At 46.8% G+C, this 54,627-nt stretch overlaps 1 protein-coding gene across 1 annotated transcript; it reads right to left on the bottom strand.

The window, feature by feature from the left end:
* Positions 1-23,638: 23,638 nt before the first annotated feature.
* On the bottom strand, positions 23,639-49,897 carry Qrfpr (pyroglutamylated RFamide peptide receptor). Its single transcript, XM_027952336.2, has 6 exons — positions 49,558-49,897; positions 32,222-32,380; positions 29,639-29,700; positions 25,913-26,148; positions 24,743-24,840; positions 23,639-24,039 (listed from the first exon to the last, which is right to left on the bottom strand). The coding sequence occupies exons 1-6, from the start codon at positions 49,895-49,897 to the stop codon at positions 23,639-23,641; spliced, it is 1,296 nt and encodes a 431-aa protein (XP_027808137.2).
* Between the last annotated feature and the right edge of the window lie 4,730 nt (positions 49,898-54,627).

Below are 54,627 nucleotides of genomic sequence, written 5' to 3'. Positions count from 1 at the left end.
CCAGGTGGAGAACCCAAAGATACAGAGAGCTGTCTGTCTCTTACAAAGTGAACAACAGATATCAAAACAGTATGGTGGGGCATGAAAACAGACCTGCCGGCCAAGAGAACCACGAGAGCCCAGAACTAAAGCCAAGTGACCTTTACAAAGATGCCAGGAATAAACCCTGGGAAAGGCCATCTCTTTATCAAATCATGCTGCACAATAATGTAGGAAGGTAGTGATGGCTGCACAATATTATGAATGTATTTTACAACACTCAGCTGTGCACTTAAAATGTTGGGATGGAACTTTTCACCATGAAAACATTGGAGGAAAAAAAACAAACCTTATTTTGAATTCCAAATTAAAAAAAAAAAAAAAAACTTGAAAAAAGTTTTGAGTCTTCCCTACCCAGCTGTGTAGTGACTCTCTAGGTGAGTAGGAGATGCCTGCAAAGAGTAATCAGCACTGCCTTAAAGGTCCCAATCATATTTCATTTTCCTAAGCAAGAGAGACTTTTTTCATGACTTGAATCACATTGATCTCAATCATTTGATTTCTCTTTTCAATAAAATCAGATTAAACTATCAAAAAATACAAAACCGAGCCAGTCACAGGGGTGCACACCTATACATAATTTCAGCTACTTGGGAAGCCGGGGTAGAAGAATCCCAAGTTGAAGGCCAGCCTGAGAACTTTAGTGAGACCTTTTCCGAAAACAAAATGTAAAAATTGACTGGGGATGTAGTTCAGTGGTAGCATGCACAAGGCCCTGGGTTCAGTTCCCAGTACTGCAATAATCAAATATTTTAAAATATATTTTTATACATTTATAAATATGTTTTCCATACTTTCACATATTTTATAAAGTGAGAAGACCTGGTCGTTGGTACTGCACAGCATGAAAGAGGGTTTCCTATGGAAGTTACTCTATGCTTCACGAACATACATCTCTGCTGGAATAAGGTTCCACACTAATCCAGTTCATCCTTCAACATCTGCAGGAGGAGGATTGGGAAATTTAAAGAGAACATACTCTCACCTGGAGACTAGTTCATAGCCCACCAACTTAACAGATCACAGGGAAAAGAAAATCATTGAGCATTAGAGTAACTGGTTAAACTAGGTTTTGACTGTTAATATAAGAAGCATTACTAGCTTTACCAAGGGCACACTGAAATCATACACAATTACTAAGCATCAAAGAATTTTTGCTTGCTTTTTTGATGCTGGGGATTGAACCCAGGGCCTCATGCATGCTAGCCAAGTGTCCTACCCCCAAAGAATATTGAATGTTTTAAAACTGTAAAACCATGGGGATATCAATCTCAATCCAAAAAAAATAAATTTAAAATGGAAAGTAACTTGAAATTTTAAAAAGTGTCTCTATTGGGATTTTTCAGATAAGCAGAACCAAAAGGATATGGAGACAAAAAAACCCAGACATTTATTATGAGGGAGTAACTCACATGATCCGGGAGACTAAGAAGGTCCATGATCTACCCTCTGTAAGCAGGAAACCCAGGAGAGCCAGTGGTCCTTCTACCTGGACCCTGAAGGCCTGTGAACGGAGGAGTCAGTGGTCTTAATTGCAGTCCATTTTCAAAAGCCCAAGAACTAGAAGCTCCAATGTTTGGGGAGAGGAGAAGATGAATGCCCCTTCCAAGCACAGAACAAGCCCACCCTTCTTACACCTCTTTTGTTCATTTCAGACACCCCATGTTGGAGGATGGCCACCCTTGTTGAGAGCCACAGCCGAAGGGGCCCCAGCAAACTTCCAGCTGCCGGCTGATGATTGGCTCACAGCGGCCCCAGCAACATCTAGCTGATTGGCTCCACTGTGGTGATGCTCATTGGGCTGTTTCCCTGCCCTTTCAGACCACGGAGCTGCTCATTGGGGGACTTTTTTGGCTCCGCCCACATGACCCAGCCAATCGGCCTCAAGAGCAGGAGGATTGTGGGAGGTGGGGAGAAGATTGTGGGGGAGAGAGAGGCTTGTGGAAAGCCGGTGGTGGCAGTTGGGCTCTGAGGGTTTTTCCTGAGAGGCTGTTTTGTTTGGCGTGTGTGGTTCTAAAAATAAAGTTAGTTTCTTTTGACAAGTGGCTCCTGATTGTGCCCAGCCAGACTGCGGCATTTGGTGGCTCGCACGGGGAGCGACTGAGGGTAAGTGAACTGCTCGCCCCTGAGGGCAGGGCAAGAGGATGGGTAGCCATTTTAAGATTCTACTTTTGTTATTTTGTTTCACTTTTGTTTTAAGTTGCCTGTCCCTGGAGATGTGTAAGATGGAAGAAAAACCGCTCACATCTGAGGAACAGATAGGGAGAAAGGACGGATGGACATTTCAGGAGGCTATTATAATGATTTTGTGTTGTTCCAATTTTGTTTCACTCAGTTTCAGTTTTGTTAGGCGTTATCTTTTTGGGTTGTATTATAGTAGAAATACGGGATCAGAAATTAGGAAAAAACAAACTGAAAGAGTGTTAAGTAAATTGTTAGAGGAAGGAGGCATCTCAGTAAAATCAAGACCAGTCAGGGCATACGTTGATACAATACAAAAATGTAGCCCATGGCTTTTTAAGAAGGAGTTGTTAAATATATCACAATGGAACCATCATGGTGAAGATTTAAAAAGAATAGAAAAGAAAAGCCCAGGGACTCTGCCAGTTGGCACATTGCCATTGTGGACGTTCATATCTTGTTTGCTTAGTCCAAAGCCTTCAGTTCAGACAATGGTAGAGGAAGGAGAAGACATAATGATTCAAGTAAAAGAGAAGGCCTCTCAAGCTAGTCAGACAAAGGAAAAGATTCAAGTAAAAGAGAAGGCCTCTCAAGCTAGTCAGACAGAGGAAAAGATTCAAGTAAAAGAGAAGGCCTCTCAAGCTAGTCAGACAGAGAAAGAAAGTGTAAAACAGAAAAAGCCATCAGGGGGAAAGTTACAACAGGAGACTGCTACTAACACATTTCTATCACCAGAGGGTGTAAGTGTCCAACCAACAGCACCACCTCTACAGGAGACTGCTACTAACACCTTTCTATCACCAGAGGACGTAAGTGTCCAACTAACAAGGCCACCTCCATATGCTGGGAGGTCCCCAACCCCCGCAGTTGATAGTTGGGATCCTGAGACAAGATCTCAAATATTAACATGCCCTGTATTTGAGGCAGGAGGCCAGCGATTTTACCAAGTTTTAAATTTCAAAACAGTGAAGCAGCTAAAAGAGGCTGTAACAACCTATGGTCCTCAAGCACCCTTCACTGTAAGCATGGTCGAATCCATTAACAACTTGAACATGACGCCAGCAGATTGGGCTAATATGTGTAAAGCTGTGCTAAATGGAGGACAATACCTGTTATGGAAGGTTGCCAATGAGGAATTTTGCAAGGAGACGGCTAGGCGAAATGCAGCAGCTGGTTATCCTCAGAGAAATCTAGATATGTTGTTAGGAAAGGGACCTTATGAGGATCAGCAGCAACAAAATGCATATGATCCTGGTGTATATGCACAAATTGCTGTAGATGCAATTAAGGCATGGAAGACTTTACAAGGACATGGAGGTTTACAAGGTCAATTATCTAAGGTAATACAAGGAGCTAATGAACCTTATGCTGAATTTGTAGATAGGCTTATTCAAACAGCTACCAGAGTTTTTGGGAATACAGAACAAGCAATGCCATTACTAAAACACCTGGCTTATGAGCAAGCGAATCGTTGGTGCAGAGATATCATTAGACCATGGAAACATGAAGATTTAAACACATATATTAAATTATGTAGAGACATTAATGAACAAGAGCAAGTCGTGGCAGCTGCAGTAAAACAGGCTTTAGATGCCAGAGACATTAATGAACAAGGGCAAATTGTGGCAGCTGCAGTAAAACAGGCTTTAGATGCCAGGCCAAGAACATGCTACAATTGTGAACTAACAGGACATTTTAAAAGGAATTGCCCCATTGGAGGAGGGTTTAACAAAACTAGGTATCAAAGGAGTAGAATACCAGGTATTTGCCCACGATGCCATAGAGGGAAACATTGGACTAATGAATGCCGTTCTCAAACCACCATAGAGGCTACTCCATTATCAAAAAACGAACAAGGACCAGGTGTTTATCCACGATATCATGGAGAAAGGCATCGGGCTCCATTGCCAAAAAATGGACAGGGGGGCCCAATGCTCCGGGGCCCAAAACCACAAATATACAGAGCACTGGAGGAACCCAGCAACCCCATCAGGGTAGTGCCCAGGACACATTGTCCATCAGATCCTTCATCAGACAAACCAGAGGGAGCGCAGGGTTGTGCCGCAGTCTGGCTGGGCACAATCAGGAGCCACTTGTCAAAAGAAACTAACTTTATTTTTAGAACCACACACGCCAAACAAAACAGCCTCTCAGGAAAAACCCTCAGAGCCCAACTGCCACCACCGGCTTTCCACAAGCCTCTCTCTTCCACACAAGCTTCTCTCCACCTCCCACAATCCTCCTGCTCTTGAGGCCGATTGGCTGGGTCACATGGGCGGAGCCAAAAAAGTCCCCCAATGAGCAGCTCCGTGGTCTGAAACGGCAGGGAAACAGTCCAATGAGCATCACTGCAGAGGAGCCAATCAGCTAGATGTTGCTGGGGCCGCTGTGAGCCAATCATCAGCCGGCAGCTGGAAGTTTGCTGGCAGCTGGAAGTTTGCTAGGGCCCCTTCGGCTGTGGCTCTCAACATCTCCCCCTCTCTGTATAAACAACAAGCATGTGGCTTAGGGACCATGTCTGTTAGGCAGTCCAATTCAACATATGGTCCTTACCCGTCATCGGATGAACTGACCTCTAGGCGTCAGCCTCCTGTCTTAGGTTGGTACACTGCAATTGGATCATACCCGTCACTGACTACCGGTCCAGCATACAGCTATACTTGTGGATAGGCCTTTGCACCAGTGGGGGGGTGAGGTTCTTTGCCTCACCTCTGTTGGCCCCCAAATTTTAGACTATCACTAGTAGAGGAGGATGCAAAATGCCATGACATTAAGCCAATTGAGGGCTCCTTTGAAAAATTGTACCATCGGTGACATCATCAGCAAAAATACCCCAACACTACCCCAAGTCGCTGCACCAACAGATAGTTCACAATGCATACAGGTGAGCTCACAATGTGTCCAGGCAAGTTCTGCAAGCAGTTCAGTGATGGCTATTGTAGAAGCTGTAGATTGGATTTATCTTTGACTTCACCAACACTGGGATGAAGATAGGAATTCTGGCAATAATGGCTAAAGAAAAAATTATGTAACATTCCAGAAGGCACTAAAATAAAACAATTTTCTTAACAATTTACATTGTCTTCACAGGCACTGGGATGAAGATAGGAATTCTGGCAATAATGGCTAAAGAAAAAATTATGTAACATTACAGAAGGCACTAAAAGAAAACAATTTTCTTAACAATTTACATTATCTTTAAGAGAATTATTAAATATAATGAAAAGGAAAGGTGAAAGTAAACAAACAGATCTGTTAACCTTCTTTTTTGTTTACATATTAAAACAATCCTCAACAGTTGTTTACCCAATTTAAATTAAACCATATAAATCACGTGAAAAAAAATATTTGGATCCATTTTATCATGAGCGCTCATCATATTTGATATGTGGACATACATACATTCAAACATATAACACAAAACACAAGTGTGCACACATAATATAATACATACAACACATAACATTATAGTAAAGGCCTTATAACTTTTTACAGGTGAAATCTCCATTGCAATGTTTAAAAACTCTATAGTCAAAAAATAGAACTGATCAGCAAAACATTAACCTAGGTCTGTGTGAGCTCAAAAAACAAAATAGAACTTCATGATATGGCAAAGGGCAATAATAAAATAGATATTGAAAAAAGCATCCTGGTTCTGTTGCAGATGTAAGAATAGACAAACTGGAGTTTTGGATATCAGTTGTTATGGATTTGAGCCAAATCATCTTCTTTTTGGTCTGTAGAAATCGCTTTAGTTAATCTTTCTGGAATCCAAATCGGCTGCTGTTCTCCCTGTGGAAACACATAAACAGACCCCCGACTCCAGACAATCACTGGGTCAGGACCTTGGTTAATCTCTCTGGAATCCAAATCGGCTGCTGTTCTCCCTGTGGAAACACACAAACAGACCCCCGACTCCAGACAATTACTGGGTCAGGACCTTTCCATTGTCCTGTTAGAATATCCTTCCAAAGTACCTTGGGCTTATGTACATTTTTTGGACACATATGCCTTTCTGCAGCACTAAGTCCTGATGAATCCAAATTTAAAAAGTTTAGAGTAAAAAGGGTTATTTTAAGTTTATCTTTGGGGAATATATACCCCTTCCCAATTCCTTCTTTTTGCTTTAATAAGTACATTTTAATAGTTTGATGAGCTCTTTCAACTATGCCTTGTCCCTGTGGATTGTATGGAATTCCTGTTATATGAGTAATGCCAAATGTTGAGCAAAATTGTTTAAAAGAGGTAGAAGTATAACCAGGGGCATTATCTGTTTTTAATTGTTTTGGAACACCCACAGTGGCAAAATTTTGTAAGCAATGAGCTATAACATCTTTAGTTTTTTTCTCCGGCATGAAGGGAGCCCATCAAAAATCCAGAAGAAGTATCAACTGTAACATGCAAATATTTTAATTTTCCAAATTCTGGCAAGTGTGTGACGTCCATCTGCCAAATATGGTTAAGTATCAATCCTCTAGGATTGACTCCAAGATTAACTTGTGGTAAAAAGGTCACACAATTTTGACATTGTTTTATTATTTGTCTAGCTTGTTCCTTAGTTATTTTAAAATGCTTTTGTAAAGTATTAGCATTGACATTTTGTAAAGTATTAGCATTGACATGGAACCTTTTATGAAAATTTATAGCTTTTTTTATTGTGGAGAAAATATGTATGTCATGTATAGTTTTATCTGCTAAATCATTGCCCAAACTAAGGGCTCCAGGCAATCCTGTATGTGCCCTGATATGTCCTATAAAGAATGGATCTTTTCTGTCCCAGATTAGACTTTGTATAGTGGAAAGCAAAGAGAAAACAGTAGAAGAAGGGGAAATCCTACCAGCATCTTTAAGAGATACTATAGCATTAACTACATACTGACTATCAGAAAATAAATTAAATACAGAAACTTTAAATATCACAAAAGCTTGTAAAACTGCATTAAGCTCTACCTTTTGAGCTGATTGTTTGGGTACTAAAAATGTAAAAGTTTGATCAGGGGTAACTACTGCTGCTGTACCATTATTTGACCCATCAGTGAATATATTTGGAGCATTCATGATAGGGGTTTTTTTGGTCATCTTTGGAAAAACTACAGGATGTTTAGACCAAAAAGACAACAAAGGATTAGACGGTAAGTGATTATCAAATGAAACATTAGATTTACACATGATTATTGTCCAAGTATTTAACTCATTAGCTAACTCATCAATTTGATCCATAGTATATGGAGTAATAATTTTATTGGGAGAAATCCCAAACACTCCCTTGGCTGTTTTTATTCCTTTGAGTATTAATTGTCCTATGCCGCAGTCTGACTGGGCACAATCAGGAGCCACTTGTCAAAAGAAACTAACTTTATTTTTAGAACCACACACGCCAAACAAAACAGCCTCTCAGGAAAAACCCTCAGAGCCTCAACTGCCACCACCGGCTTTCCACAAGCCTCTCTCTCCCACACAAGCTTCTCTCCACCTCCCACAATCCTCCTGCTCTTGAGGCCGATTGGCTGGGTCACGTGGGCGGAGCCAAAAAAGTCCCCCAATGAGCAGCTCCGTGGTCTGAAAGGGCAGGGAAACAGTCCAATGAGCATCACCGCAGAGGAGCCAATCAGCTAGATGTTGCTGGGGCCGCCGTGAGCCAATCATCAGCAGGCAGCTGGAAGTTTGCTGGCAGCTGGAAGTTTGCTGGGGCCCCTTCGGCTGTGGCTCTCAACAGGTTGGACATCTGCGCCTCCGCCAGAGCAGTACTAACTCCAGAGATGGGAGTTCAAATCATTCCCACAGGGGTGAAAGGACCTCTTCCCAAAGGAACAGTAGGCTTATTATTGGGACGCAGCTCTTCTACTCTAAAAGGACTTATGATAAGTCCTGGGGTAATTGATCCCAATTATGAAGGTGAAATAAAAATTATAGCCAGTTCTCCAAAGGGTATATCAGTAATTTCACCAGGAGATAGAATAGTACACTTACTAATAATACCCAGCCTACATGATAAATTTTCCAGTCGTACTGTAGAAAGAGGTTCCAAGGGATTAGGCTCCACAGGTGTAGATTGGGCTATGCTTTCTTTAAATTTAGATTCTCGCCCCATGCTAAAACTAAATATTCAAGGACATGAATTTAATGGGCTACTGGATACAGGTGCAGACCTTAGCATCATCTCTCGTCAAGAATGGCCAAAACATTGGCCATTACACAAGCCACTCAAACGCTTCGAGGCCTAGGAGTGGCAACTAATCCCCATAGAAGTGCAATGGTATTAGATTGGAAGGATCCTGAAGGATTTGAAGGAACTATACAGCCATATGTATTGGATCATCTTCCTGTAAATTTATGGGGACGAGATGTCCTAGATCAATTAGGTTTGACATTAACAAATAACATCAACCAAAATGCACCCACTATTATGACTAGACAAGGTTTTAGGAAAGGAAAAAGATTAGAAAAACAAGAACAAGGTATAGCAGCACCAATAAAATAGATCAAGGAACAGACAGACATGGGTTGGATTTTCAGAAAGGGCCACTGAGACAATAAAAATTACTTGGAAATCAGAAAGACCAGTATGGGTTCCTCAGTGGCCCCTGACTAAAAAAAAGATACAAGCAGTCCATGACCTGGTCAAACAACAATTAGCAGAAGGACATATACAACCTTCTGTATCTCCCCATAATACTCCCATTTTTGTCATCAAAAAGAAATCTGGTAAATGGAGATTATTGCAAGATTTAAGAGCCATTAATAATGAGATGGTTATTATGGGACCTGCTCAATCAGGGATTCCTCAGTTGTCTGCTTTGCCAAAAACCTGGTATGTTTTAGTTATAGATATTACAGATTGTTTTTTTTCAATTCCAATTCATCCTGAGGATAGTCCACGTTTTGCATTTACTATCCCTGCACTGAATCATGAAGGTCCTGATCAGAGATATGAATGGAAAGTACTCCCTCAAGGGATGGCTAACAGCCCAACTATGTGTCAAATTTATATTAACAAAGTAATCCAGCCACTTAGAAATCAAAATCCTGAACTACAAATATTTCACTATATGGATGATGTATTATTAGCACACAAAGATAAAAACACATTGCTAGAATGTTATGCCACACTTACAAACTTATTAAAAACTTATAATCTAGAGATAGCAATAGATAAAGTACAATTAAATTTTCCAATTAATTATTTAGGAGTTCTATTATCCTCAACCATGGTCCGTCCACCAAAAATTCAAATACGAGTAGATCAACTCAAATCACTTAATGACTTTCAAAAGTTATTAGGAGACATAAATTGGATAAGGCCTTATTTAGGTATACCAACAGGAGAGTTGGGACCTTTATTTGATATCCTAAAAGGTCCATCAGATCCAAATTCACCCCGAATGTTAACGCCTGAAGCAAGAAAGGCATTAAAAATCATTGAAACATATATGGAAAATATGCATTTGGATAGAATTGATATAAGTTTGCCTTTATTATTTATTGTACTACCAACAAAAATATTCCTACAGGAGTATTTTGGCAAGAAGGTCCATTATTATGGATACATTTATCTTATTCTCCTAACACTATTCTTACTAGGTATCCTGAGGCTGTAGGACAATTAATACTCAAAGGAATAAAAGCAGCAAAGGGAGTGTTTGGAATTTCTCCCAATAAAATTATTACTCCATATACTATGAATCAAATTGATGAGTTAGCTAATGAGTTAAATACTTGGGCAATAATCATGTGCAAATCTAATGTTTCATTTGATAACCACTTACCATCTAATCCTTTATTGTCTTTTTGGTCATTGCATCCTGTAATTTTTCCAAAAATGACAAGAAAAACACCTAACATGAATGCTCCAAATATATTCACTGATGGGTCAAATAATGGTACAGCAGCAGTAGTTACCCATGATCAAACTTTTACATTTTTAGTACCCAAACAATCAGCTCAAAAGGTAGAGCTTAATGCAGTTTTACAAGCTTTTGTGATGTTTAAAGATTCTGTATTTAATTATGTAGTTAATGCTATAGTATCTCTTGAAGATGCTGGTAGGATTTCCCCTTCTTCTACTGTTTTCTCTTTGCTTTCCACTATACAAAGTCTAATCTGGGACAGAAAAGATCCATTCTTTATAGGACATATCAGGGCACATACAGGATTGCCTGGAGCCCTTAGTTTGGGCAATGTTTTAGCAGATAAAACTACACATGACATACATATTTTCTCTACACTAGAAGAAGCTATAAATTTTCATAAAAAGTTCCATGTCAATGCTAACACTTTACAAAAGCGTTTTAAAATAACTAAGGAACAAGCTAGACAAATAATAAAACAATGTCAAAATTGTGTGACCTTTTTACCACAAGTTAATCTTGGAGTCAATCCTAGAGGATTGATACCTAACCATATTTGGCAGATGGACGTCACACACTTGCCAGAATTTGGAAAATTAAAATATTTGCATGTTACAGTTGATACTTCTTCTGGATTTTTGATGGGCTCCCTTCATGCCGGAGAAAAAAACTAAAGATGTTATAGCTCATTGCTTACAAAATTTTGCCACTGTGGGTGTTCCAAAACAGTTAAAAACAGATAATGCCCCTGGTTATACTTCTACCTCTTTTAAACAATTTTGCTCAACATTTGGCATTACTCATACAACAGGAATCCCATACAATCCACAGGGACAAGGCATAGTTGAAAGAGCTCATCAAACTATTAAAATGTACTTATTAGAGCAAAAAGAAGGAATTGGGAAGGGGTATATATTCCCCAAAGATAAACTTAAAATAACCCTTTTTACTCTAAACTTTTTAAATTTGGATTCATCAGGACTTAGTGCTGCAGAAAGGCATATGTGTCCAAAAAATGTACATAAGCCCAAGGTACTTTGGAAGGATATTCTAACAGGACAATGGAAAGGTCCTGACCCAGTAATTGTCTGGAGTCGGGGGTCTGTTTGTGTGTTTCCACAGGGAGAACAGCAGCCGATTTGGATTCCAGAGAGATTAACCAAGGTCCTGACCCAGTGATTGTCTGGAGTCGGGGGTCTGTTTATGTGTTTCCACAGGGAGAACAGCAGCCGATTTGGATTCCAGAAAGATTAACTAAAGCGATTTCTACAGACCAAAAAGAAGATGATTTGGCTCAAATCCATAACAACTGATATCCAAAACTCCAGTTTGTCTATTCTTACATCTGCAACAGAACCAGGATGCTTTTTTCAATATCTATTTTATTATTGCCATTTGCCATATCATGAAGTTCTATTTTGTTTTTTGAGCTCATACAGACCTAGGTTAATGTTTTGCTGATCAGTTCTATTTTTTGACTATAGAGTTTTTAAACATTGCAATGGAGATTTCACCTGTAAAAAGTTATAAGGCCTTTACTATAATGTTATGTGTTGTATGTATTATATTATGTGTGCACACTTGTGTTTTGTGTTATATGTTTGAATGTATGTATGTCCATATATCAAATATGATGAGCGCTCATGATAAAATGGATCCAAATATTTTTTTTTCACGTGATTTATATGGTTTAATTTAAATTGGGTATACAACTGTTGAGGATTGTTTTAATATGTAAACAAAAAAGAAGGTTAACAGATCTGTTTGTTTACTTTCACCTTTCCTTTTCATTATATTTAATAATTCTCTTAAAGATAATGTAAATTGTTAAGAAAATTGTTTTCTTTTAGTGCCTTCTGTAATGTTACATAATTTTTTCTTTAGCCATTATAGCCAGAATTCCTATCTTCATCCCAGTGCCTGTGAAGACAATGTAAATTGTTAAGAAAATTGTTTTCTTTTAGTGCCTTCTGGAATGTTACATAATTTTTTATTTAGCCATTATTGCCAGAATTCCTATTTTCATCCCAGTGCCAGTGAAGACAATGTAAATTGTTAAGAAAATTGTTTTCTTTTAGTGCCTTCTGGAATGTTACATAATTTTTTCTTTAGCCATTATTGCCAGAATTCCTATCTTCATCCCAGTGCTGGTGAAGTCAAAGATAAAACCAATCTACAGCTTCTGCAATAGCCATCACTGAACTGCTTGCAGAACTTGCCTGGACACATTGTGAACTCACCTGTATGCATTGTGAACTATCTGTTGGTGCAGCGACTTGTGGTAGTGTTGGGGTATTTTTGCTGATGATGTCAGCGGTGGTACAATTTTTCCAAAAGGAGCCGTCAATTGGCTTGGTGTATCTTCCTCCCTTCTGCTTGTCATGATTGTCCAGCTAAAATTTGGGGGCCAACAGAGGTGAGGCAAAGAACCTCACCCCCCCGGTGGTACAAAGACCTCTCCACAGGTGTGGCTGTATATTGGACCGGTAGTCAATGACGGGTAAGATCCAATTGCAATGGTACCAACCTAACGGGTAAGGGCCATATGTACTGTTGGACAACCTAAGGCAGGCACGGTCCCTAAGCCACATGCTTTTTGTTTAAACAGAGAGGGGGAGATGTTGAGAGCCACAGCCGAAGGGGCCCCAGCAAACTTCCAGCTGCCGGCTGATGATTGGCTCACAGCGGCCCCAGCAACATCTAGCTGATTGGCTCCTCTGCAGTGATGCTCATTGGGCTGTTTCCCTGCCCTTTCAGACCACGGAGCTGCTCATTGGGGGACTTTTTTGGCTCCGCCCACGTGAACCAGCCAATCGGCCTCAAGAGCAGGAGGATTGTGGGAGGTGGGGAGAAGTTTGTGGGGGAGAGAGAGGCTTGTGGAAAGCCGGTGGTGGCAGTTGAGGCTCTGAGGGTTTTTCCTGAGAGGCTGCTTTGTTTGGCGTGTGTGGTTCTAAAAATAAAGTTAGTTTCTTTTGACAAGTGGCTCCTGATTGTGCCCAGCCAGACTGCGGCACACCCTCACTGGTGAAGGCAACCCCCTGCACTGGTCTCATTCCCATGCTCATCCCAGACACACCCAGAAACCCTGTTTCACTGCATCTGAGCACCCTCAGCCCAGCCCAACTGACCTGCATCAGGCATCACAGCGGCAAACCCATCTTTCTGCTCAAGGACCCTTCTCTGCTGTGCCTCCTCTCTCTCCTCTGACCCCCGACCCCCACTGCCCCTCTGCCTCTCTCCCAGCTCATTCTCTCTCACGCTCCCTGTGCCACTGCAAGTCAGTCACCCCATCCCACCCTTCTCCACTTCACCTCCGTGTCTCCCCACCTCACCCTTAGGGAGCTTCCTAGTTCTTCTTGGTCTCTCTTCTCCTGATTGTCCACACCATCCCAGCATCCATAACCTCTGAGGAGGCAGGGTCCATCTACAGTGGGGCAGGGGAGATGTACTTGGTGGATGTGAAGGGGAACAGAGAACACTGGTGTTGAGGACGGGGTGTGTCACTACACACTCACACCACCTCCAGGACTGGGCCTCCATGAGGTGGTGCCTGACCGTGGGAGGCTTGGGGGTAGCAGGCTGGGTCCAGGCCAGTGATGGGGCATCTCAGGACAGGAGTGGGTCTTAGGATCCCAGAACCAGGGAGCATGGCAAGGTCCTGGTCTCCCAGGGAGTGAGAACAGAGGCTGAGCCTGGGTCCTGGCCGCCCAGGGGAGAGGGCAGAGGTCCAGCCCAAGCCTGGTCAGTGCTGAGGCAGGAGGAGCACAAGTTCAGCAACTTAGGGTGCCGCAGTCTGGCTGGGCACAATTCATGAGCCACTTATCAAGCAGAAATGAACTTTATTTTTAGAACACACACACTGCACCACACGAGCTCTTCAGGAATTCCCTCAGAGCCCAACTGCCACCACCGGCTTCCCACAAGCCTCTCAACACCCCCACTCCTCCTGCTCTTGAGGCCAATTGGCTGGGTTGCATGGGAGGAGCCAAAAGAGTCCCCCAATGAGCAGCTCTGTGGTCTGAAAGGGCGGGGAAACAGCCCAATGAGCATCACCACAGAAGAGCCAATCAGCTGGCAGCTGGAAGTTTGCTGGGGCCACTGTGAGCCAATCATCAGCTGGCAGCTGGAAGTCTGCTGGGGCCGCTGTGAGCCAATCATCATCTGGCAGCTGGAACTTTGCTGGGGCTGCTGTGAGCCAATCATTAGCTGGCAGCTAGAAGTTTGCTGGGGCCCCTTTGGCTGTGGCTCTCAACATCTCCCCCTCTCTGTTTAAACAACAAGCATTTGGCTTAGGGACCGTGTGCCTGCCTTAGGTTGTCCAATACTACATATGGTCCTTATCCATCATCGGATGAGCTGACCTCAAGGCGTCAGCCTCTTGTCTTAGATTGGTACCACTGCAATTGGATCTTACCCGTCATTGACTATCGGTCCAGCATACAGCCACACCTGTGGATAGGCCTTTGTACCAGCGGGGGGGGGGGGCTGAGGTTCTTTGCCTCACCTCTGTTGGCCCCCAAATTTTAGCTGAACGACCATCACAAGCAGAAGGGAAGAGGATACACCAAGCCAATTGACGGCTCCTTTTGGAAAAATTGTACCACCTATGACACCTTCAGCAAAAATACCCCAATACTACCACAAGTCACTGCACCAACAGATAGTTCACAATGCATACAAGTGAGTTCACAATGCATACAAGTGATACATAGTCCAGGCAAGTTCTGCAAGCAGTTCCGTGATAGCTATTGCAGAAACTGTAGGTTGGTTTTATCTTTGTCTTCACCGGCACTGGGATGAAGATAGGAACTCTGGCTATAATGGCTAAAGAAAAAATTATGTAACATTCCAGAAGGCACTAAAAGAAAACAATTTTCTGAACAATTTACATTGTCCTGAACAGAATTATTAAATATATTGAAAAGGAAAGGTGAAAGTAAACAAACAGATCTGTTAACCTCCTTTTTTGTTCACATATTAAAACAATCCTCAACAGCTGTTTACCGAATTTAAATTAAACCATTTAAATCACGTGAATAAAAAAAATTTTGATCCATTTTTTCATGAGCACTCATCATATATGATATATGGACATACACACATTCAAACATATAACACAAAACACAAGTGTGCACACATAATATAATATATACAACACATAACATAATAGTAAAGGCCTTATAACTATTTACAGGTGAAATCTCCATTGCAATGTTTAAAAACTCTATAGTCAAAAAATAGAACTGATCAGCAAAACATTAACCTAGGTCTGTGTGAGCTCAAAAAACAAAATAGAACTTCATGATGTGGGAAAGGGCAATAATAAAATAGATTTTGAAAAAAGCATCCTGGTTCTGTTGCAGATGTAAGGATAGCCAAACTGGAGTTCTGGATATCAGCTGTTATGGATTTGAGCCAAATCATCTTCTTTTTGGTCTGTAGAAATCACTTTAGTTAATCTCTCTGGAATCCAAATCAGCTGCAGTTCTCCCTGTGGAAACACACAAACAGACCCCTGACTCCAGACAATCACTGGGTCAGGACCTTTTCATTGTCCTGTTAGAATAGCCTTCCAAAGTACCTTAAGCTTATGTACATTTTTTGGACACATATGCCTTTCTGCAGCACTAAGCCCTGATGAATCCAAATTTTAAAAGTTTAGAGTAAAAAGGGTTATTTTAAGTTTATCTTTGGGGGATATATACCCCTTTCCAATTCCCTCTTTTTGCTTTAATAAGTACATTTAAATAGTTTGATTAGCTCTTTCAACTATGCCTTGTCCCTGTGGAGTGTATGGAATTTCTGTTATGTGAGTAATGCCAAATGATGAGCAAAATTGTTTAAAAGAGGTAGAGGTATAGGGGCATTATCTGTTTCTAACTGTTTTGAAACGCCCACAGTGGCAAAATTTTGTACGCAATGAGCTATAATATCTTTAGTTTTTTTCTCCGGCATGAAGGGAGCCCATCAAAAATCCGGAAGAAGTATCAACTGTAACATGCAAATATTTTAATTTTCCAAATTCTGGCAAGTGTGTGATGTCCATCTGCCAAATATGGTTAGGTATCAGTCTCTAGGATTGACTCCAAGATTAACTTGTAGTAAAAAGGTCACACAATTTTGACATTGTTTTATTATTTGTCTAGCTTGTTCCTTAGTTATTTTAAAATGCTTTTTTAAAGTATTTGCATTGACATGGAACTTTCTATGAAAATTTGTAGCTTCTTCTAGTGTAGAGAAAATATGTATGTCATGTGTAGTTGCCGCAGCCCGGCTGGCTGGGCAAAATAACCGGGGGGGGGGGGGGGTGACGAACAACTTGTGTACGTTGATACAGCAGGAGTAGGAGCCGTTTATTGCAGGACAGGAGCAGTATTTATACATTCCACACAGCTTATCTAATTAACATAAACTAGATACATCAGTCAACCAATCAGGAATCTCTACACTTAATGGCTCGGTTTTATTACTTCTCAAACCACTCCCTCTGGCATTTTGCCAGGCACCATCCAGACTTGTTTACGAACTCTAACATTCCCCTGGCAAAATGCCAGGTGTTATTTTGACTTGTTTACAGACTCCAACATGTAGTTTTATCTGCTAAATCATTGTCCAAACTAAGGGCTCCAGGCAATCCTGTATGTGCCCTGATATGTCCTATAAAGAATGGATCTTTTCTGTCCCCGATTAGATTTTGTATTGTGGAAAACAAAGAGAAAACAGTAGAGGAAGGGGAATTCCTACCAGCATCTTCAAGGTATAGCATAGTATATAGCATTAACTATATACTGACTATCAGAAAATAAATTAAATACAGAATCTTTAATCATCACAAAAGCTTGTAATACTGCATTAAGCTCTACCTTTTGAGCTTGATTGTTTGGGTACTAAAAATGTAAAAGTTTGATCAGGTGTAACTATTGCTGCTGTACCATTATTTGACCAATCAGTGAATATATTTGGAGTATTCATGATAGGTGTTTTTCTTGTCATTTTTGGAAAAATTACAGGATGCAATGACCAAAAAGACAATAAAGGATTAGATGGTAAATGGTTTATCAAATGAAACATTAGATTTGCACATGATTATTGCCCAAGTATATAACTCATGAGCTAACTCATCAATTTGATCCATAGTATATGGAGTAATACTTTTATTGGGAGAAATTCCAAACACTCCCTTCGCTGCTTTTATTCCTTTGAATATTAATTGTCCTACAGTCTCAAGATACCTAGTAAGAATAGTGTTAGGAGAATAAGATGAATGTATCCATAATAATGGACCGTCTTGCCAAAATACTCCTGTAGGAATATTTTTGTTGGTAGTACAATAAATAATAAAGGCAAACTTATATCAATTCTATCCAAATGCATATTTTCCATATATGTTTCAATGATTTTTAATGCCTTTTGCTTCAGGTGTTAACATGTGGGGTGAATTTGGATCTGATGGACCTTTCAGGATATCAAACAAAGGTCCCAACTCTCCTGTTGGTATGCCTAGATAAGGCCTTATTCAATTTATGTCTCCTAATAACTTTTGAAAGTCATTAAGTGATTTGAGTTGATCTACTCATATTTGAATTTTGGGTGGACGGACCATGGTTGAGGATAATAGAACTCCTAAATAATTATTGGAAAATTTAATTGTACTTTATCTATTGCTATCTCTAGATTATAAGTTTTTAATAACTTTGTAAGTGTGGCATAACATTTTAGCAATGTGTTATAATCTTTGTGTGCTAATAATACATCATCCATATAGTGAAATATTTGTAGTTCAGGATTTTGATTTCTAAGTGGCTGGATTACTTTGTTAACACAAATTTGACACATAGTTGGGCTGTTAGCCATCCCTTGAGGGAGTACTTTCCACTCATATCTCTGATCAGGACCTTCATGATTCAGTGCAGGGATAGTAAATGCAAAATGTGGACTATCCTCAGGATGAGTTGGAATTAAAAAAAAAAAACAGTCTTCAATATCTATAACTAAAATATACCAGGTTTTTGGCAAAGCAGACAATTGGGGAATCCCCAATTGAGCAGGTCCCATAATAACCATCTCATTATTAATGGCTCTCAAATCTTGCAATAATCTCCATTTACCAGATTTCTTTTTGATGACAAAAATGGGAGTATTATGGGGACATATAGAAGGTTGTATATGTCCTTTTGCTAATTGTTGTTTGACCAGGTCATGGGCTGCTTGTATCTTTTCTTTAGTCAGGGGCCACTGAGGAACCCACACTGGTCTTTCTGATTTCCAAGTAATTTTTATTGTCTCAGTGACCCTTCCTGAAAATCTAATCCATGTTTGTCTGTTCCTTGATCTATTTGTATTGGTGCTGCTATACCTTGTTCTTGTTCTCCTAAACTTTTTTCTTTCCTAAAACCTTGTCTAGCCATAATAGTGGACACATTTGAATTGACGTTATTTGTTAATGTCAAACCTAATTGATCTAGGACATCTCATCCCCATAAATTTACGGGAAGATGATCCAATACATATGGCTGTATAGTTCCTTCACATCCTTCAGGATCCTTCCAATCTAATACCATTGCACTTCTATGGGGATTAGTCGCCACTCCTAGGCCTCGAAGCGTTTGAGTGGCTTGTTGTAATGGCCAATGTTTTGGCCATTCTTGATGAGAGATGATGCCAAGGTCTGCACCTTTATCCAGTAGCCCATTAAATTCATGTCCTTGAATATTTAGTTTTAGCATGGGGAGAGAATCTAAATTTAAAGAAAGCATAGCCCAATCTACACCTGTGGAGCCTAATCCCCTGGAACCTCTTTGTACCGTACGACTGGAAAATTTATCATGCAGGCTGGGTATTATTAGTAACTGTGCTATTCTATCTCCTGGTGAAATTACTGATATACCCTTTGGAGAACTGGCTATAATTTTTATTTCACCTTTATAATCGGGATCAATTACCCCAGGACTTATCATAAGTCCTTTTAGAGTAGAAGAACTGCGTCCCAATAATAAGCCTACTGTTCCTTGGGGAAGAGGTCCTTTTACCCCTGTGAGAATGATTTGAACTCCCATCTCTGGAGTTAGTACTGCTCTGGCATAGGTGCAGATGTCCAATCCTGCGCTTCCTCTGGTTTGTCTAGTGAGGGATCTAATGGACAATGTGTCCTGGGCACTACCCTGATGGGGTTGCTGGGTTCCTCCAGTGCCCCGTATATTTTTGGTCTTGGGCCCCGGAGCATTGGGCCCCCTTTTCCATTTTTTGGCAATGGAGCCTGATGCCTTTCTCCATGATATCGTGGATAGACACCTGGTCCTTGTTCATTTTTTGATAACGGAGTACCCTCTATGGTGGTTTGAGAACAGCATTCATTAGCCCAATGTCTCCCTCTATGGCATCGTGGGCAAATACCCAGTATTCTACTCCTTTGATACCTAGTTTTGTTAAACCCTCCTCCTATGGGGCAATTCCTTTTAAAATGTCCTGTTTGTTCACAATTGTAGCATGTTTTTGGCCTGGCACCAAAAACCTGTTGTACTGCAGCTGCCACAACTTGCCCTTGTTCATTAATGTCTCTACATAATTTAATATATGTGTTTAAATCTCCATGTTTCCATGGTCTAATGACCTCTCTGCACCAATGATTTGCTTGCTCATAAGCCAGTTGTTTTATTAATGGCATTGCTTGTTCTGTATTCCCAAAAACTCTGGTAGCTGTTTGAATAAGCCTATCTACAAATTCAGCGTAAGGTTCATTAGCTCCTTGTATTACCTTAGATAATTGACCTAGTAAACCTCCATGTCCTTGTAAAGTCTTCCATGCCCTAACCGCCTCTGCAGCAATTTGTGCGTATACGCCAGGATCATATGCAATTTGTTGCTGCTGATCCTCATAAGGTCCCTTTCCTAACAACATATCTAGATTTCTCTGAGGATAACCAGCTGCTGCATTTCGCCTAGCCGTCTCCTTGCAAAATTCCTCATTGGCAACCTTCCATAACAGGTATTGTCCTCCATTTAGCACAGCTTTACACATATTAGCCCAACCTGCTGGCGTCATGTTCAAGTTGGTCATGGATTCGACCATGTTTACAGTGAAGGGTGCTTGAGGACCATAGGTTGTTATAGCCTCTTTTAGCTGCTTCACTGTTTTGAAATCTAAAGCATGGTGAATTTGCTGCCTTCCTACCTGCTCAAGTACAGGGCATGTTAATATTTGAGATCCTGTCTCAGGATCCCATCTATCTACTACAGGGGTTGGGGGCCTCCCAACATATGGAGGTGGAGCTGTTGGTTGGACACTTACGCCCTTTGGTGATAGAAAGGTGTTAGTAGCAGTCTCCTGTTGTAACTTTTCCCCTGATGGCTTTTTCTTCTCTAAACTTTCTTCCTCTGTCTGACTAGCTCAAGAGACCTTCTCTTTTACTTGAATCTTTTCCTCTGTCTGACTAACTTGAGAGACCTTCTCTTTTACTTGAATCAATATGTCTTCTCCTTCCTCTACCATAATCTGAACTGAAAGGTTTGGACTAGGCAAACAAAATTGTATCATCATCCACGATGGCAATGTGCCAACTGGCAGAGTCCCTGGGTTTTTCTTTTCCTTTTCCCTTAAATCTTCACCATGATGGTTCCATTGTGATATATTTAACAACTCCTCCTTAAAAAGCCTCCTTAAAAAGCCTCCTTAAAAAGTCATATCGATGTATGCCCTGACTGCTCTTGATTTTACTGGGATGCCTCCTTCCTCTAACAATTTACTTAACACTCTTTCGGTTTGTTTTTTACTAATTTCTGATCCCATATTTCTACTATAATACAACCCAACAAGATAACGCCTAACAAAACCGAGACAGAATGAAACAAAAATGGAACAACACAAAATCATTCTATCAGCCTTTCTATCCTCTTGAAATGTCCATCTGTCCTTTCTCCCTATCTGTTCCTCAGATGTGAGTGGTTTTTCTTCCATCTCACTCATCTCCAGGGACAGGCAACATGAAACAAAAGCGAAACAAAACCAAAGAAGAATCTTAAAATGGCTACCCATCCTCTCCCCCTGCCCTCAGGGGTGAGCAGTTTATCTTATCACTTACCCTCCGGTATTCCCTGTGCGGGCCACCAAATGCTGCAGTCTGGATGGGCACAATTCAGGAGCCACTTGTCAAAAGAAACGAACTTTATTTTTAGAACCACACACACCGCACCACACAGCTCCTCAGGAAAAACCCTCAGAGCCCAACTGCCACCACCGGCTTCCCACAAGCCTCTCCCCCTCCCCCACTCCTCCTGCTCTTGAGGCTGATTGGCTGGGTCGTGTGGGCGGAGCCAAAAAAGTCCCCCAATGAGCAGCTCCGTGGTCTGAAAGGGCAGGGAAACAGCCCAATGAGCATCTCCGCAGAGGAGCCAATCAGCTGGCAGCTGGAAGTTTGCTGGGGCCGCTGTGAGCCAATCATCAGCTGGCAGCTGGAAGTTTGCTGGGGCCCCTTTGGCTGTGGCTCTCAACATTCATACTATAGGTTTGAGCAGTGAAACAGACCTTTTTTCCTGCTTTCATTGATGTCTTACCCCATGTTGATTACATGGAAGATGATTTTCTGTACCTCAGTCCTACACCCTGGATCCCAGGAAACCTTTGCAGCCCTCACTCCAGGCCCCAGATAAAGGAAAACCAGGCAGGTGAAATGAGTGAGGTCTGCGAGGAGAACCAATGGGGAAGCACTGCAGGGGCAGAAGACAGGGCTGAGAGGCACTGGGAGGCTGGGAGATGGGAGAAGGGTGGTCACTGCCCAGTCTTCAGGGCCCGTCCAAACCCAAGCCACCCCACCATCCTCCCCACTCAGGGTCCAGACGGGGCCCAGACCTTTGGCCAAGAGAAGTAAATTCTCAGTCACAGGCCCAACGTTGCTCCTCCCTGAACTTTTCTAACAGAGCAAGGAGAGTGTGTGTGTCGAGGACGAGCAGGACAGCTTCCAGGACAACTTGTGCCTCTACCTCACACAAACGTGAGCAGAGGTGAACGTCTGTGGTCACTAACACCTGCATGTTTCTAGACCAAGCTCTGCAAGGCTTAAGAAGTTTAAATCTGATAATGAAAAGGTCAGCGCTGTTGATCCAGCCATGTTTCGCCATCCAATAGGGAGCACGTGTGCACCAGGCCTGGAGTTATGACTATGCCCGCATCCGTGACTCTGACCCACTTCTAATGGTTCAGTGTTTAATGACAGTGTCTTGTCACAGGACAACTAGGCAGGACAGGCAGGTAACCACACATGATCCACCTCCTCTGCTTTACTTCCCCGTGGTTCCTCGGCAGGGCTCCCACCACCACACGGTGTCCTCGTCTTTTTCACACATGCTTCGACACATGAAGTCGAAGGTAACTCGAGGGTTTGAAGGGCCTGGGTTCTCTGGTTCCCAAATCCTAAAGCTCAAATCCTAAAAGGTCCTGAGAGTTGCTGGACTTCCCTTCCTTCCCTTTACCCCGCTGGAAGAGTGGATGCTGCAAAACTGGGGCAGAAAGCCTCCTTGGCCATGAGGCGGACACTGGACTCTGGGAATCACAGACATTAAAGGGGAAATGTGGGGCCCTATGGTGGCCTGGGGTCCCCGACAGTCAGGAGTCGGAATTCTGGAGAGAAGGTGATTGGGTCCGAGGAGGCTGAGGGAAGGAACATGAATGGGGACTCCATTTCCCCACCTGACCCAGCTCTGGGTGTCAGCCTGGGTTCGGCACAGCAAAATCCCTCGGGCGTGGTGTGGACCTCCCTCATCTACTTCCTACGCAGAAAATCTCTTGTATGTAGGAAAAGTCCTGCATTCTGCTAGTGAAAATAAGGGGCAGAAACACTAGTGGAGACTGTTAGAGGGGTCTCGATACTTCACAGCCCATCAGCAAATGGGACCCCAACTCTTCTTTGAAGCAGAGACACAGTTATAAGACAGACACAGGGAAGTTGTGCAGTCAGGACCTCAGGGGACATGAGACACAAGAGCAGGGACAGGCCGCAGAGCCCAGGAGCTCAGGACAGGGGCCTTCCCACCCTCTCCACACTGAGCTCCCGGGGACTGCAGTAGGGAGGGAATACAGGGAGACAGAGAGTTTAGGTGACAGCCACCACCAGAGAGTGGTCCCTCCACAGCTACAAGAAGTGGCAACACAGGCATCGCCCCTGTGTTGGGTCTCGCTGATTCTCCATCTTCTTTGACTTGATGGCACAGACTTCATGTGCAAAAGACCACACCAACTCCACCAGGGCACTGAACAGTCCAGCGTGGCGTCCACTGGTTAACCTGGCGGTCAAGGAAGAAGGTGCAGCAATTCACAGAAAGTCACAGTCCACTGACTGCACAGGGACAAACTGCTAGCCACGAACAAAGGTCATTGTACACGATAGTTAAAAGACAACCTTAATGATCACCAGGATGCTCTAATACTTTTTCAAAATGGTGTCTTCATGTGCAAGGTAAGTTTAACTGGAAAAATTGATTTTCCTTCTTGCCATCATTTTAAAAATAAAGTCTCTGACCATGGCTCAAAATAACCTGAGATTGCAATCTGTAGGACACTGACCCCGGGAGCCACCCCATTAATGCCCACTGCCCAGAGCAGGACTCTCCAAGAGCTCGGGGCTGAGGAGGGCCAGCGGGCGCCTGAGGCTCCTGGGGCCCTGCAGCTGCTCGCACAGCTTGACCTCGATGTGGCCGCCGCTGAAGGCTTCCACCCTGGTCTCCTCTACAGGGTTCTGCCTCCCACATGGCTTTGCCTTCCTCCGCATCATCGTGACCCCTGAGTCCCCAGGCCTCTGCGCTGGGGAGCAGGGTTCCTTTACTAGGCAACAGCAAACTGCAGACAAGAAATTTTTTTTGAAGTTCTCGTTCATAAACGCATAAACGATGGGATTGCAGATGGAGTTGGAAAAGCCGATGATTTGCACGATGGCAAAGACCATCTTGACAGTGACTTCATCGTGCTCCTTTTCGAAATTACCTGAAATAAAGCAGCACTTCAGAATGCTTGTTTTACCATGAATAAAACAGACTGCTGCTCCTGGCCCGTCTTCACCACAAACTTACATTCACATAAGGGGCAGAGGCCCACAAGTCTCAAGAGCACTTGGGGAGGCACCTGTATCTCAATAAATGACCTTTGGGATGAGGCTGCATTCTTGGGAAACAGTCGTACACACGTAGCCTGGTGCCTATCACGGGGACTGTCATTCAACCCAATGCTCCAAGCATCCTGCCAACTAGAGCAAGAGTCACCTGTGAATGTTGCTGGTGTTCCAGGAACACAATCACACCAAGACCCACACTGGATCCTGGGTTGCCAGGGAGGACTCCTTGAGGGAGTCTGGCTGAAATCCTCGGCCTTACTACACTATGCCGGGAAGGCCAGTTCCAAATAAAGAAGGTCCATGAGGTGCCACCTCGCCCATGTTAAAGAGGGAGAAGAGACGGGGTCCCGGGGGAGAAGAGTCTCAAAGCGTCTCTTTGTCTTCTGTAATCAGGGACAGCTTGGTCACAGTTGTGCCTAATTGCCTGTCACTTACTGACTGGCGGTCCTTCCCAGGAAGGTCCTGCATTCCATGTCGGGCATTTGATTATCCGAGTGGAGAGAACACATCCCAGTGACTCATCGCCCATTAGCAGCCCACAAGCGAGAAAGCCCTTCGCCCAGCACAGACACTCACCGTACTCATTCATCATGTGAACCACGTGGAATGGCGCCCAGCACACGGCAAAGAGGGCCACCACCGTGACCATCATAACAACGGCTCGCTTCTTCCTCCTGGACCCACAGGGAAACACGGGTTGTCATTCGGCCGGCAAAGGTGTCCAGCTGGTGGCAACCCTTACAGCCTGTGCTCACTGTGGGCTGGTACTCGACTAGTGATTGGCAAGAATATGCACTCACATTCCCAACAAGCCCCCCGGGCAGATGCAGCCAGGGGCACAGAGAAGCTGAACTACTTTGCAGAGTCAGATGGCCAATGAGGGGGCACTCTGGATTTGAATTTAGGCAGTCTAGCTTTTATTCACGGCATGTTGAAAAGCATTCATACCCGTGATAGGAAACTGTAAATACTTATGAAATGTGTGAGCCCAAGGAGGGAACAAACATGCAACCCTTTATTACGTCTAGGGAGCAAGGTCTTTACACAGATGGGCACTAGAGGGCACTGCACACCTGGCCCCTTGGAACCCGTGGAATAGCCAGGCCTCTCCCGGTAGTGCTCCAGCAGTCATAAAGTAGAGATGGTAAGATAAAATATATGGACTGCACGTACCATACCAGTAAACTGTGTTTTAAAATTGCTATGCGTGAATAAAACCCAAAAGTACAGACTTCAGGTACAAATAAAATATCAATAATACTGATTTTTAACAATAACGTGCTCCAGTTTCAAAGCACCGGTACACGTTGTTGATGTATGTGAGTGACATCCTAAGGATGGGCTGTGCCGGCCCTCGGACGTCTGGGGAGAGCAGGTCCTGCTCTCCAGGTGCTGGTCTTCATGACAGCTGGCGAGTTTCAGGGCAGACCCCCGGGGACCACAGGTCCTGGCACCAGCCCTTAGCGATGGCCAAGCCATCATCGTCACACATAGATAAAAATGTAGCAGTGTGCCCGATCCCAGGGATGTTTCTATCTACAGCCACAGCGCCTGTTTTGACCTCAGAGCGGGTAATCTCGCTCTTCCTGCCTCAGCACAGTGTCATAAAACCTGAGGGTTTACAGGCCAGCCATGCTCTAAATCTGAGTTGGCTAAATCACGAGGGGTTCTGGGAGCCCTGGCGAATGTCCCACCCCAGCATAACTGAGTAAAAGCACTTAGAGAGGAACGGAGCCTGGGACCCACCTGGCGATCTTGGACATTTCCTTCCCATGAATTGTCCGAAGCACGGAGCCGTCCCCCACCCTTTTCTTGACCCAAAGCTCGTAGCCGATTTTGCCGTAGAGGACCAGCATGACCAGCAGGGGCAGGAGGAAGAGCGTGACGAGGAGGAAGGTGGCGTAGGCCTTCTGGTGCGCGGGGCTCGTCCACTCCTCCAAGCAGCACACGTGCTCCTTCTCGTACAGGAAGTCATACTTGATCTTGGCAGAAAAAGGACACGGTCAGGAGGACCAGCATCTGCACCCACAGGGCAGACGCGGCCCAGAGCCAGCAGCCACACCGCAGCCCTGCTCAGCCCCCCAGACGCCCCGCTGTGCGGGTCCCCCGGAATCATTTTTCCACGGCGGCTTGGTTAGGAAGTGTTTTCCACACAACTGCTCAAGTTCTTAAGAGTTTTGTGCTTTTATTTTCATTTTCTATCTTTCTCAACTTTTATTCCCCTGGCTACGAGTTCTCAGTTGGCTGGGAAAAGCACAATTAATAAAGTTCATGTTGAAAACATTTTGCATCAGATGCCAGCTAGCTCGATATTCACTGAACCAATCAATTAGACTTTTCTTTCTTAGTTGTTGAGGAAACAGACCTGGGAGTCCTCAGACTTCTTCCTAGCAAGAGGCTGAGAGCCACGTGTTTTACTAGTCTCATAGTAGAATGATCCGGTTGCTTGGAAACAGATCAAAAGGGCAACTGGTCAATTCTGAGATAAAAAGCAAATTGGATTCAAACTCCTGTCCGATTGTATTTATTTGCCGACATGTTCATACTGTTTCTGGCAGACTCATCTTGTACATTCAAAAACATTATTAGGAACCATGACAACATCAATGGTTACTAAAAGGGCTCGTTTCAGGACCAACTAAACGTTTATAGCACATTTGAAAGTCATGTCTGAGTGACAGGAATAAAAATGAGGGAATCTGTCCAACTGTCTAAACCACTTCGACCACCTTGGAGTGTTCCAGGTGAACACTTAGGTATCAGGCATATTCTGCCTGCACTCCCAGCAAACTCTGTCACTAATCATCAACATCCATTGAAAAGGTAAGAAAATTTAAGTTCTCATCCAGGTGTTGAGGGAATACAATGAGGAACAGTAACATTTAGTGGGGGAAAAATTCTCCCCAGGAATGGGATTAAAAAAGGAAATTCATTCCGACTTCAGGTAAGCAGACCTTAGAGGGTCAAAGGGGATACCTCCCATTACATCCCACAGCTGCACGGGAGACTGGTGGCCTCCACACAGGATTCTGCAACAGTGGGACAAGCCCAGGCTTTCCAACAGCACACCTGGATGGGATTGTGACACCCGTACCAGGTCCTCCACTGCTCTGGCTGGTCCTGGGGCTGGGACATGCTGGGCCCACATTCTCACCTCCTCTTTCATAATTACCCTCTCCCTACTCAAATCTACACCAAGCACCAACTGTGGCCGTCAGTGAAGCCCTGGACCAGGCAGTAGAGCCCATGCCAGGACCTCTCGCTTCCCTGTCAAAGCCTGTTTCTGTTCAGGGTAAGGCCTGGCATTTGGGGAGATGGTATTTTGACAAACGTTGGGACATTGTGAATTCACAGGTCACAGTGAGGGGGCAGAAGGGACGATAACTTTGATTTAATCACTTCCTTGCTTCCAGGTCCCAGAAACTGTCAGACATCACTCCTGGGAGGCCACCAGACAGCAAGGCCCAGAACTTCAGGAGTAGTGCTAAGACAGCTGCTGCCCGTCCCCGTGGAAACCAGGAGCAAGAAGGTGGCCCTACTAATGCACTTATAGTCCCTCAAAAATGAAATCGAACAGCAGGCAAATCTGATTTGGCTGATCTGGGTTCAACAGGGCAGCTTTGCCAATTAGATCATACAGTACACATTCTCTCAAACTAAACAAAGGACTTATACATTAAAATCCATGTAGAGTACACAATAAGATGATTTTATTGAAGAGATTGGTGGATCGAGTTTTCCTCCCATCGGCTAGAAATGCACTCCAGGTCATGGTCTGCACATGGAACATCCCCCAAAGGCTCAGGTGCTGAAGGGCTGGCCTGATCTGCAATGGCCAGAGGTGGGGCTTTGGGGAAGGGATTGGACCAAGAGGCCCTGACCTCCTCAGCGGATCGACCCACCGAGGTACTTGGAGCTGAAGGGAGTACCGGGAGACGTGGACACTGCAGCAAGAGGGACCTGGCTGGAAGGAGTGGGTCCTTAGTGCCCCTGGGGACTGTACCTTGTCCCTGGCTCTCGCTCTGCTTCCTGGCTTCCAAGAAGGAGCAGGTTCCCTGGACCACACCCTTCCACCATGATGCTCTGCCTTACATCAGGCCCAGAGCAACGGAGCTGTCTGACAGAAACCCTTGAAAGTGTGAGCCCAATAAGTCTTCCCCCTCCAAGTGGTTCTTCTCAGGTACTTGGCCACAGCAGGGGAAAGCTGACGTCTCCTGCTGAGGTAAGGGTAGGGTCAGCTGCAGGAGCTGTGGTCCAAGCTGTGTGGCCATGAGGGGTCTTCCTGAGCAGCTGGCTGGAAAGGGAAGCCATCAGAAGCCTCAGTGCTGGTATCCTGGGGAGACCCAGGGACCAAAGAGTCTATCACGGGCCACAGCCATCCCCAGAGGGCACCACCTTCAGAGGACCTCTGCCCTCCATCTCCCCGCCCTCTTTATGGGCTCCCGAGGAGAGAGAGGTGGCAGAGAGACAGGAGTCGAGGCAGAGAAGGAGCTGACCACAGCCCCTCACAGCTCTGGGCCTGAAATCATTCCAAGCGGAGGGAAAGGCAACGTTTAAATTGACTGCAAGTATGAGTGATGTGATTGTCTCCGGACATGGTGTTTGACAAGGGGCTGAAAGTGACCAGAGGAAAATATCACCTGAGTGGCTGGAGGAGTTGTGGGGTCCACTCGGGCAGCAAGAAGTGGCTTTGTGCTCTCACCCACACAGTCCAGCCCACTCAGCCCAGCCCCCCTCATAACCCAAAAAGCACTGGCTACTTTCCAACTGTGCCATTATCTTGGGGCCCACTTGACATCCTTGCTGGCCCTAAAGTTTCACGTTTGCCCACCTCTATTCACAGCACAAAGGGCATGTCCCTTTAAAGGCTGCCTTGTGCACATCCTGTCCCTGAAGCCTGCCTGTGCTAGGCTCCCTGTGCAGGACACACTGAGGCACAGCCACAGGCTGGGCCACCTGCAATGAACACACTGCTCCCTTTACCCTGAAGCCCAGGCCGGGTGGGCCTGTCGGACAAGGTGTGGGAGGGAAGTCACAGAGATGATCCCTTGACATATTTCCAGTTTCAGTTTGTCAATGAACAGAGGCAGGTAAGAAAGAACTAAGTAGACAATCTTAAAAACAAATTTTTATGTGATTTAAAAATATAAGAAAAATCTAAAGCAATCATTGAACTCTTAAAATGCTGCATGACATGGAGAGACACCGGCATGCTCACCTTGCTGTGGAATGCATTAAGTGACCTTGTAAATTTAAAAATGTTTATTTTAAAATTAAAATCTTCACAATATCAAGACGAGCTGGATAAAACAGAGTGGGGGAGTCTTATTTTAGTCGGGTTAAAAGACTTCCTGTGAAATAACTGAGGTCACACAAATGTTCTGCAATGCTCTTGAAGGAAAGAAAATGACTGCAATTAAGAGGGGTGAGAAATGGCTCAACAATCCGTCACCAGCCCGGCCCCAAGTCTACCTGCAGCTGCTGCACGTGCCACATGGGGGAGCCCACGATGACCGCCACCAGCCAGACCACACCTGCAGAACGCAGAAGTCATCAGAAGGGGCTCTGCTGAGAGGACCACAAGGCGCTGAGGGTCAGGCCACCAGGACTCCCTGTTCACCACGCCCCGCGACCATCCTCCTTCTCCCCTGCCCTGGGCAGCGCAGTGGGCTCATGGGTTCTCAACCCTTGGCCCCCTCCACCAGTTTTAAATGTTAAAAACTCCTTAATAACCTTCTCTTGTCTGTAAGGTAAACCCGACTCTGGGCAGCTGGTTTGCGTCCTGAACCCCAGTGCCTGCTGAGCGGCTCGGCGCCCCGCCCCCTGCTCCTCGCCCCAGCTCCTGCTCCACGAACCCCTGTGCTGCACACCCCTACTCCGCACACACACCCAGCTACTCCATGCCCTGCTCCACGCCCACCCCCTGCTGCTCCACGCCCCGCCCCTCCTCCACACAGGCCCCCTGCTCCACACCCCTTGCACTGCCCCCCTGCGCGTACCAGCATTGGCCAGCCAGTCCTCACCGTCCATCCGTGGTCGAGGACGATCCATTTACTGTTTTGTTGCCCCAAATAAAATTCCAGGGAAAGTTCCTGGCCCTCGGTGGGAGCTGACCCATGTCTGCTGAACAGACTAGCCACTTCCATACCGGCCCCAGACCACGTCCACCTTCTCTTCGTGAATCTAAACTGCGTTATGTTAAGCCACATAACCTGGGCACTGTTTTCTGACCCAGGAAACACATAATTGTGACTTTAGAAACCAGCCGCCCTTTCTAAATACCCTGCCCCCCATTGTGAGTTTGTTGAGAGGAATTACCTTTCTGATAGGCTCTTAGCAAAGAAGAAAAACGGTGTAATTACCCAGGAGCATTTCAGCCTAGGAATATTAACAAATCAAGAAGAGGCCAAAACCAAGGGCCATCTTTGATTTGGGGGAAATCAAACTCTGGTTTTCTTTCACCGGGCGAGTCATTATAAGACAGCACATTCCTTGGGTTCCAAGAAGCTGAGACTCGGGCCACACTAGGGTTGTTAGAGGAGACCCATGAACTGGCACCGTGGGCAGACGTCCTCCCCACCTAATGATCCCAGGTGGCTCTGGGGCTCCAGAGCGTCTCTGCACTCCAGCCTCCCCCACATCTACTGGGTTCTAGTCGTGTGGAGCTGCCCAGTGTCCAGTCCTTTTCCCATTCCTAGCAAATTCTGGGGGAATTGAGTCTCCTGGGCTTGGCTCACTGCCAGTCCTCCTGGGCTCCCCACTAGCCCAGGATGGAAGGCGCAGGGTGAGAGGGACAGGCTCACACAACCCAGGACCACTTCTGGGAGGTCCCCGATTGGGACCTGGGAGGGCAGCATCAGCTAGAAGGAGGCACAAGGCCAAGGACCCAGGTGTGACTAACAGGGCGGTGCACTAGCACGAGAAACCACCTGTGGGGAGCTGTCAGGCAGCAGGGTCCAATGGCTGTGTGTCTCTGACCATAGGATCTGCTGCTCTCCAGGACCTTGAAGCTGGTATGCTTCCGGCCCACTGTCAGCGTGGCCTCCGTGTGTCGAGACCCATCTCCTCTTTCCCTTTCCCGCCTGGTGACTGCCTCCGTGTGTCCCTTTCCTCGTCCCCCTCCCCACCACACCACCTCACATATTTTAATGCTACAAGGTGGTCAATTATCAAAAACCCAGAGACCTTTGAATCCTTCATAGGAAAGACATGGCATAAATTTGAAGATAACTGAAACTAATGGATTTTCCCCTGTTGATTCATCCATTCATTTCCAATTATTTAAGATAAGTTTAGGATTGCAAAGCCCTCAGGAATCCTTTCTGTAATTCCACAATCCAATACTAACTAAATTGTCATAGCAGAAATAAATGCTTGCTGACACCTTTCACATGATATAGTAGTAAAACTTGCTCTCTCTGATGCCCACTCGGCTGCTTCCTGGGCCTCTGTTGATTTAGCAGCATAAATCCCATCAGTGTGAAGCCCATCCAGCTATGGATGACTGAGCGGGGAAGTTCTCCCAAGTCAGGCAACAGGACGCACTTCAATGTGCCACTTGGCATGTGGCACGTTCACCATGGCAGCTAATCGGGAGCAGCAGGAGCAGCTGGAGCCAACTGGGCATCCAGGACCCACTCTGCTCTCTCACAGCCAAAGCCTCCTGCTGTGCACTCACCGCCAGGTGCACCTCTGGCAGCCCTCCTGTCCTCTGCCCTCTGACCACATGTCCCCTGCCCCCTGGGGACCTGCCTGCCCTTGTTAGCTCAGTGCCTTTCACCTCAGGCTGACAGCTGAGGTGCTGAAGGTTGAGGGCAAGGCCTCTGTCGGGCTTCCACAGAGGAGTGGGAGGTAAGTTTGCCTGAGAGGTGTCCCCAGGAAGTCAGTGTTGGGACAGGCCTGAGGAGAGATGGGGGGCTAGAGGCAAATGGGGGGGCAGTCTGTACGCCTCCAGGCACCCAGGGCTTGCAGGCCCGGGGCGGGGGGGGGGGGGGTGCGACCCTCCAGGGCATGCACGTGGTCCCCTAGCCCTACCAGCTTAGCACATGGCCTCACCTAGCATTGTGAAAGCCCTCTGGTTGGTGTACTGCCACTTCATTTTAAAAGGGTGGACAAGTCCCTGGTGCCTTTCCACAGCAATGCAGGTCATGGTGAGGATCTCCGTCACAATGGCGGTGCACTGGACAAAGGGCAGCAACTTGCAGATGAAGGCACCTGCCGGAAGGAAGCAGGACACGTCACTCTTAGAGCAAGGCCACCTGCCGCAGGTGGGTGCCCAAGCCTGTGCTGGGGACCCCATCGCTATAGCAACACTTAGACACACACAGCAGTGGAGATGGTGCCCAGCTTGTGTTTTCTCTCTGTTGGGCTCCCAGTTCCTAAATGCCACATGCACATGTATACCACAATGGGGGACGTGGGGGGGACAGACTGATATCTAGCCATTGATGATAAGTAGGGAGAGTCAGCGAGCAGTGGCCTCCTGGGGTCTAAACCACACAAGAATCTGATTCTTCTTCCCTCTTGGTTCCCTGTCAGATTGTCACAAAGGAACAATGGTCATTAAACTCTCTGATGTCACCAGATTTCTTCTCTTTTACTCCTGTCCAAGACTCCCTATGCACATTGTGCCCCGGCACTCTTAGCTGATTTTATCTTCTCTAATGCAAAGGCTTCCAACTGGTGGCAGCCGGGCGAGATTTGGCCCACAATCAGGTTTTGTTTGCTTCATATAATACTTTTCCAGAAATTTCTGAGTTCACTGCCAGTCCTTTAAGTGTTTGTGCTACCTGTCTGGCCCCTCACCATCGGGATCTGTGAGCCCTGCTCTGGCACCCACCCTGCTCCCTGCCGCCTGCCTGTCAGAGCGCCGGAAGTTCAGGGCGCATAATGACTTGGAACAGACCTTAGAGGTCACACAGTACTTCACGCCGAGGCAGAAAGAGATCTGCTCATGTCTGTCCAGTGTGCGGCCAGACTTAGCTTAGAGCCTGCAGAGAGGCCTTGCTGGCGCCTCCCACCTGAGGCCTCTACGCGGCTTCCTCTCCCAGGACTGACTCCCTCACGTGGTCCCCACGTCTGCTCACATGTCACTGTGATGGCTGATTTCAAGTGTCAGTTGCTGGGCAAAGGGAGCTGGCAGAACCATCTGTACATCAGGATGAGTTTCTGGAAGGAGTCAGCGGTTTAACTGACAGACTGAGTCGAGAGTGCAGGGGGCGCCGTCCACCCCACGGGTAGAGTGCAGAGGCCAAGAGCACGCAGGGAGGGTGAACTGCCCTCTGCCTCCCCGGACACATCTCCTCCTGCCCCTGGAGGTCAGCCGCCCTGGCTCTCCGGGACCTCCAGCTTGCAGGTGGCAGACTGCAGGGCTTCTCAGCCAGTCCCTCAGGACAAATCTCCTTCTATCCATCTCCATGATCTGCTTCTCTGGAGAACCCTGACTGACGCAGTCCCTTCCCACTGAGGCCGAGCTACCCTAAGGCCCTCGTTTAAAGCAGCCTCTCTCGTTCCATGTCCTTATGTCTCTCTTACTCCTTCCCCACCTCTTTCACCTTCTCCTGTAGCCATACATAGGTAGCTATGATAGATGCACATGTAATTACTAATTTGTTGCTATTATTTATTGACAGTCTCCCTGCCCCTTCTGGAATATAAACATCCCAAGAGCAAAGACTTTCGTCTATTTTCTGATGTATCCTCAACATTTAGAATGGCACACAGTCGGCCCTCAATAAATATTCATTGAATGGAAGAAAGTGGATCACTAGGATGCTCTTCAGCTCCAAAGGCATCCCATTCGGTTCTGAAGAGGCTCTAGCTGGAAGGAAGGGGTGCTTTTCAATTCCAACCTCTTCTGGTTTTGCATTCAGAGAATCCCGGAGCCGGAAAACCATCTTTCCCAAACAGCAGCTCCCGTGTAGATGTAAAGTGCTTTCTCGCTCCTCCTAAGCCTGCGCTTCCTCAGTTTCCCTCTCTGCTCCTCATCTGACATGCCGCCCAGACCTCTGTGCTGGCTGGACCGTTCGGACAGGAGCCTCTGCGTTGAGGACGCAGATGGGCAGCCGAGGCCGTACAGCCTTTGCTTTTTAAATTTTTTAATTAGTTTATTTATTTCAGTTAGGTATATATGACAGCAGAATACATTTGATTCACTGTACACAATTGCAGCACAACTTTTCATTTCTCTGGTTGTGCACATGTAGCGTCCCACCATATGTGCACATGTACCTAGGATAATGACGTCCACCTCATTCCACCATCTGTCCTGCCCCACTGAACCCTCTCTACCCTCCCTTCCCTTTGCCTAATAAAAGTTCCTCAGTTTTTCCCAGCCTCTCCCATCCCTGTTTTGGATCAGCTTCCACTTATCAGAGAGAACATTTGGCCTTTGGTTTTTTGGGATTGGTTACTTCCCTTAGCATGATATTCTCCAACTTTACCCATTTACCTGCAAATGCCATGATTTTAGTCTCTTTTCATGCTGAGTAATATTCCACTGTGTATGTATACCACAGTTTCCTTCTCCATTCATCTCTTGAAGGGCACCTAGGTTGCTTCCACCGTTAAGCTATTGTGAATTGAGCTGCTATAAACATTGACATTGCTGTGAGCTGCTATTTTTAAGTCCTTTGGTTATAAACCAAGGAGTGGGATAGCTGGGTCAAATGGTGGTTCCATTCCAAGGGTTCTAAGGAATCTCCATACTGCTTTCCTGACTGGTTGCACCAATTTGCAGTCCCACCAGCAATGTATGAGTGTGCCTTTTCCCCCACATCCTCGCCAACACTTACTGTGTCTTTATTCTTGATAACTGCCATGAAATCTTAGAGTAGTTTTGATTTGCATTTCTCTAATTACTAGAGATGTTGAACATTTTTTCATATATTTGCTGATTGAATGTATATCTTTTAAGTGTCTATTCAGCTTTTTACCCATTTATTGATTGTATTTTTGGCGTTAAGTTTTTTGAGTTCTTTCTATATCCTGGAGATTAGTGCTCTACCTGACATGCATATGGCAAAAATTTTCTCCCAAAATGTAGGTTCTCTGTTCACCTCATTGATTGTTTCTTTTACTGAGAAGAAGGTTTTCAGTTTGAGTCCATTTTATTTATTAATTCTTGATTTTATATTTTGCAATTTTCCTAAGGAAGTCAGAGCCTAATCTGATGTGATGGATATTTGGGCCTACTTTTTCCTCTATTAGGCGCAGGGTCTCTGAACTAATTTCTAGGTCCTTGATCCACTTTGAGTTGAGTTTTGTGCATGGTGAGAGAGAGGGATTTATTTTCATTTTGCTGCATATAGATTTCCAATTCTCTTAGCACCATTTGTTGAAGAGGCTATCTTTTCTTAATGTATATTTTGGTGCCTTTGTCTAGTATGAGATAATTGTATTTATGTGGTTAGTCTCTGTGTCCTCTATTCTGTACCATTGGTCTACATGTCTATTTTGGTGCCAATACCATGCCATTTTTGTTAATATTGCTCTGAAGTATAGTTTAAGTCTGGTATTGTGATGTCTCCTGCTTCACTCTTCTTGTTAAGGATTGCTTTAGCTATTCTGGGCCACTTATTTTTCCAAATGAATTACATGATTGCTTTTTCTATTTCTATAAGGAATGACATTGGGATTTTAATTGGAATCGCATTGAATCCGTATAGCACTTTGGGTAGTATGGCCATTTGACAATATTAATTTGCCTATCCAAGAACATGGGATATCTTTCCATTTTCTAAGGTTTTCTTCAATTTCTGTCTTTAGCGTTCTGTAGTTTTCATTGTAGAGATCTTTCACCTCTTTTGTTAAGTTGATTCCCAAGTATTTTATTTGAGACTATTGTGAATGGGGTGGTTTTCTTAATTTCTCTTTCAGAGGATTCATCACTGATGTATAGAAATGCATTTCATTTATGGCTATTGATTTTATATCCTGCTACTTGGCTGAATTCATTAATTAATTATAGAAGGTCTCTGGTGGAGGCTTTTGGATCCTCTAAGTATAGATTGCTTTGCTTTTTTTTTTTTTTTTAAGAAGCTACTTGGAAAGATTCATGCAAAATAAGAGTAAAATGCAAGAGATAAGAAGTCATGAAATCAAAGAAACTGAAGAAGGAATCCTTGGAAAACCAGTCTAATGGAAACAGCTGTAGAGCCCTCGATAAAAACAAAACAAAGCAGAGCCTAGAGTGCAGTCGTCAGAGCTGGAGTTGACGGTCTCCCAGGAGAAAGTCTCAGAACAAACCCTGGAACTGGTCCCATGCAGCTTCCCGTGCGCCGAGAGCTGGGCTGGGGCAGCCTCAGCACCGCTGACAGCCACGAGTGTTTTCAGGGGGTCCAGGTGCCGTCCTCAGGGCGACACTGGCTGAGAGTCCTGTGGGGCTCGCACTGCTGTCCTCGTGCACGTGTTACAGGTATGGGAACCCAGGACACAGAGAAGACAGATGCTGGTGTCTGGGTGTGGCTTGAGAGCATCCTCCATAGGCTGCGGTGTTGGAGGTTTGTTCCCCACAGTGGCCATGGAGATGGGTGGACTTTTGAAAAGTGCTAATCTGCAAGATTTCATGATTCACTAATGCAACTCCTTAAAGCCTTGAGGGGATGTTGTCCTCATCAAAATACACTCAGAAGAAGTCTTTTTTTTTTTTTTTTAATTTTGATTTCTTGGTGCCAGGGATTGAACTCAGGGGCACTTAACCACTGAGCCGCATTCCCATTCATTCTTTTAAAAATATATTTTATTTAGAGACAAGGTCTTGCTAAGTTGCCAAGGCTGGCTTTGAGCTCACGATCCTCCTGCCTCAGCCTCCTGAGCTGCTGGAATTTCAGGTGTGCACCACCACGCCTGGCCAGAAGAATGTTTTCAGACAATAACATCTTTTCAATTTTTCATTGTGAAAATCCAGCCACAGGATACAGAGAGGAGATTTCCCTAATTAGAATTAGGAAAAGTGGTGCTTCCTGAAGACCAGGTGCTGTGGTCCAGCCCCTCAGAAATCATGTTGGAGTCCAGCCTCCACTGCGAGGCACTGAGAGGGAGGAGACTTAGCTGGCTGTGTGGCTGGGCCACAAGGAGGTTAGGGCTAGCTCAGGGCAGGCCCGTGGTTGAACCTTGGTGGCTTTATAAGAAGGGACAGAGATGAGAGAACACCTCTGCTCTCCCTGCCCCTGGCCATGGGCTGCCCTAGAATTCTCCAGATGGGACCCTTGAACCTCCAGAACAGTGAACCAAATAGACCTTATAAATTATCCGTCCTTGGGTATTTCAGTATAGTAACAAAAGTGGACTAAGCCAGAGCGAGCAGGGTCATTAAGAGCCCATCTAGCTGAGGACAGGTTCACCACTTGACGTGGGCTTGGATCAGCCATCACAAATCCAGCAGGCAAGCAACAGGCTGGGCAGGAAATCCCGCCCCTCCTGGGTGTGATGGCCATGTGGAAAACAGACCTTAATGCAAGGGTCCTGATTACCAGTGATGGCCTCGCCGGTACGACAGAGAAGAGGGAGAAGTGACAGCCACGCCATCCGCCGAGAAGTGCTCAGGGGAGGCCTCTTACCAGTGGCCAGCGTCCTCTACCCCCGTCCTTCAGAAGCAAAACTGAAGCCCAGCGACCGCAGGGAATGTACCAGTGGTCTCCATCTCCTTTGTGCATGTGGATCACCTGGGACTTCTGGGACCCAGGAGCTGAGATGGTTTCTAGCAAGGTTCCAGGTGGAGGCGACGCTGCAGGCACTGGTCCGTGGTAGATAAGGAAAAGTGTACCACAGATAGAGACCCAGCTCATGAAAAGGAGAGGCTCATCTGAGACTCGAATGCTGTTGTCACCATGGTAACCAGGCCAGAGAGGTCCTGGGAGATCCGGGTCCACTGATGTGCTGCGCTGCAGGCAGAGTACCTCATCAAAGCACCCTCTCCTTTCCTGCGTCTTCTCTGCCTCCCACACGAGTCCTGCTGCCCCCCATGACCAGAGCCGATGCTGTTTCCTCGAGACGCTGCACCGTCTGCGGACCACTGGAGCAACCGCTGCTCACTTGCCTCCTTATGTTGGAAAGTTTTTAAAAAACAATCATTGTGGGCTGAGGTGCTGCTGCGAGTTGGAGAACTTGCCAGGCATGTGGGAGGCTCTGGGCTCCCTCCTCAGCACCCCAAAACACACCTGCAGTCTTCTGTGATCCTCTAAATCGCCTCTACCTGGTGAAAGAGGCTGCAAAGATACCAAAGGCAAGCAGAGCCTGAGCAGCTACACACAGCTCCAGCTGCCCGTCTGCCCTCGCCAGTTTCCATCAGAGATTCCTGAAGCTGCCCTCCCCTGTCCAGGCTCCAGCCCCTTTCCTAGAGGTTTTTAAAGAAAAGTAACCAATTCCGTTCTCGTCAGCTTCCCATATAATCAGAACATCTGTAGGTCGGACTTTCTAACAATCATAGAAAAGCGTTAATAAGTCTTTTCGTTTCTCTCTCTTTTTAAAGAAGTGTATTTGCTATACACCCTCATCCAAGAAGAGAGGGAAAAGTTTAAAGAGGAAACAGGCAGAGAGCTACACAGGAAGTCTCTCTCTGGATCCCTTCACCACAAGACAAAATCCCAGCACGTTATTTCGTGGATTCCCGAGACCCAGACCCGCCAACTCACATGGGGAGAAAACAGAGGAGAGTGGAAAACCAGGAACAAACCCGTAGTAGGAGACTTGCAGGGACCTGCTGCCCGGCTGGGCAGGAAGCCTCAGTGATCCTGCAGCCCTGCACCTCAGAGGGCGTGGCCCGGACAGATAGGGGCCCTGCAGGCTGGGGAGGGCAGCAGGACAGATGCTGGAAGGGAGAAGGAGGCTGGAGAAACATCTGAGAGTAAGGAGCCGGACGCCTTTCAAGCTTCTCTAAATGCACAGTTGGAGACTGAAGTCAGGGTGAGTGTTGGCCACTGGACTGCGTTTCTTTGGAGGTGACACTGTGCCTTGCCGGGGCCACCCACAGCAGCAGGATGTACTCCACTTCCTAGGGTAAAGGGGAAGGCAGAAGGCTGGGGACAGGATTCACACCACATAGTGAAGAGCCCTCAGATTGAACAAGCCCGACTGTGCTGGCTGCAGAGGAGCAAGGTCCCCATCGTGCCCTGAGCCCAGACCCACTTGTCCTCCTGCTGAGCTCTGCAGAGCGGAGGCTGCTGGGGCCTCCTGGGAGTTTCTGGAGGTGCCACTTACCTTAAACTCACATTTTCATTATTGCTACAAAGTAGCCTTGCCAAACTCCAATTATATGCCGTGCTCAGAATCTTTGCTTTTGTGAATAAAAAGGCCCAAATGCAAGTTACATAAAATAGATACAATCTCATCCTTGTGAACATTGCAAAAATAAAGCCCACGATTCCTGAAAAGCCTGGGACAGGATTACAAGGACCAGAGGACGCCCCTTAAGTTACTCCAAGACTGAGAATCTCCTGTGAGCTGCTGAACCCTCCTGGTGCTGAGCAGAGGAGGGCTGGATGCACAGAACGAGGAGCCTTTGGCCTTTTGGAGCTTACGTTCCAGACAGCAAGCGAACCCTGTCTTCAAAATCCAAAATCCAGGTATTACTTCCTCAATACTGAAAATGCAATTTGAATCAAACTGGGTCTGAGTAATGTGTTCACTGAATTAACCAGCTGTCAGCCTCTCACTGTTACACCCAACGATTCTATTTATGGCTAATCTAAACTTTATCAGTCTGCATCTTGCTCAGAGTTTCATTTTATTCTATTCTGTCCTGACTTCCTTCATTGTTCGCAGCAGACAGGGCTAATTTCCAGGGCTCTGTCACTCTGCCATGAAAGCTACTGTTGCAGAACATAGCGCCAGCGTCTCCTCCTCAGACCCGCTGAAGAAGTCACTGCATGAACCAGATTCATAATAAAACTTAGATTAAATTTTGATCTAATAAAATTTCTCTCTTCATACAAACAAATGCTTTATTGCTTTCAGATATCTTAGTAAAGAAAAAATAATTAACAACCAGCACACAGTTTCTGCTGTTGAGCGGCTTGGAGGTCACTCACACCAGCCATTGTCCGCGTGTGCGCAGGCCACAGAGGGCAGTTGGCAGAGTCCATCTCCAGGAAAGCTTTCGAAGGACAATTGCAGCAAATGTCCCTCTAGGTCCCAAACCAGCACCAGAGTATGAGGGGGAGCTATGGTGGACCACACTGCCCAAAGTGGGTTTGCACGAAGAAGTGACCGTCCCCTCTCCTGCCTGACTGCTGCAGGGGAGCCCCACACAGCAGAGCCTTCGGGGCCCAGCCCTTCCCAGCTTCGCGAGCTTAGGCGACTGCCTTAACTGACAGATCATACGCCACTGCCAACCCCTTCACGACGGGGCAGGCACCCTCCCAGCGGTGGAGGGTATTCCACCGCGGTTTAAATCTGGGCTCGGCTGGGACTTGCTGTATCACAGAAGTGACGAGAGTTCGACGCCCAGCCCTGAGTCTCCAGCTCCGGGGAAGCCTGGCTCTAGCTCTCTGGGAGGAGCAACCTCCTCCAACAGAACTGTGGGCTCCCCAGCCCCAGGCCACTCAGCCCCTTCCCTGCAGAGGTCAGCTAACACAGGACCCGTCAGGTCACCAGATGAATCAAATCGCCAGGGACCCCAAGGAGACTAGCCTTGGAACCACCCAGCTGACCCCAGCCAAACCTGCTGCCCCAGAGTCACCAAAAGTCCCCTAACTGTTGAGTGTTCTGTTCTGCAGAACAGATGAACAGTGACCACCACCTGTGAGCCGGCACTCTCCACCTAAGACCGTGCCTGGCCCCGGGAAGCTCGTCAGGGGTCTGGTGCTCGCCTCACTGTTCTACCTGCTTCTCCAAGTGCCCAGCAGAGCTCCAGGGCCCCCGCTGCCCTGATGGAGCAGACCTGGGTCCCCTTCAGGAAGTCAACAGAAGACAGTCATGACAGGGACCCACTGTCACACGGTGCTGTGACAGGGTGGCCCCGGAGGGGCCCTCACACACATCTTCATGAATCAGCGAGGGTGTCCACACTGCCGGCTGCACAGGGCAGTGGGCTGGTCAGGGCACTCAGCTGGGCTGGGCGGGGCGCTGGCACGGGGTGTTGAGGGAGTGCCCCACCCCGTGAGGCAGGGCCCAGGCTGGGACCGCTCCTGTTGTTGCAGTGGAGCCTGCCTGCGTGTGGGCGGCCTCCGGAGGAGCTGCAAGGGCGCAAGGCCCAGCCACCCTCTGCCCCAGAGATGCCCCTGCAGGCCTCTCCCACTCTGCCACCGGGAAGCAGCTCTCTGCTGTGCCAAGCACACGGGTGAGTCGGGGCCCTCGAAATCTGAAGACAAGAAGTATCTACTTTCATGCGAATTGTTTCCTATTTTAACGTAAATAAGCTATCAGTAGTTATGATGATTACACTCATGTTGTGTAACCGTCTGTTGCGGATCTGAGATCACTACAGTGCAATGGCAGTATTATTTTTTTTTTACTTTCTCTCATTCTTTTTGGATATAAATCTATTCCACATGACATTTTAAATAGTCACAACCCTAACCTCCTGTCACTGGGCACCTGGTGCCAGGCCCTTTTCACTCATGGGGTCATTCACTTCCACAGAAGCTCCGAGAGGGGGGGTCCACGCTGTCCCAAGTTACGGATGAGGGAACTGTCCAAAGGAAAGCTATTGGCTGTCCTCGTCCCACACTGTTTTCAATCCACATGTGAAAAGATGTTGATGTTGAAGACTGTCCTCGTGAAGACATCACCACTTAAACTCTTTCATGCTCCCAAACACAGAACTAAACATTCACTTTCCACTCGCCCCTGCCCCGACACTCGCCATGGTGCCCACAGCTCAACTCCACGAGGACAGTCTTCAACATCGACATCTTTTCACATGTGGATTGAAAGGGATTTTCAAATGAGATTTTATTAGTAAAAGAAGAGGCAAATACTATGTGCTTCATGCCGAAGTCAAGTTGGAAATAAGAAGAGGATGAGCATGAATGTTCTCTGTTGAACAACAGCTTGAAGCAAAGCTTCCTCTTTCTCCTACTTTCTGCTGCCACACCGGCCTCTGGAGGGCAGTGGCCTCTGGGGGGCAGCGGCCTCTGGGGGGTGCCGGCCTCTGGGGGGTGGCCTCAAACACGCTTACAGCTTCTCTGGTCTCCGCTGGGGCGGGCTTCGTGCCAGGCAGGGCAACCCATTGTCCAGTGGGCCCTGTGAGGATGGGCCACGGAGGGAGGTGAGGCTGTCATGGCCCAGATCATACTTAGTTCCTCTGCACCTCGCCCCACACTCCTTCTCCCGGGATGTGAGGACGTTTCGTTTTCTGAGCTTCCTAGTGTCCTTAAGAGTCTACCTACCGTCTCTCTGGTAGGACAGGAAATTTTCAGCAACCCAGCCACAGGAAGAATGAATTTAGCCTTAGTTTTAGTTTGCAAAGACAGATTTAAAAAAAAAAAAAGTACTTGCTCGACTACTTCAGATTTATTGTTAGGAATCCTTGATTTCAAGACAGCCCTGCTCACAGGCCTCTTTGAAGCCAGCAGAGATAGACACAGATACGGGAGCAGCCAGGGGTCTGCAGAGTCGCCATCCCAGGCCAGCAGAGGGAGATTCCAGCACCCTGTCCAGGCCAGGAGAGGGAGATGCCAGTGTCCTGCCAGGCCAAAGGAGGTAGAAAAAGAGCAGTTTTTCTGAGCTCTGGTTTACCTTAACCTCAAACATCAAGTCAGGACTTCGGCCATGGAGACAGACCCAGAACAAAGGAACCACCAGGGACATATGTTCCCAGAGTTGGGTTCCCAGGGGTTGGATCCAGCCCCATGGAATACAGCGTCCACTCTGTGGAATATGTCCATCTGTCCCCACCAGAGCCATCAAGCACTGCGTCCAAGTCCCTCAGTGGAAGTAACACAGCCTCCCTCTGTGTCCCCCATCATGATGGGACACAGGACTTAGATCTGAGCAGAGGACTTCTTTTTTAGATCACATTTTTTTCCCATGAGAAGAATGAGACCTAACTGTCTGGAATCTTTTCCAGAATTTTCTCGAGCTACCAGCAAGTGTCCTTTTGAGAAAGAAAGTTTCTTTCTTTCTTTCCTTTTTTTAGAATATGTATAACACAAATATGTGACTTCTACCCTCAAGGGATTGAATCTGGGGCATCTGCCACAGAGCTATACCCCAGCCCTTCTTTTTTTTTCCATTTTGACATAGGGTCTCACTAAATTGGCCAGACTGGCCTCTAACTCATGATCCTCCCACCTCAGCCTCCTGAGTAGCTCAGATCACATGTGTGCACCACTGCACCTGGCAACTGTAGCCTTTTTTAAAACATGTGATTAAGTGACATTAACTATATTGACAACATCATGGAGACATCACCACTTAAACTCTTTCATGGTCCCAAACACAGAACTAAACATTCACTTTCCACTCGCCCCTGCCCCGACACTCTTCCCATAACCTTGAATCTATTTTCTATGGCTCTAATCTTGCCTATTCTAAATGGCTCATGTAAGTGCAGTCAATAATGTGGATCCATTAGCATAATGTCTTCAGGCTTCATCCACCTTGTACTGAGTGTCAGAGCTTCTCTCCTGCTCAGGTGAGGGATGGTTCATCCGGAGTGTAGACCACACGTCGGTCTATTTATCTGACAATGGACCTTGGGTTGAGATAGGAAGTTCTAAAGAAAATGTAAGTCTGTAGTTCCTGGGGCCATTTATGCTACCTTGCAAAAGAGCTTAAGAATAAGATCACAAAACATGTGGAGGAAGCCTGGGCCTGAGGCAGGTGAGCCCTGCTGGGGGGCTGGGCCTGGGGCAGGTGAGCCCTGCCGAGGGGCTGGGCCTAGACGTTTTCAGACTTTCTCTTTGATAGACCCATTTCTGTGTTTATTGTAGTTACTGCTGCCGTCCTCTGTAGAAAAGATCTTCCATGTAAATCCCGGGGCTCTTGCCGCCCTTCCACTTCCCAAGACTGTGATGCTTTTCTTGCCTGGGTGTGGTCCCTCTCCCTCTCCACGAGGCACCAGCCTGATCTCACCTCCCGCCTGAGCCTGCTCGTCCCTTCCTTCCTCTCCTCTGTTGACCCTTGTCTTTACAGAGGTCGTCTTCAGCAGCAGCTCTCATCATTCCTGCCGGGAGATTTTCTGAAGCCCCCCCCCCCCCGACCCCGCACTCCTGATCTTACACCAACTTGACCAGGTGTACATTTCTGAAATGTCATAGAAAAGGGAGAATCATTATGGGAAAGGTGATGGATGTTTTCTGATCACTAACTGAATCATAAACTAAACCTGGAGGAGCTTCAGGGTGAGGCCTCTGCTCTGAACTGGAGTCCCACGGTTAAAGCCCAGAGCCCCCCTGGACCCCTTCACCAAGCCTCACCGGGCTCTGAAAGCCACCTGGATATTTCATGCCCTGTGCAGAGCATGTTCCTCCCCTCCTTTCCTTCCAGTAAAATCCTTCTCTTTCTCATCTAAAGTCAGATGCAAAGCTCTATTTATTAAAAATAGAGACAGGCGCCCTTCTGGTGAAGCCTGGGGTTGGTTGCCCACTCCCTCATACACCCATGCCAGTCGCCGTGGCTCTGAGCACAAGGCACTGAAACCTTCGCGGGAGGTGTGTTGATTTATAGCTGGCATCCTCTTCTCCAGACAACGAAATGCTTCTTGTCTTAGCATATCTTGTATCCCACCCTCTGTACCATTTTACTCCTTTCCAAATTCTTTTTTTTCCCCCTTGGTGCTGGGGATTCAACCCAGGGCCTCTAGCCAGGAGGGGTGGGGCACCTGTAATCCCAGCCCCTCCGGAGGCTGAGGCAGAAGGTTCAAATAGTCCAGGCCAGACTCAGCCACTTAGCAAGACCTCCAGCAATTTAGAAAGATCCTGTCTCAAAACACAAAATAACAAAAGGACTGGGATTCAGCTCTGCAGTAAAGTGCCCCTGGGTTAAACTCTCAGCATCAAAAGAAAAAGAAAGGGGAGGGAGGGAGGAAGGTGGGAAGGGAGGGACAGAACGGAAAAGGAACCCAGGGTCTCATGCATGCCCACCAAGCACTCCCCACCCCCCCCCCAGCTGCGTCCCAGTCCTCCACATTCATCTTGAAAGACCCCACAAAGGTCGGGTTTCCGTGAAGACTACCAGCCTGCCTGCAATCAGCAATGGCCTTGGAGGTCCTCCGGGGACTCGTTTCACCAACCCACTCCTGCTCTTCCAGGGGTCTCCCCTCCTCGTCCTACTTCCAGACACCACAGTTGTATGGGCTGCCAGGCTCCAGCTCTCTGGAAACTCTGCTTCTGTTACTCCTGTAGCCTGGTCCTCAGTCCTCGCCCTCGTGCTGGTGCTGGTAGCATCTACGCTGTCTCTCAGCCTTGGCTGCAAATAACAATCCTTTCTAACTCCGGGAACTTTGGGAAACTTGACACCAGTTATCACACTCAGACCAATTAAAGTCAGAATCCCGAGGGAGGGCGGGTGCTGGGCAGACATCCACGTCTTTAAAAAGCTCCCCAACCAGAGATATGAAAAATTGAGAGCCACTGTTGAGGGGAATTCATTCTCGTGGCAGCTGCAGAAGAAATGGACAGTCCCCATTTCCTGACCCAGGCAAGTGCCTTGGGATGTGGGGAGGTGAGAGGACCTGCACATCTCCCGTGGTTCCCCACCACTCAGGGTGGAACTCCTTTCTTGGAATTGCATCTAGTCAACTTGCCAGCCACCTTTAGAAAGCACTCTCTCTCCCTGCCTCGGCAGCTCCCAGAGAGCTCAGGGTGACAAGGGCAGATCATCCCTTCCTAGGCTCCTGCAAGGCCACCTATCCACACCCTCCCCAAGCAGTGCCCCTCTCCCCTTACTTATGCCTAGAACCAGAGCTGATTTCTACTTCCTTCTTCAGAATCAATGCCCGCCCCGCACGAGCTCAGCGGCCACGAATCCTGCCCTCTCCTGGACCATCCCTCGATCCCATTCAAGCTCTTCACTTCCCAGCATTCACACTGTGCACCCTGGAACCCCGACCTTTACAGGGCTTCCTTCGAATGCCTCCTTCTCCTGCTGATCTACCGGAACTCTGGCTGTTCCCCAAGGACACAGCTGTGTCAACCTACCACATGCCAAGCACAGAGCAGATACTCAGGGAGGCCAGACGCAGGGATGGCTCACGTGCCACAGATCAGTTTAGACTGCAGGCAAAAGAACAAGCTGCAGAGGCAGTACTGCTGCTGCTGAGATGCCCCCGTGTGCACGCCTCGTCTGCAGATCAGCTGGAAGACCACAGCTCAGGGTGGGTCAGATGCTAAGCTCAGAACCACCAAAAAGGCAGCAGGGTCTGGCCACAGCCTCCACGCCGAGATGACTGATGAAGAAGAGACAGTCACGAGCTTCGGTGGACACTGGCCAAAAAGAAGAGGCATGAGAGCCATCCAAGACAGAACACGAGACACAGGAGCATGAAGAAAGGAAGAAAGAGGAAACAGGAATGCAGGGAACCTGGAGAGGAGAGCATTGCCCTGAGGCTCAGCCCGGGCAAAATCAATTATTCTGAATTTAGTTAGAAGCAAAACATGCTCAGCCGGTGCATTCAGAGGAGCATTTGCAGTTGTGAAGAACTAAGAGGAGGAGAAGGAGAGAAATAAGAAAGTTGCAGGTGAAGACGCGCAAATGTGATTCTCAGAGGGCAACTGGGAAATTCACTGGTGGCACCTGACAAAATAGATCAGAGGGTACAGGAGAGAGGACTCTAAATGCCATGGCAACCCAATCCCATCCTCATTTCAGGGATAAAGGGAAAGTCGTGAGCACATGCTGCTGACTGTCCTCTGCCGGGGCAGAGGAGCCGCTCTGGTAATTGATCCGGAGACCGGTGGATGCAAGGCCTGCACTCTGACTCCCATCCTGCTGGCAGCCCGGTGAGGCTGCTCATCAGGGGTGTCTTCCTGACTCCAGTGAGAGTCACCGAAGCCAACTGGATGTTTATGTGACTGTGCGAGTTTGCTCCTAGGGTGCTGGGAAACAGCCGTTTGACTTGTGTGTCTGTGTTGCAGGCCTGATTTGTAGCTGCTGGACTCTAGGCTGTAAATACTCCCACTACACCTGACTGAAGCCAACACCATGCTCTGCTGAAGGGGAGCTAGGCAGAGCCTGCAGGGGGCTCTGAGTTAGCACAAGCCGGCTGCATGGAGTCAAGCTAGCTGGCAGGACAGGACGCCGGGAGGGACAAGGTCCAAAGCCCTTGAGCAGATCCCCATGCAGGCAGGTCTGAGGGCCTCTCCCTCTGCAGTGCGTATCATATGGGGAGGCTGCCGATCAGGGGTTAACCTGCACACCAATCACCAGGACCTTGTGAAGATGCAGGAGCTGACACTGGAGGTGTGCTGGTCCTAGTGAGGGAGGCGAGTGGACAGAAAGAGGATCAGCAGTGGCTCCCAGCCCAGCCACCATCAGGGACGCTGGACTACAGAAGTCCCAAGTCCCAACAGGAGGTATGAGTTACGAGCAGGCTCACAGAGGTGTCTTTTTTGACTCAATGACACTTTACTGCCATCATAAAAACCTATATTCCCTGCTTCTCTGGAGAGAGGGGAAGGACCTGTTGTGACCTCACAAGGGTGATGTGCTCAAGCTGAGCCCCTGCAGGGGACAGGCCTGCCCTTTCCCCGGGCGTCTTCCTTTTGCCACTGCCACCACCCGGTGATCTTTGTGGCCTCATCTTTCTTGCCTCACCCATGAAGGAAAGAGAGGTAATCCTGCAGTAGGTTTTACATAACGTGTGCATTTTCCTCCCAGTTGTATCAATCTGTCTATTTCCCACCACTCCCCTCGTGAAAGATGTGCATTCTTAAATGTCCAGCACAGCGCTCTTAAAATACGCCACCTTCTTCCTCTCCTTCACATTGTGGAGTGAACCCCACTCCTAGAACACCCCATCCTCCTCTACTGAAAGAAGTCTGAATTATTCAAGCCCAGCCACAACACCACCTCCTCCCGGGGGCCTTCCTGACCCACCCCGTCTCCACCACAGATCTCCGCCTGTCCAACCCTGGATTTGCTCACAGGGTGCAGCGCTAGTCTCTGGGGCCCACAGGGACCTAGGAGCTCCCCTGGTTCCTGCATTCCCAGGTGGAACGCTTTGCCCGCTAGGAGTCCTCAACGGCTCTGTCAAATAATAAATTAAGAATTAATTGTCAGCTCCTGGATCACGTACTCTTGAACTCTTTTTTGTTCCTTCATCAAGGGAATTTGCAACTATTCTACCTTAAAACACACCGGTTAATTCTTACTTAGCACCCATTTCTCAGGGGAGAGGAGTCTCCCCTGTACTTCAACCGAGGTGTCCTCTACTTGAGTGTAGAACCTCACTTGTTCTATAAATCCCATCCCAGATAACCACAGACTGCCTCCAGTTAAACACCTGGGTGAAGCCAACACCGGGACCCCTGCAGGCCCGCCTCCTTCAAGCACACTTACTAACACTCACCTCTCTCCAACCTACAGAACACTTCCACAACATATCGCCCTTTTTTCCAGTACTGACAAGCAAACGTGAAATGCCCCCATGAAATAGGAAAACAGGGGATGAGAAAACTCTCTGAGGTGCCCCTGTGCCGTCCGCAGGGGCCGCCCGCCCCCTGTCATGGCCTCCCCGACATCACTCAGAACGGCTGGGGGCCTCACTTGACCAGCAAACCTCTCTGATCCCTAGTATCATTTTGCAAAACTGAGGCCCAGACAGGTTGAAGTATGGTGCATTAGAGCCTAAGTAGCCATCGGGGTCTCCTGACTCCCAGTAAAAGACCCCACCTGACTTGGTCACCCCAATGGAGCTGTCATCCCACAGCACCACAGGTAGGCTTGTCAGCCCACTTCTCCCAAACACCATTCCACATACAAACTGCACATTCCCGAAACGTCTTAAAGTACCCTCCCTCTTCTGTCTGTCTTCCACATTTTGGAGTGAACCCCCCCTCTAGAACACCCCATCCTTCTCTGCTGACAAGTCTGAATTACTACTGTTCAAACCCAGCTCCCACATCATCTCCTCAACAATGTCACACGGAAATGTAAGCCATTTTCTCCTCAAAACCCACGTTCTGTGAACGGACCCACCATTCTCCCATCAATTTGATGCAGTGAGTCGCGGCAGGCAAATGATGCCTGATGCAACAGTTGGGTCCGAGAGCACAAGAAAGTGTCTGACCTGTCAATCAATCTAAAACTTTCCACACAGGTGAATCCGTGTTTGAAGCTGTTTCAGCAGTCCCTGACGGAGGAGGGCCAAAGATTTAGCATCCTGACCTACTGACAGTCCATTCCGTGCAAAAGAATAGAAAACAACCCAAGAACCCCGATTCCCGGCCGGTAACGCGGGGTGGAAGAAACCCTCGGCGAGGGAGCCGGGGCCCGGGAGGGGGACTCACCCCCGAGCCAGGTGTCCGAGACGTTCTGCAGCATCGTGACCGGGATGCAGAAGAAGGCGATGAGCAAGTCGCTGAGCGCCAGGGAGCAGATGAAGATGTTGGTGACCGTGCGCATGGCCTTGCTGCGGGTCACCACGTAGACCACCAGCGCGTTGCCGAAGAGCGCCAGGGCGAAAATGAGCACCCCGGTGAGCACCAAGGCCAGCTTGGCGCGCGCGGGCAGCTCCGGGGTGTAGACGAGCGGCCGCAGCCCGTAGAGCGCGATGAACTGCTCGCGCGTCAGGTTGTGGTCGCGCAGCAGCCGGGAGAAGCGCTCGGGGGTGATGTTGAGCGCCTGCATGCCGCGCCGACGCCCCGGGCCCCCTCCACGGCCGGGTGGCGACCAGGGACAGGGACCCGCAGGCGCGCTCCAAAAAGTTCTCCTCTGGCAGCCCGCAGGCTGGCGCAGGACCGCCCCGCTCCGCCCGCCGCGCCTCCGGGGCGCAGAGCCCGCCCGCTCGCCCGCGCGCAGCCCGCACAGCTCCGCCCCCGCCCCGCGCTCCCCGCCCCGGGTCCGGCGTGCAAGTGACAGTGGGCACCCAGGGTTTCCCGGCTTGCGCCCTCTCCTGCGGAGAAGTCACGCGGGCCACAGCTGTCCTGTAGCCTTGCCCCATTGACTCCACTGTGCATTGCTGGGTTATCCTTCAACACCAAGCCAGAAACCAGATGGACCCAAATCAAAACGCCAAACCCCTCTGTGGCCACACCCTGCCCCTCCCCCTCACTTCTAGCCCCTGGCGACATTAATCGGTTCTCCACCTTTGAACTGTTGTCAAAAGGTCGCATAAAGAGATGGCCGGGCCTGGATTGATTTATTGAATCCTTACAACTTTATGAAGGAGGCATAGGTACTATTATCATATCCCCATTTTTCAGGTGGGGGACACAGGCACAGAAAGTTCAGTGACTACTAGATTGCAGAGCTAGAATATAAGCCAAGGCAGGCCGGTTTTAGAACTCAATCTCTTAACCACTACTCAATATTATACAGAAAGTAGCATGTATGGGAGTCAGTGTTGGGTCATATATGGGGACTAAGAGCAGATAAAGATGACTTATGTGCTCCTGGGTCAGGGAACTTTGGTCATACAGTAGGACATTGATCCAACAAGAAATACTGAAGAGAGATATACAGGGAGTAATATGAAAATTGTGATTTGGTTCAAGGTAGAATTTGGTGCATGTGGGATATCAGGGAAGATATTCATTCAATAGATGGTTGGCCATATGGCTTGGAGCTTAGAGAAGAGTGGAGGGCTAGAAATAGAATATTGGCAGTCATCGACATAAAGACAGTAATGGAAGCCACAGGAAAAGAAGTGATTTCCTGGGGAGAAGTGTGTAGAGTTCATAGAGACCAGGAAATTCTATACATCAACATGAACTATAGATTCTCTGATGGTGGAATTTGAGATAGAGCTTTTGAGGGTGGCTGCAGATTGTCAAGGAATAAAGAGAGCAAGTAGGGCAGGGAAACCTCATCTTCCCCAATCAGTTCTACCTCAGTAGATGGCACTACTATGGACACAACTAGAAAAGTGCAGACTAGGGGTCATCTCTTACCTTCGTTTCTCCTTGACCTCTCATGCCCAACTTGTTATCAAGGTCTGTGGTCTGTTCTTTCCAAATTTATCCTAAAAGGGAAATATGGAGAGCAAGGAGGAGAGGGAAAGAGGAAGAGCAGGGGACTGTAATGGATCAAATGATATTCCATGCATGTAGGATACATCAAATGTACCCCACTATTATGTGTAAATATAATGCACTAATAAAAATATCTTTAAAAAAGAAAAAAAAAAAAAAGAGATGGCGGGAGTGCCTTCCCAGCTGCTGCTCCACTGAACCCCTGGGCCAGATGCCCTTGCAGCACTTGGAATCCCACGGTTCCGGGGCCTGGGATCGCCCTGGGATCTTAACTGTGAGTTTCAGCTGGTGGCGCTGACCGTCCAGGTGGCATTTGCCACCCCACTGCAGTCAAGTGGCCTTCCTTGGGCTCTGTCCACTCCACAGTGGAGTTGTTCGGACCTTTTGCTGTTGAGTCAGGGTCCTTTTAACGTTCCACGTACAACCCTTTGCCAAGCAAGCACTTTGCAAATATTTCCTCCTCCTCTGTGGCTTGCACTTCTCTCAAGGACCTGTCACAGAGCAGGGCTTGCTGCACCATTGTCAGGCCGATGGACTTTTCTTTACTGGTTGTGCCTGGGGTGTTCATCCTCAACTCCTCACCACACCCTGTGTCTTACACACTTGTCTCGTGTCTATTTCTAAGTGTTTTGGTTTCACCATTCTGCTCCACAGTCACATACAGGAATAAATACTGAAGTGGGTGAAGTGATTTCTCCTATTACTCTTATATTCCGGATTTATTATAGCTGTTCTAGGGCCTGTGCCCATGCATGTGAATTTTGCAGTAAGCTCATCTATGTCTGCAGGAAACCTTGCTCTGCTGAGTCTCTTGATCCATGAGCAGAGTGTATCTCTTCGTGTTTTTAGATCTTGGATTTCTTTCCACGGCGTTTTGCAGTTTTGGCATACAACCTGTGTACTATTTTGTTAGATTCCCACCCAAGTATTTCTATTTTGAAGCATTTGTACAGGTGTAGTTCTAACTTTTGCTTACATGTATTCATTATTAATATTTAGAAATGTGATTTATTTTGTATGTTGGTCTTAAATTCTGCAAAGTTGATAAACTTGCTTAATTTTTTGAGTTTTTCTTTTCTTTTTGTAAATTTCTCAGGCTTTTCTTTATTAACAATCATGCCCTCTGAGAAAGGAGACAGTTTTATTTATTCCTTTCTGGTCTGCATGCTTTTAATCTCACTTTTATTTATTTGTTTGTTTGCTCATGTTTGCCTTTGTGTAGGGTCAGATTCACAGTATGACCTTAGGTGGACATGAGCCAGTGGACCTCCTTGTCTTGTCCCTAACCCTGGGGGGTATTTGGTTCCCCCCTTACTATCAAGCCTGATATTGGTTCCAGATGTTCTTTACAAAGTGGAGGAAGTTCCCTTCCATTCTTAACTTGAAAGTTTTATCAATGGCATTGAATGTTGTCAAATAAACCTTCGTGCACCAATTAACACAACTGTGATTTTTTTCATCTTCATGTGGGAGATTACATGGACTGACTTTTGAATATTGAGTGAGCCCTGAAAGTCTGAGATGAAGTCCGTTTGGTCAGGGTTTGTAACTTCTTTATGTATATTGCTGAGTTTTGTTATCTATGAGTTTTAAGGTATTCTATCTTCAGGAGAAATATTGGGCTATAAGTTCTTTATTTTTGAAGTCACCCCCCAATTTTAGTGCCCAGGTAATTGTAGCTTCATAAAGTGAATTAGAAAGTATTCCCTATTTTCTGGGTGAGATTGTTTAGAATTCGTGTTAATTCTTCTTTAAAAATTTCTAAAAATCTCTCATGAAGCCATCTGGGCCTAGAGATTTCTTTCTCACTTAAAACACATAAAAAAAACAAACATAAGGTTAGAACCTAAAACTCATGAAACTCTTTAGAGAAGACATAGGGAAGCCTGCAGGACACTGCCTATGGTCATGGCTCTTGGACATGCCACCAAAAGTACAGGGCACAAACCCAAAAGTAGACACACTGACTACCTAAAATGTAAAACTCTCATGTCCCAAGGAGGTGACAGGCTGCAAGCACAATCTACAGAATGGGAAAATGTTTGCAAATTGCGTATCTGATAAGGCGTTAATATCCAAAGCACACAAAGACCTCCTGCATCTCAACAACAAAAATACCTGATTAACAAATAAGCAAAGAACGTGAAAGGACACAATATGACCAAACAGTCACAGGAACGGATGCTCAACATGGCTGAGAAGTAAGGAAACGCAATTCAAACTCACAAGCAGTCACACCACCTCTGCTAGAATGGCTGTCATCAAAGGCAAGTGTCAACAGGAGTGTGGGGACGGAGAGCCTCTTGCATTGTGGTAGGAGGTCAACGGGAGCATTCATCATGGAACACAGGATGAAAGGTCCTCCAAAATCAATACTGGAAGCACTGTGTGATCTAGCAATTCCACCTCTGGGATAGCCCCCAATATTTAAAGCAGGGTCTGGAGGAGACATTCTGCACACCCACATTCATGACTGCATCATTCACAACAGCCCAAGGTGGCAGCAGCCCAGTGCTCAAGATGGTAAATGGATAAAGGAAATGTGGTCCACGGACACAGAGCATAGAATAGTACTCAGTCCTGAAAAGGAAGGCACTGGGACACACGCTATAACATGGATAACTCCTGAGGACAGCATCCTGAGTGAAACAAGCAGCTCACCAGAGGAAAGTAGGATGGTGTCTGTGTCTGCCAGGGGCTGGGAGAGAGGAGGACAGGTGGTGCTTAATGGGTGCACAATTCCCATTTCTCAGGAAATGCTTTCAGTCTTCCCCCATTCACCATGAGGCTGGCTGTGGCTTTTCACATGTAGCCCTTTATGAGGTTAGGAGTTCCTTCCAGCCCTAGTTTATTAGTGGTTGTATCATGAGGGGTGCTAAATTTTGTCAGAGTCTTCCTCTGCATCTATTGAGGCAACTAAGTGATTCTGTCCTAATTCTACCGCACGGCGCGCTGCACTCACGGATCTGTGTCGGTCAACCGTCCTTGCTCCAACTTGGTCATGGTGCCCAGTCTCCTAACATGCTGTTGAACATGGTTGGCTAACATTAAGGGTTTCTGTGTCTAAATTCACAGGGATGTAGGTCTGTGGTTTCTTTCTTGTGTGTCCTTATCTGGCTTGGGTGGGAGAGTGACACTGGCTTCATGGAGTGACTGTGGAATGCTCCACCTCTTTCTATTTATTTCATAGAATAATTGGAGGAGCACTGGTGTCAGTTCTTTAAGGCTTTGGTAGAATTCAGCTGAGAATCCATCTGGTCCTGGGCTTTCCTTTGTTCTTTGTCGCCTGTTTAGGTTTTCTGTGTCTCCTTGATTCCATTTTGGCAGGTTGAATGTGTCTATGAATGTCTCTATTTCTCTAGGTTTTCCAACTTCCTGGAGCACACA

This window comes from Marmota flaviventris, chromosome 7, assembly GCF_047511675.1.
Source record: "Marmota flaviventris isolate mMarFla1 chromosome 7, mMarFla1.hap1, whole genome shotgun sequence".
Taxonomy (NCBI): Eukaryota; Metazoa; Chordata; class Mammalia; order Rodentia; family Sciuridae; genus Marmota; species Marmota flaviventris.
The sequence above is the reverse complement of the archived record's forward strand: the minus strand, read 5'-3'. Positions and strand labels throughout refer to the sequence as shown.

Excerpts from the sequence above, each read along its gene's own strand:
- Qrfpr (XM_027952336.2), bottom strand. The coding sequence starts at position 49,897 with ATGCAGGCGCTCAACATCACCCCCGAGCGCTTCTCCCGGCTGCTGCGC. Across the intron at positions 32,381-49,557 it reads CTCGGACACCTGGCTCGGGG|GTGCCTTCATCTGCAAGTTG; the intron begins GTGAGTCCCCCT and ends TCCTTCCGGCAG. Across the intron at positions 24,040-24,742 it reads TCACATGATGAATGAGTACG|GTAATTTCGAAAAGGAGCAC; the intron begins GTGAGTGTCTGT and ends GCTTTATTTCAG.